At 40.0% G+C, this 72,089-nt stretch overlaps 1 protein-coding gene across 1 annotated transcript; it reads left to right on the top strand.

The window, feature by feature from the left end:
- The first annotated feature begins 23,986 nt into the window (after positions 1-23,986).
- On the top strand, positions 23,987-41,750 carry SPCS3 (signal peptidase complex subunit 3). Its single transcript, XM_049864268.1, has 5 exons — positions 23,987-24,238; positions 26,087-26,160; positions 28,883-28,959; positions 33,085-33,200; positions 34,176-41,750. Exons 1-5 carry the CDS (start codon positions 24,096-24,098, stop codon positions 34,306-34,308), a joined length of 543 nt encoding a protein of 180 aa, XP_049720225.1. The 5' UTR covers positions 23,987-24,095; the 3' UTR covers positions 34,309-41,750.
- Positions 41,751-72,089: the final 30,339 nt, after the last annotated feature.

Raw genomic sequence — 72,089 nt, forward strand, 5'->3', positions numbered from 1 at the left:
GTAAATGGTCAAGATATATCCCTAGAATTCTATCATCTGTGTGTTTTACTCTAGAAACACTCTCACCAAATCTTTAACTATTAAAATGTGTTACACACATAATAAATAATTCTTACTTTAAAATATTGATTCAAGGAGGCGGAGCCAAGATGGCAGAATAGACAGGTGGTTCTGGCAAGCCCTCTTTACAACAAAGACCTGAAAAGAACAAGTGAAACGAGTATATTTGTGACAAGCTGGGAGCCCTGAGCTTCAAAAGCAAGATTAGAAAATGAACTGAGGGGCAGGGGGAGGAAGAGACTGTTCAGAAGCAGAGGGGAGTTACAGGACCTGAATCACCGGGAGCCCTCAGGCACCATTCCTGGAGCGGTGGCGGTGGCGACAGTGGCGGACTGGTACTAGCATTCAGCTGCAGTTTCCTCAGGGAGAAGCAGCCAGCCACACAGCCTACTCACACCTCTGGAACCTGAGAAGAACGACGTTCTCAGCCAAAGCTAAGTACTTGTGTATATTTTACTGTGCTCCCCCCTCCCCCCAAGCCGGCTTCTGCGGCTGAACTACCTGGGGCTGAAGTAGGTACTGTTGAGCAACTAGAGCCACACTCCCGGCCTTGGGGAAGGAAAAAATTTGCATTTGGGGGAAAAGATAATTTGCCAGCTCCACTAACCAGGGGAGCTCAGGACAAAAGCGGCTCCTGTCCAGACATAAATGATACGTGGACTTTGAGCAGCTTTCCCTCTTGCATGGACCTGTGTGGGCCTATTTTGGGAGAATAGGCCCTTGTTGGCAGACTCCAACCATTTCAGCTGTGCAGTAGAGAGGTGGGTGTTTAATGTTTGACGTTGCTTTGCCTATTAAACAAGGTCCTCACCTACCCACATCAGGGACCTAAGGACTGGTAGCTCCACTCAGGTCACCCAGCCACCCACAACAGGGGTCCAAAGATAACTGGTACCTCCCAGTCCTTACAACCAAAAACTTTGGGTGCCTGTGGTCCGTCTGCAGAACCCACCCATCTGCATGCTCTAGGGAACAGGGACACGCTTTCCTCAGAGACACTCGGGGTTCGGTTCTTAGCCCCCTGCCTTGTTCAGAGCATGACCCCCTGGTGCAATCAGATACCGGTACCTACACCAATCACCCCTGCCCCTCTAAGACTGTAGGACAGAGCCTGTACCACACACTTGATGATCAGCTACCTGGAAACCTGAGCTGAATTCATACAAGAAAAGTGAATGGACTCCTAGACTGATTTACTGGATAACAGCTCTAGCCAGCTGGGAACAGAACGTCAGAGCTCCAAAGGTGAAAATAATCGAGCTAGCTCACTCAAGCAACCCATTGGGGTATACCCAAACAAAACAAAGCAAGAAGCTATGACACACTAAGCAAGCATAAACCAATACAATAACTTATAGATGGCTCGGAGGCAACAGTCAATATCAAGTCACATAAAGAAACAGACCATGATCACCTCAACAGGCTCTCAAAACAAAGAACCCAGGGATCTTCTAGATGAAAGTGCATCCCTGGAATCACCAGAGCCAGAATACAAAAGTTTAATATACAGAACCCTTCAAGACATCAGGAAGGAAATGAGGCAATATGCAGAAAAAGCCAAGGAACACACAGATAAAGCAATTGAAGAAATTAGAAAGATAAATCACTTGGCACTAATATATTTGAAGAAAAATCAGATAAAAGAATTAAAAAAAAATGAAGAAACCTTAAGAATCATGTGGGACTCTATCAAGACAAATAACCTATGAGTGACTGGAGTGCCAGAACAGGGAGGGATAACAGAAAATACAGAGAGAATTGCTGATGATTTGTTGGCAGAAAACTTCCCTGATATTGTGAAAGATGAGAAGATATCTATCCAAGATGCTCATCAAACTCCACGTAAGGTAGATGTTAAAAGAAAGTCACCAAGACATAATCAAACTTGCCAAAACCAAAGATAAAGAGAGAATTATAAGAGCAGCGAGGGATAAACAAAAACTAACCTACAAAGGAGAGCCAATAAGAATAAGCTCAGACTCCTCGGCAGAAACCATGCAGGCAAGAAGGCAATGGAATGACATATTTAAAAAAATTGAAGGAGAAAAATTACCTGCCAAGAATCATATATCCAGCAAAACTGTCTCTTAAATATAAGGGTGAAATTAAGACATTTCCAGATAAACACAAGTTTAGGGAATTAGTAAAAACCAAACCAAAACTACAAGAAATACCAAAGAGAGCTCTTTGGTTAGAAAATCAATAATATCAGCTGTCAACCCAAGACTAGAACACTGGGCAGAGCAACCAGAAGTCAACCCAGACAGGGAAATCAAAAAAACAAAGCAAGATTATTTAAAAAAAAAAGACAAAAAACCTCAAAACAGGGTAACAGTGATGTTATTATACAGAAGGCAATATTAAAATAGTAAAGAGGGACTAAGAAATGTAATCATACACCTTCCATATGGAGAAGAAGATACAGTGATGCAAAGAAATAAAAGTTAGGTTTAAATTTAGAAAAATAGGGGTAAATAATAAGGTAACCACAAAGGAGACAAACTATCCTACTCATCAAAATAAAATACAAGAAAAAAATAGAGACTCAGCAGAAACAAAATCAACAACAACAAATATAAGGAAAGGACAATATATAAACATAATCTACTCAACACATAAAATCAAGTGGGAAAAAGAAACTGTCAACACACAAAAAAGGATATCAAAATGATAGCACTAAATTCATACCTATCCATAATCACCCTGAATGTAAATGGACTAAATACACCAATAATTAGACAGAGAGTGGCAGAATGGATTAAAAAACAAGATCCGTCTGTATGCTGCCTACAAGAGACACGCCTTAGACTTAGAGACACAAACAAACTAAAACTCAAAGGATGGTAAAAAATATACCAAGCAAACAACAATCAAAAAGAGCAGGAGTGGCAATATTAATTTCTGACAAAATAGACTTTAAAGTTAAATCCATCATAAAGGATAAGCAAGGACACTATATAAAGATTAAAGGGACAATACACCAAGAAGACATAACCATATTAAATATTTATGCACCCAATGACAGGGCTGCAAGATACATAAAACAAACTCTATCAGCACTGAAAAGTGAGATATACAGCTCCACAATAATAGCAGGAGACCTCAACACACCACTTTTGGTGAGGGACAGGACATCCAGAAAGAAGCACAATAAAGACATGTAAGATCTAATTGCCACAATAAACCAACTTGACCTCATAGACATATACAGAACACTCCACCCAACAGCAACCAACTATACTTTCTTTTCTAGTGCACATGGAACATTCTCTAGCATAGACCACATATTAGGTCATAAAGCAAGCCTTAGCAGAATCCAAAACAGTGAAATATTACAAACCATCTTCTCTGAACATAAGGCCATAAAAGTGGAAATCAATAACAGAAAAAGGAGGGAAAAGAAATCAAACACTTGGAAACTGAACAATACCCTGCTCAAAAAAGACTGGATTATAGAAGACAATAAGGATGGAATAAAGAAATTCAGAGAATCCAATGAGAAAGAAAACACTTCCTATCAGAACCTTTGGGACACAGCAAAAGTGGTGCTCAGAGGACAATTTATATCAATAAATGCACATGTACAAAAAGAAGAAAAGGCCAAAATCAAAGAATTATCCCTACAACTTGAGCAAATAGAGCGCAACAAAAGAAACCCACAGGAAGCAGAAGAAAACAAATAAAAATTAGAGCAGAACTAAATGAAATAGAAAACAGAAAAACAATTAAAAGAATTAACAAGACCAAAAGCTGGTTTTTTGAAAAAATCAACAAAATTGATAAACCACTGGCCAAACTGACAAAAGAAAAACAGGAGAGGAGGCAAATAACCCAAATAAGAAATGAGAGGGGCAATATTACAACAGACCCAACTGAAATTAAAAGAATCATATCAGATTACTATGAAAAATTGTACTCTAACAAATTTGGAAACCTAGAAGAAATGGATGAATTCCTAGAAACACACTGCCTACCTAAACTAACACAAACAGCGGTAGAACAACTAAATAGACCCATAACAAAAGAAGAGATTAAAAAGGTAATCAAATAACTCCCAAAGAAAAAAAGCCCTGGTCCAGACGGCTTCACTGCAGAGTTCTACCAAACTTTCAGAGAAGAGTTAACACCACTACTACTAAAGGCATTTCAGAGCATAGAAAAGGATGAAATACTCCCAAACTCATTCTATGAAGCCACCATATCCCTGATACCAAAACCTGGTAAAGACGCCACAAGAAAAGAAAATTATAGACCTATATCCCTCATGAATGTAGATGCAAAAATCCTCGACAAAATTCTAGCCAATAGAATTCAACAACATATCAAAAACTAATTCACCATGACCAAGTGGGATTCATACCAGGTATGCAGGGATGGTTCAACATTAGAAAAACAATCAATGTAATCCACCACATAAATAAAACAAAAGAGAAGAATCACATGATTTTATCAATTGATGCAGAAAAGGCATTTGACAAAGTTCAACACCCATTCATGATAAAAACTCTCAGCAAAATAGGAATAGAAGGAAAATTCCTCAACACATAAAAGGGCATTTATACAAAGCCAACAGCCAACATCACCCTAAATGGAGAGAGATTGAAAGCATTCCCATTGAGATCAGGAACCAGACAAGGATGCCCTTTATCACCGCTCCTATTCAACATTGTGTTGGAAGTCCTAGACAGAGCAATTAGGCTAGACAAAGAAATAAAAGGTATCCGGATTGGCAAGGAAGAAGTAAAAGTATCTCTATTTGCAGATGACATGATTATATACACAGAAAACCCTAAGAAATCCTCGAAAAAACTACGGAAACTGATAGAAGAGTTGAGCAGAATATCAGGATACAAGATAAACATACAAAAATCAGTTGGATTCCTCTACAACAACAAAAAGAACATCAAAGAGGGAATCGACAAATCAATACCATTTACAGTAGCCCCCAAGAAGATAAAATACTTAGGAATAAATCTTACCAGAGATGTAAAAGACTTATACAAAGAAAACTACAGTACACTTCTGCAAGAAACCAAAAGAGACTTACATATGTGGAAAAATATACCTTGCTCATGGATAGGAAGACTTAACATTATAAAAATGTCTGTTCTACCAAAAGTGATCTATACATTTAATGCAATTCCAATCCAAATCCCAATGACATTCTTTAATGAGATGGAGAAACAAATCACCAACTTCATACGGAAGGGAAAGAGGTCCCGGAAAAATAACCCATTACTGAAAAAGAAGGACAAAGTGGGAGGCCTTACTTTACCTGATTTTAGAACCTATTATAGCTCCACAGTAGTCAAAACAGCCTAGTGCTGGTACAACAACAGATACATAGACCAATGGAACAGAATTGAGAGTCCAGACATAAATCCATCCACATATGAGCAGCTGATATTTGACAAAGGCCCCAAAACAGTTAAATGGGGGAAAAGACAGTCTTTTTAACAAATGGTGCTGGCATAGTTGGATATCCATCTGCAGAAAAATGAAATAAGACCCATACCTCACTCCATGCACAAAAACGAGCTCAAAATGGATCAGAGACCTAAATATAAAATCTAAAACGATAAAGATCATGGAAGAAAAAATAGGGACAATGTTAGGAGCCCTAATACATGGCATAAACAGTATACAAAATATTATTAAGAATGCAGAAGAAAAACTAGATAACTGGGAGCTCCTAAAAATCAAACATCTGTGTTCATCCAAAGACTTCACTGAAAGAGTAAAAAGACTACCTAAAGACTGGGAAAAAGTTTTTAGCTACGACATTTCTGATCAGTGCCTGATCTCTAAAATCTACATGACACTGCAAAAACTCAACTACAAAAAGACAAATAACCCAATTAAAAAATGGGCAAAAGATATGAATAGACAGTTCACTAAAGAAGACATTCAGGGAGCTAACAGATACATGAGGAAATGTTCACGATCATTAGCCATTAGAGAAACGCAGATCAAAACTACAATAAGATTTCATCTCACTCCAACAAGGCTGGCATTAATCCAAAAAACACAAAACAATAAATGTTGGAGAGGCTACAGAGAGATTGGGACACTTATACAGTGCTGGTGGGAATGTCAAATGGTACAACCACTTTGGAAATCAATTTGGCGCTTCCTTAAAAAGCTAGAAAAGAACTACTATATGATCCAGCAATCCCACTCCTCGGAACATATCCTAGAGAAATAAGAGCCTTCACACCCATGTTTATTGCAGCACTATTTACAATAGCAAAAAGATGGAAGCAACCAAGGTGCCCATCAATGGGTGAATGGATAAATTATAGTATATTCACACAATGGAATACTATGCATCCATAAAGAACAATGAGGAATCTGTGAAACATTTCATAACATGGAGAAACCTGGAAGGCATTATGCTGAGTGAAATTAGCCAGTGAAATTATACAAATATTGTATAAGACCACTATTATAAGAACTTGAGAAATAGTTTAAACTGAGAAGAAAACATTCTCCTGTGGTTACGAGAAGGGGGAGGGAGGGAGGGTGGGAGAGGGGTATTCACTAATTAGGTTGTAGATAGGGACTACTTTAGGTGAAGGGAAAGACAATGCACAATACAGGTGAGGTCAGCACAACTGGACTAAACCAAAAGCAAAGAAGTTTCCTGAATAAACTGAATGCTTTGAAGGCCGTTGTAGCAGGGGCAGGGGTTTGGGGACCATGGTTTCAGGGGACATCTAAGTCAATTGGTATAATAAAATCTATTAAGAAAACATTCTGCATCCCACTTTGAAGAGTGGAGTCTGGGGTCTTAAACGCTAGCAAGTAGCCATCTAAGATGCATCAATGAGTCTCAACCCACCTGGACCAAAGGAGAATGAAGAGCACCAAGGACACAAGGTAATTGCAAGCCCAAGAGACAGAAAGGGCCACATGAACCAGAGACTACATCATTCTGAGACCAGAAGAACTAGATGGTGCCCGGCTACAACCAATGACTGCCCTGACAGGGAACACAACAGAGAACCCCTGAGGGGGCAGGAGAGCAGTGGCATGCACACCCCAAATTCTCATATAAAGACCAGGCTTAATGGTCTGACTGAGACTAGAAGAACCCCAGCGGTCATGGCCCCCAGACCTTCAGTTGGCCCAGAACAGGGACCATTCCCGAAGCCAACTCTTCAGACGTGGATTGGACTGGACTATGGGTTGGAGAGGGATGCTGGTGAGGAGTGAGCTTCTTGTATCAGGTGGACACTTGAGACTATGTTGGCATCTCCTCCCTGGAGGGGAGATGAGAGGGTAGTGGGTGCTAGAAGCTGGCAAAATGGACACAAAAAGAGAGTGGAGGGAGGGAGCGGGCTGTCTCATTAGGGGGAGAGTAATTGGGAGCATGTAGCAATGTGTATATGAGTTTTTGTGTGAGAGCCTGACTTGATTTGTAAACTTTCACTCAAAGCACAATAATTATTTTTTAAAAAAATATTGATTTAAAGATTGATAGAATTGTAAGTTCACTCTAGCCTGCTGATCCCAGGGAAGCTAAGTGACAAGTGTGTTCCTTTCTGTCCACCACACATCTTTATCCAAAGGCTCAACGAAGAGAGAAAAGAAATTCAGTCTGTGGTTTGACTAAATGTTTGCCTCTTCTTTAGCCTTGTTTAAGACAATAAGGGAGAAATGATCTATTGACTGCTTTCTTCTAGGGATCTTTGTGTCAAAAATCACTTGGAATCTCTCTCAGCAAAGTTGTTGCAAAATTTATTATCTACTAAATATGATAGGGAAAGCTGGTGGCATAGTGGTTAAGTGCTACGGCTGCTAACCAAAGGTCGGGAGTTCAAATCCGCCAGGCGCTCCTTGGAAACCGTATGGGGCAGTTCTACTCTGTCCTATAGGGTCGCTATGAGTCGGAATCGACTTGATGGCAGTGGGTAAATCTGATAACCTATAGTGAAATGTACCACAGAAATGAACACCACAAATGTAGACAGATACCCAGAAGGGATCATGTATAGCTGAGACCCCATATGCTGACTTGGGCAGAGTCACAATGGCCCTTGCAACACTTCCAGACCCTGGGTCTTGCTCCTTTATGTGGTAAAATCAGTGCACATGGAAGGTCTGTTTCTCAGCACCTATTATCAGATCTTCTGCAAGGCCACAAGTCCTTTTCTTCACCATGTGCTCCTAGAATACCACATGCCTTGTGACTGATTCCCACAAGAGCCATATGACTAAACCACCGAAGCAGAGTTTGTGCTCCAACCATTTCAGTTTTAGAGCACATTCACAACTCCTGAGTGGTAGTTTGTACTTCCTTGAGTGGCTGGTGGATTTGAACTGCCAACGTTTGGTTAGCAGTCGAGCTCCTAACCACTGAGCCACCACGGCTCCCTAGGAAGTGTAGTAGTGCAGAAAAACACTGAACACGTTCCAGCATCCAGGAGCTAAGCCCTAATAAGATCTTTTGAAAAAAAATTTTTTTTTCTGAATAGGCATTTCACAGTAAGAATATGAAGAATTCTGATATTTTCTTTTTTTTTAACTTCTCCGTATTTATTTATTTATTTTTTTAATTAATTTTTATTAAGCTTCAAGTGAACATTTACCATTCCAATCAGTCTGTCACATGTAAGTTTACATACATCTTACTCCCTTCTCCCATTTGCTCTCCCCCTATTGAGTCAGCCCTTTCAGTCTCTTTGTTTCGTGCCAATTTTGCCGTCTTCCCTCTTTCTCTATCTTCCCATCCCCCCTCCAGTCAAGAGTTGCCAACACACTCTCCAGTGTCCACCTGATTTAATTGGCTCACTCTTCATCAGCATGTCTCTCCCCCCCGCTGACCAGTCCTTTTCATGCCTGATGAGTTGTCTTCAGGGATGGTTCCTGTCCTATGCCATCAGAAGGTCTGGGGAGCATTGTCTCCGGGATTCCTCTAGTTGCAGTCATACCATTAAGTATGGTCTTTTTATGAGAATTTGGGGTCTGTATCCCATTCGTCTCCTGCTCCCTCAGGAGTTGTCTGTTGTGCTCCCTGACAGGGCAGACATCGATTGTGGCCGGGCACCAACTAGTTCTTCTGGTCTCAGGATAATGTAGGTCTCTGGTTAATGTGGCCCTTTCTGTCTCTTGGGTTCTTAGTTGTCGTGTGACCTTGGTGTTTTTCCTTTGCCTTTGCTCCAGGTGGGTTGAGACCAATTGATGTATCTTAGATGGCCGCTTGTTGGCATTTAGGACCCCAGACGCCACATTTCAAAGTGGGATGCAGAATGTTTTCATAATAGAATTGTTTTGCCCATTGACTTAGAAGTCCCCTCAAACCATGTTCCCCAGACCCCAGCCCCTGCTCCGCTGACCTTTGAAGCTTTCATTTTATCCCGGAAACCTCTTTGCTTTTAGTCCAGTCCAATTAGACTGACCTTCCTTGTATTGAGTGTCGTCTTTCCCTTCACCCAAAGCAGTTCTTATCTACTGATTGATCAATAAAAAAACCCTCTCCCTCCCTCCCTTCCCCCTTTGTAACCACAAAAGTATGTGTTCTTCTCTGTTTTTTCTATTTCTCAAGATCTTATAATAGAGGTCTTATACAATATTTGTCCTTTTGCCTCTGACTCATTTCGCTCAGCATAATGCCTTCCAGATTCCTCCATGTTATGAAATGTTTCAGAGATTCGTCACTGTTCTTTATCGATGCGTAGTATTCCATTGTATGAATATATACCACAATTTATTTACCCATTCATCCGTTGACGGACACCTTGGTTGCTTCCAGCTTTTTGCTATTGTAAACAGAGCTGTAATAAACATGGGTGTGCATATATCTGTTTGTGTGAAGGCTCTTGTATCTCTAGGGTATATTCCGAGGAGTGGGATTTCTGGGTTGTATGGTAGTTCTATTTCTAACTGTTTAAGATAACGCCAGATGGATTTCCAAAGTGGTTGTACCATTTTACAATCCCACCAGCAGTGTATGAGAGTTCCAATCTCTCCGCAGCCTCTCCAACATTTATTATTTTGTGTTTTTTGGATTAATGCCAGTCTAGTTGGTGTGAGATGGAATCTCACCGTAGTTTTAATTTGCATTTCTCTAATGGCTAATGATCGGGAGCATTTTCTCATGTGTCTGTTGGCTGCCTGCATATCTTCTTTAGTGAAATGTGTGTTCATATCCTTTGCCCACTTCTTGATTGGGTTGTTTGTCTTTTTGTGGTTGAGTTTTGACTGAATCATGTAGATTTTAGAGATCAGGTGCTGGTCTGAGATGTCATAGCTGAATATTCTTTCCCAGTCTGTAGGTGGTCTTTTTACTCTTTTGGTGAAGTCTTTAGATGAGCATAGGTGTTTGATTTTTAGGAGCTCCCAGTTATCTGGTTTCTCTTCATCATTTTTGGTAATGTTTTGTATTCTGTTTATGCCCTGTATTAGGGCTCCTAGGGTTGTCCCTATTTTTTCTTCCATGATCTTTATCGTTTTAGTCTTTATGTTTAGGTCTTTGATCCACTTGGAGTTAGTTTTTGTGCATGGTGTGAGGTATGGGTCCTGTTTCATTCTTTTGCAAAGGGATATCCAGTTATGCCAGCACCATTTGTTAAAAAGGCTATCATTTCCCCAATTAACTGACACTGGTCCTTTGTCAAATATCAGCTGCTCATACATGGATGGATTTATATCTGGGTTCTCAATTCTGTTCCATTGGTCTATGTGCCTGTTGTTGTACCAGTACCAGGCTGTTTTGACTACTGTAGCTGTATAATAGGTTCTGAAATCAGGTAGAGTGAGGCCTCCCACTTTCTTCTTCTTTTTCAGTAATGCTTTACTTATCCGGGGGTTCTTTCCCTTCCATATGAAATTAGTGATTTGTTTCTCTATCCCCTTAAAATATGACATTGGTATTTGGATTGGAAGTGCGTTATATGTATAGATGGCTTTTGGTAGAATAGACATTTTTACTATGTTAAGTCTTCCTATCCACGAGCAGGGTATGTTTTTCCACTTAAGTATGTCCTTTTGAATTTCTTGTAGCAGAGTTTTATAGTTTTCTTTGTATAGGTCTTTTACATCCTTGGTAAGATTTATTCCTAAGTATTTTATCTTCTTGGGGGCTACTGTGAATGGTATTGATTTGGTTATTTCCTCTTCGGTGTTCTTTTTGTTGATGTAGAGGAATCGAAGTGATTTTTGTATGTTTATTTTATAACCAGAGACTCTTCCAAACTCTTCTATTAGTTTCAGTAGTTTTCTGGAGGATTCCTTAGGGTTTTCCATGTATACGATCATGTCATCTGCAAATAGTGATAGCTTTACTTCCTCCTTGCCAATCTGGATACACTTTATTTCTTTGTCTAGCCTAATTGCCCTAGCTAGGACTTCAAGTACGATGTTGAATAAGAGCGGTGATAAAGGGCATCCTTGTCTGGTTCCCGTTCTCAAGGGAAATGCTTTCAGGTTCTCTCCATTTAGAGTGATATTGGCTGTTGGCTTTGCATAGATGCCCTTTATTATGTTGAGGAATTTTCCTTCAATTCCTATTTTGGTAAGAGTTTTTATCATAAATGGGTGTTGAACTTTGTCAAATGCCTTTTCTGCATCTATTGATAAGATCATGTGGTTTTTATCTTTTGTTTTATTTATGTGATGGATTACATTAATGGTTTTTCTGATATTAAACCAGCCTTGCATACCTGGTATAAATCCCACTTGATCAGGGTGAATTATTTTTTTGATGTGTTGTTGGATTCTATTGGCTAGAATTTTGTTGAGGATTTTTGCGTCTATGTTCATGAGGGATATAGGTCTATAATTTTCTTTTTTTGTAATGTCTTTACCTGGTTTTGGTATCAGGGAGATGGTAGCTTCATAGAATGAGTTGGGTAGTATTCCGTCTTTTTCTATGCTTTGAAATACCTTCAGTAGTAGTGGTGTTAAGTCTTCTCTGAAGGTTTGGTAGAACTCTGCAGTGAAGCCCTTCGGGCCAGGACTTTTTTTGTTGGAAGTTTTTTGATTACCGTTTCAATCTCTTTTTTTGTTATGGGTCTATTTAGTTGTTCTACTTCTGAATGTGTTAGTTTAGGTAGGTAGTGTTTTTCCAAGAATTTATCCATTTCTTCTAGGTTTTCAAATTTGTTAGAGTACAATTTTTTGTAGTAATCTGAAATGATTCTTTTAATTTCATTTGGCTCTGTTGTGATGTGGTCCTTCTTGTTTCTTATTCGGGTTATTTGTTTCCTTTCCTGTTTTTCTTTAGTCAGTCTAGTCAATGGTTTATCAATTTTGTTAATTTTTTCAAAGAACCAGCTTTTGGCTTTGTTAATTCTTTCAATTGTTTTTCTGTTCTCTAATTCATTTAGTTCAGCTCTAATTTTTATTATTTGTTTTCTTCTGGTGCCTGATGGGTTCTTTTGTTGCTCACTTTCTATTTGTTCAAGTTGTCGGGACAGTTCTCTGAATTTGTCTCTTTCTTCTTTTTGTATGTGTGCATTTATCGATATAAATTGGCCTCTGAGCACTGCTTTTGCTGTGTCAGAGAGGTTTTGATAGGAAGTATTTTCATTCTCGTTGCTTTCTAAGAATTTCCTTATTCCCTCCTTGATGTCTTCTATAACCCAGTCTTTTTTCAGGAGGGTATTGTTCATTTTCCAAGTATTTGATTTCTTTTTCCTAGTTTTTCTGTTATTGATTTCTAGCTTCATTGCCTTGTGGTCTGAGAAGATGCTTTGTAATATTTCGATGTTTTGGATTCTGCAAAGATTTGTTTTATGACCTAATATGTGGTCTATTCTAGAGAATGTTCCATGTGCACTAGAAAAAAAGTATACTTTCAGCAGTTGGGTGGAGAGTTCTGTATAAGTCAATGAGGTCAGGTTGGTTGATTGTTGTAAGTAGGTCTTCCATGTCTCTATTGAGCTTCTTACTGGATGTCCTGTCCTCCGAAAGTGGTGTGTTGAAGTCTCCTACTATAAATGTGGAGGTGTCTATCTCACTTTTCAATTCTGTTAAAATTTGATTTATGTATCTTGCAGTCCTGTCATTGGGTGCATAAATATTTAATATGGTTATGTCTTCCTGATCAATTGTCCCTTTTATCATTATATAGTGTCCTTCTTTATCCTTTGTGGCGGATTTAAGTCTAAAGTCTATTTTGTCAGAAATTAATATTGCTACTCCTTTTTTGCTTATTATTTGCTTGATATATTTTTTTCCATCCTTTGAGTTTTAGTTTGTTTGTGTCTCTAAGTCTAAGGTGTGTCTCTTGTAGGCAGCATATAGATGGATCGTGTTTCTTTATCCAGTCTGTGACTCTCTGTCTCTTTATTGGTGCATTTAGTCCATTTACATTCAGTGTAATTATAGATAAATAAGTTTTTAGTGCTGTCCTTTTAATGCCTTTTCATGTGAGTCGTTGGCCATTTCATTTTTCCACATACTTTTTTGTGCTGAGACATTTTTCTTAGTAGATTGTGAGATCCTCATTTTCATAATGTTTAACTTTATGTTAGTTGAGTCGTTACGTTTTTCTTGGCTTTTTTCTTGAGTTATGGAATTGATATTCCTTTTTGTGGTTACCTTATTATTTACCCCTATTTTTCTAAGTAAAAACCTAACTTGTATCATTCTATATCGCCTTGTATCACTCTCCATCTGGCAGTTCAATGCCTCCTATATTTAGTCCCTCTTTTTGATTATTGTGATCGTTTATCTATTGATTTCCATGATTCCCTGTTATGTGTATTATTTTGTTTATTTATTTATTTTTTAGAATTAATCTTAATTTGTTTGTTTTTGTGCTTTCCCTATTTGAGTTGCATTGATATCAGGACGTTTTGTTTTGTGACCTTGTATTGTGCTGGTACCTGATATTATTGGTCCTCAGGCCGAACAATCTCCTTTAGCATTTCTTACAGTCTTGGTTTAGTTTTTGCAAATTCTCTAAACTTGTGTTTATCTGTAAATATCTTAATTTCTCCTTCATATTTCAGAGAGAGTTTTGCTGGATATATGATCCTTGGCTGGCAGTTTTTCTCCTTCAGTGCTCTGTATACGTCGTCCCATTCCCTTCTTGCCTGCATGGTTTCTGCTGAGTAGTCTGAACTTATTCTTATTGATTCTCCCTTGAAGGAAACCTTTCTTTTCTCCCTGGCTGCTTTTAAAATTTTCTGTTTATCTTTGGTTTTGGTGAGTTTGATGATAATATGTCTTGGTGTTTTTCTTTTTGGATCAATCTTAAACGGGGTTCGATGAGCATCTTGGATAGATATCCTTTTGTCTTTCATGATGTCAGGGAAGTTTTGTGTCAGGATTTCTTCAACTATTTTCTCTGTGTTTTCTGTCCCCCCTCCCTGTTCTGGGACTCCAATCACTCGCAAATTATCCTTCTTCATAGAGTCCCACATGATTCTTAGGATTTCTTCATTTTTTTAAATTCTTTTATCTGATTTTTTTTTCAGCTATGTTGGTGTTGATTCCCTGGTCCTCCAGAAGTCCCAGTATACATTCTAATTCCTCGAGTCTGCTCCTCTGACTTCCTATTGTGTTGTCTAATTCTGTAATTTTATTGTTAATCTTTTGGATTTCTACATGCTGTCTCTCTATGGATTCTTGCAACTTATTAATTTTTCCACTATGTTCTTGAATAATCTTTTTGAGTTCTTCAACAGTTTTATCAGTGTGTTCCTTGGCTTTTTCTGCAGTTAGCCTAATTTCATTTGTGATGTCTTTAAGCATTCTGTAAATTAGTTTTTTATATTCTGTATCTGATAATTCCAGGATTGTATCTTCATTTGGGAAAGATTTTGATTCTTCTGTTTGGGGGGTTGGAGAAGCTGTCATGGTCTGTTTCTTTATGTGGTTTGATATGGACTGCTGTCTCCGAGCCATCACTGGGAAACTAGTTTTCCCAGGTAATCAGCTAAAAAAAAAATGCAGTCAGATCCCTATCTGAATTCTCCCTCTGGCTCAGGGTATTCGGATGTTAATGGAGCCGCCTGGGGAGGGTGGGGGAGGGATCAGAGAGCTAGGAGTGTAGCACCTCAGAATATAGAGCTGATCCCCACGTTCACGCTCCGCCCGCGTCCGCCAAAATCCTGGCGGGACGGCTCCCCAACTGGGATGCTGCTCTCCCCGCTCCAAGACCAGTCACTTCCTCCCGGGGACTTCTCCCTCCAGTGCACCGCACCACTTGTGTGAACTGGGTGGGCGTCTCCCTCACGAACAGCTGGGCCCGCCCCCAGGGTCTATTCAGGGGAACGCGCTCACGCCCCGCCCGCGCTCGCCAAAATCCCAGCGGGACGGCTCCCCGGCTGGGACACTGCTCTCCCCGCTCTGAGACCAGTCACTTCCTTCTGGGGACTTCTCCCTCCGGTGCGCCGCACCGCTCGCGCGAACTGGGTGGGCGTCGCCTGCACGAACGGCTGGGCCCACTCCCGGGGTCACTTTAGGGAAATATAGCTGATCCCCACGTTCGCACCACGTCTGCTTTCTGCCAAACTCCCGGTGGGACGGCTCCCCGGCTGGGACGCTGCTCTCCCCGCTCCAAGATCAGTCACTGCCTCCTGGGTGCTTCTCCCACCAGCTGCGCCGCTACGCCGCCCGCGCCAACCGGCTAGGCTCTCTCCCAGGATGAGTTCGGGGGGTAGGGCTGGGCCCCTTGTCTGTGCCGTCTGCCCCCCTGGGCTCTGCCCCAGATTGGGCTCCGGAAGGTCACCTGCCTGGTACGCTGGCTCCTGGTTCTGAAAACGATCGCTGTCTGCCCGTATTTGTTCGTTCTCCGTCTCTAAGTCTGTGTTTGTTGTTCAGAGTTCGTAGATTGTTATGTATGTTATCGATTCACTTGTTTTTCCGAGTCTTTGTTGCAAGAGGGATCCGCGGTAGCATCCACCTAGTCCGCCATCTTGGCCCCGCCTCCTGATATTTTCTTATTCATTTTTTCAGTCAACATGGAATAATAGAGATGGATATAGATTTTTAACTTTTAGTATTCTAAGCAACAAAAAAGTGTAGGCAGGGTTTTCAAATCTTTTCATTGTATGTTAATTTTAAATTCTTTTCAGCTTTACATACATAAGAGCTTGAAAGTGTTAATAGGTCCACACAAAGAAAACACTTGACTGTAATAATGGATTTTGCCTGAATCATTCCCCTGACAGGGAGGTCAGATGAGCTGATGAAGCCACTGAATGGCTCAATGGTTAAGAATTATCATTGAAAGTATTTCCCATCCAATGCTGTGGATGTGTGTGGAAGCAAGAAGACCGTGCAAATCAAGATTGAACAGGTGATTTGAGGTCAGGAACCTAGAGAAATGTGTCTGGATGGGTTAACAGGACACTAGGGCCTTATGCAGACATTGGGAGCCAGAAGGGAGAAGGCAAGGAATCCGAGGGTCACACAGAATGAAAGCAAGGTATTCCTATCAGTTGCTGTCCACTCGGCTTCTATTCATGATGACCCCATGAACAACAGAAGGAAACGTTTCCCAGTCCTGCACCATCTTCACAATTGCTGCTATGCTTGGGTTCTTTGTTCAAACTACTGTGTATTTTGAGTGCCTTCGCACAACCTAGGGGGCTCATCTTCCAGACTATATTGGACAATATTCTGTTGTGATCCATAGAGTTTTCATTGGCTAATTTTAGAAGTAGATTTCCAGCCCTTTCTTCCTATAGTCTGTCTTAATCTGGAAGCTTTGCTGAAATGTGTTCACCGTGGGTGACCCTGCTAGTATTTGAAAAATCAGTGGGATAGCTTCCAGCATCACACCAACATGCAAGCCACCACAGTATAGTAGAAAAACAAGGTAAAATAGGTCAAATTTATGAGCAGAACAGTGTCCTGGACAAAAGATTTAGTTTATTCATAGGATTTAGGATTAAGGAAAAACAAAACAAAAACCTTCTTCCTTACAGAATAAAATGGGGCTAAGTTTCTGAATATGAAAATTTCGGAAATGGGAAATAGTCTTTGTCAGGGTTCTCAACACCAGCCCCATCCAGGCTCAGTGATTTGCTAGGACTCAGCATATAGTCATACTCAAGGCTAAGGTTTATTACAGTAAAGAATACAAAACAAAATCAGCAAATACGTGATCCTGATCCTACGTGATACAGGGTATCATTTATAAACCCTTTCTGAAAAATATTTTCAAATCGGAGTCCTCAATGTGCCACTCCCATGCCAAGCTCCATCACAGCAACTTCCTTGTGTAGCTTGATGCTTCACGGACACTTTAGATATCCCAACAATATATTTCATCAGGATGCTTATCTCTTTAGGTTTATCTCCTTTCTGCAAAGCTCAATTGTCTATGTGCATACAGCTTTATTTGAAGTATCTTCTCATAAAATGATTTACTTCTTTTTCCTCTTCTTAGTCATGTTACAGAAGCATGTTATTTGCAAATAAGATCTAAACTTTACCCTCTCCTAGTGTAAGAACAACTGTGCGGGTGTTTTCTCACTTCCTCTAACTTCACAAGGGGAAAACCCATTGCCATCGAGTTCATTCCAACTCATAGCAACCCTATAGGACAGAGTAGAACTGCCCCATAAAGTTTCCAAGGAGCGCCTGATAGATTCAAACTACCCACCTTTCGGTTAGCAGCTATAGCTCTTAACCACTATGCCACCAGGGTTTCCATCACAAGGGAAAAGAGAATCAAAATCAACAGCCCAAGGCCGATTCCTATGAGGCAGAGGTCAGGCATGCTTCCTCTCTCTGCCATGGTTACTAATTCCGACACCAACTGTCCCTCCCACGGCATTCTCTACTTCTCTGTTGGGTTTGATAATTCAATTGCAACGGCCACACAGAACTCACAGACAATACTCATGATTATGGGGTTTATTAGGGAAGTAACAGGTAACAAGTCAGGTTCAGGAATATTCAGGATACAGTTCTTCCATTAGGACAGCTTCTTCACAGCCATGCCCACAGGCACACCTCTCAGGCCCTGGCCTCTGCCCTGCTCGGGCACCCCACTCTGCCAGTAGGCCTTGGCCCAAAGGTGCTCAGCTCCAGCTCCATGGGTAGGCAAATCTAGCTCCAACAAGTGCCCAGAGGCACCCTACTCCTCCAGCAAGGCTCCTGTCCGAAGGCACAGAGCTTTCTCACTCCATGGGCTATGAACCCCGTCAGGCTCTCTTCTGCTGTTCTCTCCTGCTGCTGTTTCTCTGCCACCACTTCTCACTGTCTTCACTGTTACAGCTCTCTCTCTCTTTCTCTGTCTCCTGGTTCCAGGAACTTCTCCGCACAGGGATCGTGGGTCCAAAGGACATGCTCTGCTCCTGGCTGTTCCTCCTTGGTGGTGGTGAGATTCTCTTCTTCCTGCCTCTGGACTCGCTCATTTTAAACCTAGAGGGATGGCAAAACTGACCGATCCCCTTGGTAGGCCACAATTACCTTATTTGCACAATCCTACCCAATCACTTGAGTGGGACTTACAAGACCACGGAAAGTAAGACCACACAAAAGCAATCCATCACACCACACCTAGGGTCCCTCCTACTCCTCAGAAATATATTTAGGTATGTTTTCCCAAACTGACTACTCCTTATCTATTAAAGTGCTAGCAAGGCATTCCATTTGCTCCCCTCATTACTGTACATAGGTTCGGCGTAGAAATTATCAGAGTACAAAATTAACACAAAAAACCAAACCCATTGCCATTGAGCCAATTTCAACTCAAAGTGACCCTATAGGACACAGCAGATTTGCCCCATAGGGTGTCCAAGAAGTGGCTGGTGGATTTGAACTGCCAACATTTTGGTTAGCAGCCAAGCACTTAACCACTACACCCCCAGGGCATACAAAATACTGAGCCAAATGCCATAAATTTTACAAAAAGCTGTAAATGTATGGATTATATTTCAACATAAAGAAAACAAAAATCCTCACAACTGGACCAATAAGCAACATCATGATAAATGGAAAAACTATTGAAGTTGTCAAGGATTTCACTTTACTTGGGTCAAACAATCAACGCCCGTGGAAAGAGCAGTCAAGAAATCAAACAACACATTGCACTGGGCAAATTTGCTGCAAAAAAAGCAAAAGACCTCTTTAAAATCTTAAAAAACAAAGAGGTCATTTTGAGGACTAAGGTGGGCTTGACTCAAGCCATGGTATTGTCAAGAGCCTAATATGCATGTGAAAGCTGGACAATGAATAAGGAAGGCTGAAGAAGAATTGACACATTCGAATCATGGTGTTGGTGAAGAACATTGAATGTACCATGGACTGGCAAAAGAATGAACAAATCTGCTAGGAGAAATTACACCCAGGTGCTCCTTACAAACATACTTTTCACATTATCAGGAAGGACCAGCCCTAGAGAAGGACATCGTGCTTGGTAAAGTGGCATAAAAGAGGAAGACCCTCAATGAGATGGACTGACACAGTGGCTACAGTAATGGGCTTAAACATGCCTATTATTGTGAGGGTGGTGCATGACTGGACAACATTTTGTTCTGTTATATGTAAGGTTGCTATGAGTTGGAGCCAACTTGCCAGCACCTAGGAACAACAACTACAGTATTATTTTAGAGATAGCAGACTCAATTTCATTCTGTGTAATCTTGATATTTGATAAGGTAGAATTGAGATAAAAATAGCATTAAAAGAGTCAGTTAATACTGAAGGCTACTATTCATAATAAAGATACGACATTCTTTAATACTTATGTTCCCAGTAACATAACTTTTACAAAGGGTATGCAAAGTGAAACAGACAAAAACACAGTAATCTTGGAGACTTTAACAATTCAAGAAAATCGAGAAAACAAAAAACTTGTAAGGATACAAAAGACATAAACAACATAATCAAAAAGGTAGATCTAATAGATATGTATCAAACTCTGTTTACCAATAATAGAAAATGCACTGTCTTTTCAAGTGCACGTTGAATATTCACAAAAAGCGTTATCTTAGGCACAAAGAAAACCTCAATAATCCAAAGAATAAAAATAATATGAACAGTATTCTGTCTACTTTTAATAAACCAGACATTAATTTAAAACAATCAAAAGGAAAAATGTCCTTCCCCATGGAAATTTAAACACACACACAATTAAACTACAGGAGAAATATTTAAACAAAATACATCGTAAATTTCAGGATATAGTTAAAGTAGTTATCATAACAATAAAAATGAAAATATATCAATTAAACATCCACTCCCAAAAGTTAGAAAACAAACACAAAACAAAAAGCAAAACCTGGTGGTATGAAAAAGAATTTATAATGTTAAAAGCAAAAATTAATGAATTTAAAAAAAGTAGAATTAATTAGTAAATACAAAAGCTAATTCCTTGAAAAAAATTAAAAGAAAAAAAAAACACCAATTAAAATAATAAAGTAACAAGGGTAGAAAGCATAAATATATTTAATTAGAATTAACAATAGCCATCAAAACAGAAGAACAGTATTCCAGGGGAATTTCTACCAAAATTTTAGAGAAGATCAGATAATCCCAATGTTACTTAAAATATTCCAGTGCATAGAAAAAGAATGAAAACATACAACTGCACTTTCTACTTTGAGTATAAAATTATAATCAAAAAAGAAAACCACTACTCAATATCTGTGAATACTGATGACAAAAAACTTAAGTAGAGGCCAAGACTATATTAAAAAATAATTTATCGTGACCAATGGGAGTTGATTCCAGAAATGCACAATGGTTCACTATTAGGAAATCCATTCATGTAATCTATCATATTAATAGAGCTTGGGGGAAAATTATATGATCACCTCTAAAGATGGAGAAAATACATCTGAAAACAATTCAACACTTGTTCAGAGTAAGACAAAACAAAATCTCTCAATAAAATAGGAATTAATGATGTGCAACAATTAAGGGCTCAGCGGCTAACCAAAAGGTCTGCAGTTCGAACCTACCAGCCGCTCCCTGGAAACCCTATGGGGCAGCTCTTCTCTGTCCTATAGGGTAGCTATGAGTCGGAATCGACTTGTCGGCAATAGGTTTGGTTCCTTAACATTAATATGTAATATATGTTATATAATGGCATATGTACAGGCACACACACACACACACACACATACGCACACGAGACACATCTCCATCCCAAAGCCAGCATTTTACTTGCTGGAGAAATGAAAGGAACAAGACAAGTACCAGTTGTCTCCATTGCTATCGAGCATGGCGTAGGAAGTGTTAGCCGCTGCAGTTAGACAAGAGGAAATAATTAGTATTTAAGAATTGGAAAGGAAAAGATAAAATCATCTGCAGTGTAGGTGATATGATGGATGGAAAATCCAAAGGAACAAATGTAAAAAATACAACAGAACAAGAGAATTCACTATCCTACCCTATCCTGCTCCTTTTGTAGACTTATATGTGTTTCTGGAATGCCCAGCTTCTCAAGTTCAAACAATGGTGTCATAACAATAACATCAATTTCATTTGTGCTTTCACGATCTGCTTTCAGTCTGTTTTGCAGACACTACCCCTATCTAAAGTTCCTGGGTGGTGTTAGCTGTTTGTCATCAGCTGCTAACCTTAAAGGTTAGCATTCAAACCCCATCCAGCAGCTCCGCGAACTGCTTCCATGAAGATTACAACCCAGAAAACCCCCTGGAGCAGTTCTACCTGGTAACACTTGGGCTACGGAGAGTCAGAATCCACTGGACACACGGCAATGGGCTTGGTGTTTTTCTTCTTTACTCCTATCTAGTTTTTTTTTTAAGGGTTGCTAGAGGAGCCCTGGTGGCGCAGTGGTTGTTGAGCATTTGGATGCTAACTGGAAGGTTGGTGGTTTAAATCCACCAGCTGCTCCACAGGAGCAGGATGTGACAGTCTGCTTCCATAAAGATTAAACCTTATGGGGCAGTTCTACTCTGTCCTATAGGGTCACTATGGGTCGTGATCAACTTGATGGCAATGGGCTTGGTTTTCCGGTTTTTTAAACAGTTGCTAAATCATATGATTTTGTCTCTGAAATGTCCCTCCCATCAGACTTCCTTTTTCCAGTCCTACTGTCACCATCCACAGCCACTTACCCTCCGCATATAACTCATGGTTGATAGTTTAATAACTCTATTTTTGTAATTTCCTATGGAATAAAGTCCCAATTCCTTGGCCTAGTTTTCTACAGCAGTCCCCTAACTCACCTTTGCAGCCTTATTTCTGCATAATCCTTTATGTACACACTGTTTAGCTGGACCAGACTACTGGGTATCTCTTAGACACACCTGTACTTACACTTCAGCATCACTTGGAATAGCCTTTCTGGTCATCCTTCCTCTGAGCCAAACTCTAACAGAATATAGCCGGCATGAGTTGTACAGGCACTGTTCAGTATTTCACATACACTGCTGTGTCCTGTATCCCACAGATGTGATTTCTTCCTCCTTTGAAGTCCATAGCACTCTGTACCTTTCCTTGGTATTTGTATCTATTGTGCATTTCAGAGTTTTGTGTTTTTATCTTATTAACTCTCCCAGATTACAAATTTCCAAAGGGTAGAAAGGAGTTAACACACATCTCTCCATTACTTGCAGCCCAGTAGGTGTTCAATAAATATTTACTTTACTGAATAAACTCTGGCTGTCTGGAAAATAAAAACTAAGGTTTCAAACTCAAGTAAGGATCTGCCTTAGTTCATAGTTTATCCATTTTTCATTACTTGGGTCTATTCCATTTGAGCAGAATTTTGCCTTATTAAGGCTGTATTCTCAAGACCTAGAACTGTATCTGGCACATGGTAGGTACTTTGTAATAATCCCGCCTGTATGGCTTTTTGAAAATTAATTGAATGATAACGGATAATGCAAAAAAGCAAGGGCTCAGCAAGAAAATAAAAACCAGCATCAGGGTCAGATCTTTATCATTTTGTGGTTTGCACCTATCATATTCTGGTGTTAATTTCTTTACATTTATGAACTGAGAATTAAAAATATATATATTTCATCGGATTACTGGACCAGCTCAATTCCATTTTTATAATTACAAAAACCGGAGTGTGAAAGAAACACCGGTGTTGGCAGACTATATTCAGGGTCAATTGGCTCAGTCTGAACCCCTAAAGCCCCTCAGGGTACTGCAAATTTGCTGAATTAATTCCGCTATTTATTGATGGCTTGTCAATTTTAAATTCTTATCCGTTATGCTGTCTGGCGATTTCACAGCCATTATCTTCTTTAAGCCTAAGGTGAGGGCATCCTTTTAGTGATCAGATAACCCCCTGATAAAAGGCAAATATTTAGAATCGGTACCATCAACTCTTATCTTCTAAAGCAGCCTTAGCTATCTGCAAGGGGCAAAGGCATTAACAGGTATAGGACTAAGGCTGCAGGCGGAACGTACGGTAAAGGCGGAAAGCCGGTGCACTTGACTGCTTTTAGGGACCTGGTTGACCGCATTTCCTCCCTCTCCCCTCACCCTCCTAAAAGCTGAAGTCAACTTTGACCAGGTTGGACAAAGCCCAGCCGTTTTGTAAAGAATTCCTTCCAAACCACCTTGCTTTTGTGCCAGTTTTAATCGCAAATTCACGGAACATAAGCAATCGAGATGCCACAGTCCTACGTCCCTGGACTTAAGAAGCAAGTAAGAACGGCGGGCGACCAGCAACCTGCTCTCCGAGCCAAGGCGTCGGCTGAGGGGAAGCGGGGACCGGAGGAGGCGGGGTTTCCTGACGAAGCCCCGCCCCCGCACTGGTCATCGCTGACTGGCCGCGGCGCGGGGCCACGAAAAAAGGGGCGGGCCTTTCCCCTTCCGCGCCATCCACCCGCCCGGTGGGCGTGTCCCGGGGGCGGGGGCGCGCGCGCTCGCGTCGGGGGAGAGGCTAGGGGGCGGGGCGGGGCGGTGCCGGGCCAGGAGAAAAGGGGCGGGCCTTTCCCCTTCCGCGCCGTCCACCCGCCCGGTGGGCGTGTCCCGGGAGGCGGGGCGCGCTCGCGTCGGGGGAGCGCCTAGGGGGTGGGGCGGGGCGGGGCGGCGCGCGCTCCCGGGAGGCGCGCAGCGCAGGCGGCGCGGTTCGCAGGGAGCCGGTCGGGGCCGGAACGGGAGCCCGCTGTGCGTGCGGAGGCTCGCGGGAGACCGTCGCGATGAACACGGTGCTGTCGCGGGCGAACTCGCTGTTCGCCTTCTCGCTGAGCGTGATGGCGGCGCTCACCTTCGGCTGCTTCATCACCACCGCCTTCAAAGACCGGAGCGTCCCGGTGCGGCTGCACGTCTCGCGGATCATGCTGTGAGTGCGGCCGAGGCCCGGCGGCGGAGGGGCGCCCGGGCGGGAGTCCGGGGAGCCCTCCGAGCGGCGCCCGGCCCGCGCAGACGTCGGCGGTGGGCCCCGCGGCCGCCCCGGCTCCCCGGGAGCCCCGGAGCTCGCCCGCCGCCGCGCCTTCCCGGGCTTGCTCTCGAACTAACTGGGAGCGGGAGTCGGCCGCCGGCCCCGCTTCCGTCCTGTCCCTCCGCCGCGCCCGGCCAATCAGGGAGCAACACAACAGCACGGCCGCGGCGCCGGCTCGCCCTCCGCTCCGCTCGGCTCGCTCCGCTCGGCGGCCGGGGGCTGCCGCTGCCGGCGGGGGTCCGCCGCGGGCCGGCAGCGCTGGAGGCTGGAGGGAGAGGCTGGGGAGGCTGGAGGCTGGGAAGGCTGGAGGGAGAGGCTGGGGAGGCTGGAGGCTGGGGAGGCTGGAGGCTGGGGAGGCTGGAGGGAGAGGCTGGGGAGACTGGGGAGGCTGGAGGGAGAGGCTGGGGAGACTGGAGAGGCTGGGGACACTGGAGAGGCTGGAGGGAGAGGCTGGGGAGACTGGAGAGGCTGGAGAGGCTGGGGAGGCTGGAGGCTGGGGAGGCGGGCCGCCTCTGTGTCACCGGAGTTGTCCCTGCCTGACGTTTCCCTTACCGTTTTCTGTTTCCACCTTCAAAAGCCAGTAGATACGCGGAGCTGCCTTGAAGTTGGCAGATCTCAGGATGCAAGGGGAATAATCAACATCTTAGCTTCTGATGCGGGGTGTGTGGGTGCCTTTTGAAGAGCCAGTCGTTTGGATACATCTGAAAATGCCAAAAATACAATTTCGGAGTGACAGTGTCATTTCGCTGCTGCCTTTTTTTGTTTTTTAATCTTACAATTTTTGGTTCTCCAGCTTTGTCTTCCATACGTACCTTTTTGTTGTTGTTGTTGTCCTGTTATTAGAGTCCATCCTCCAAGAATTCACTTTTGTTCTTCGTCTTAGTTTCCTTTATGTCTTTGTCAGAGTCCCCAGCATGCTAGTCATGAGTGCCCCCCACCCCACCCCGACTTTTTTTTTTGGTGCTGTATTGATGCTTGTTACATGCTGTTCGAGGTTCACATCGACCTGCAGTGGAACTCAGCAGTGGAGCTCTTTTCTAAGAGCTTGGCAGAGTAAATATTCAACAAATGTTAGCTATTGTTATCTTGAGCAAGTTGCTTGTCATTCTGGACCTTAATTTCCTTTTGTTTGAAATGAACGTAATACCAACTTACATGCTTGATGTGAAGGCTTTTTAAAATAACTGAAGAACAGTGGGCCTGGCACAAAGTAAACCCAAAACCAAACCTGTTGCCTTAGACTCTATTCCAATTCATAGCGACCCTGTAAAACAGCTGGTGGGTTTGACTGTCTTGGGTTAGCAGCCAAGTGCTTAACCACTGCACCACTAGGGCTCCTCAGAACAAAGTAAGCATTCAATAAATAGCAGCTGTTACCATTTCATACTGGCTTTTCACACCACCCTGTATTCATATGTAAGTTTTCTTCTACTCATTTAATCAGATTGCTTTACATCAAACATTTGCAGTTTCTTTGAACAATTTTCAGTATCCCAGGGTGTTTTTTTTTTTTTTTAGGGAATTTTTAAAGGCATATGTAATTATCTAAAGACCTCCTTTTATTTCGGATTAGAATGTTTACCCTGTTTGCACACTTACAAGTTTCTTTGGTTTTTGCTTTTCTCTCTGTGGAACTGCTGTTTTACCTGCGCATACGACTAGATCCTTTTACTTTAAGGAATTATGGACATGTGAATATTGTATGTTGTTGTGTTTCAAGGATGGTAAAGCTGTTATCTTTACTTCTAGAAAAAATGTAGAAGACTTCACTGGACCTAGAGAAAGAAGTGATCTGGGATTCATTACATTTGATATAACTGCTGATATCCTTTAAGAAAACAATTTGTTGCTTTTTCTGTAGTTTTATAATGAGATAAATGTTGCTTAATGATTTTGGGGACAGGAAATGTGGCTATCGAACTGAATCAGCCTTGACGATTTTTGTGCTTAGGTTTTCATTGGTAAAGTAGTGTTAACACCTGCAGAAAACGTTTCTATAGATTTATGAGTTAACAATATTGTGTAAAGATAGTTTCAGTTCTTCAAAGAAACAAATTAGACCTGAGCTACAAAATAGAGTTCGAATTTGTGATTTGGAAAGAAAAAGTAAAGGTAGACTATTGGGATTAAAGAAGGAAAAATGTTCACCAGTGATCAGCCTGCCTAGAAAGACTATTTCATGTGCAATCCCAAGTAATGTAGCCATGTTTAATGAGAGCAGAAAGCAACATGTGTTCAAGTCTGTTGTATCTGTCATGCTTAGGTAACCCATTGTGAAAATGATTATTGGTAAACCGTATTAGCAGTTTTCTTTTGTAATCCTCTTTCTAAAGACTTTTATAATAAGGGTCAGAGAAATCCAAGCGATTAAAAGAGTTACTTTGAAATGGAGATGATTTAAGTATTTCTTTTTATTTTTAGTTTCTACCTTTTGACAACTCTGATCGTTTTGACCAGTTTAATCTTCTTTTAGGATCTTTGGTTAACATTTTGGCAGTGTTGTTCTCTGTCACTTTTAGCCTGATTTTACCTACCTTTTTAAGACCCCAGGATTAAAATTGATCGTGGAGGTTGGATCAAGTTTGAACAATTGAAGCAAATCATGCGCCTGGGAGCTTACCCAATATGCCTTTCAGCTACCACAGAATTTTAACTTGCTTCTTTAGAAGTAAAAAGTAGGCTAAGAATTAGTTCCATAGGCAGTTTTTCAGGAAGTAGAGCAAACCATCAGGAAACCTTTGTTTGCTTTTAAGTCTTCATGACATTTTTCTTTCTTTAACCTTACTCTTTTGTTAGAGTGGGAGCGTTGGAGCGTTAGAGTGGGATTTTCTGATATCTCCACCTCTGTATTTGCGTATCATCATTTGTAGTTTATTCAGGTCTTCATGCTACTGTTAAAACTTGAAATTATGCTTATGCTTGTAGAGAGCTGTCCTAGGCTTCTAAATTCTGAACTGGTGGTTTAGATACATATATCTAGGATGTGGAAACGCTGGTGGTATAGTGGTTAAGTTTTATGGCTGCTAAACAAAAGGCCGGCAGTTCAGATCCACCAGGCGCTCCTTGGAAACCCTGTGGGGCAGCTCTACTCTGTCCTGTAGGGTCGCTATGAGTTGGAATTGACTCGACGGCAATGGGTTTGGTTTTTTTGGTTTTTACCTAGGGTGTAGTGCATATAATAAAAATGAGTTAACAATTTACTATACTGTATTTTTGGGCAAATAACGTGCCTGTATAAATAACATGCCCACACATATAACCCACAGAAAAGATGAAATTAAGTAAAACATTTCTGGCATAGCGCACCCACGTGTATAGTGTGCATGTCTCTTGAACTTCGGCCTCATTCACCCATTCTCCCCTATCACAGGAGTCAGATGATGACGATAATGAATGAACAAACTAAAGTGGCCTATTTTAAGATGAAAACACAGTTTCTTCTAGAGACTTATTTGTTAAATTAAAAGACTGATTATCCGAAGTTATGTTTCAGTTTAAGGTTTATAAAAACAATAGAATATAAACAACATGTAGTTTTTTAGTTTTAGGCCTAGGGTCATTTCTTACTTACTGATTCGTAGTTCTTTGTGCATTTGTACTCTTTGGTTCCAGCGTGACTTTTGACTTCTCCATTCCTGAGAATGATGAGGGTATTTTATCAGGAAATTACAAAAATTAAATTTTGTGTATTCACTTTTGATCTGCTGGTAAATACTTTTGGTTTAAATTTCAAGTAATATAATATCAGTACCTACCTTAAGTGAAGTTTCCATGTGATCAGAAGTAGAAAGTGAAGTCAACCACATGTTAAAAAAAAAAAAAAGTTGGTGTAGTGCGCTCATGAAAATAGCACATGGAGGGGTTGTGTGGTGGGCAGAAAAACATATGACATGCATGTCATTTGCGTAAAAATACAGTAATGCTTAATAAAAGTCAAACATCTCAGCAGTGGAATCAGTCTTCTAGTTAAATCTGCCCTCTTTTTTTTTTCCCCACCCTGGGAAGCAGAATATTCTTAGCAAAAGTAGTTCATATATTGAAACATTTGATCTTTACTGGCATGTGACCAAAAACAATGTGTACAACTCTTTATTCATGGTTTAATTGTTTGGGCCTAGTTCAGGTTTGTGTGTTGTTAAACTTAAATTGTGGTGGTTGGAATCCTGTGTACTGCAAGTATTAAGTCCTCTTTTAGACTTAGTTGATGTTGCAGAAAACTGTATTTTGGATAAGTAATTTTCTTATATCAAGTATCTCAGCTAGTAATGCCTGGAGAAGCAGGGGAGATGCTGATAATCTCACCTAGTAATTTTTGGTCTTAGAATTATCTGGATTTTATAATATATTTATCTTCTATAGATTTTTTTTTATTAAGCTAGCATATCCCTGTTAACATAGAACAGGTGGCTCAGTGTACTTCTGGGCCCCTTCTCCTTTTTTCCATTTCAGTGTCAGTTTTGCTGTGGATAACTAATCTAAGGATAGCTCAGGTCTGTTTAAAGTTGTTTACTGCTTTATGACTCATATATTCCTTAATTTGTGCACATCTAGAGAATATATTTGATTGGAATGTTAAGCAGTTGTTTCTTTACTTATCAGCAGAATATTCAACAAAAAATAATGTAAGTATGTATGTGTAAAATTATTTTAATAGCTGTCTAAAACATCATTCTTTATGCAACATACAAACTTCGTATGTCAAAATATCTGACCCAAGCAGCCTAGTAAAAATCAGTAGAGGTGGTTCCGGTAAGAAGACTCTATCTCCTTCGATAGCCTCTCTCTTTTCTTTGATCTGCTCTGTAGCTCTCTAGCGTTGTGGTCTCCAGAATGGGGTGCGTACAAAGTAATCCACAGATAAATAAAGAATAGACATTAAGAGCTTCTATTTATGTGTTAACACTTCTCAGTTTGAAAGGGAGAGGCACTTAAGCTTACTAATACTTGTTACATGGACTAACATTAGCGCTCCTGTTCAGTCCTTAAATGAGATGGTCACTGACTCCTACAACATGTAAATATTCTGGAGGAGGAAGTGGAATATTGTAGGCCAAGAGGTTGACCGTGCTACTTACGTTCATTCATTCATTTAGCATTCTGCAAAGTATTGCATTATATGCCCAATTAAGTGGATTATATTACCTAATTTTAAGTAAACTAATCCTCCCAAAAAGAACAAATGGCTTTAAAAGATTTCTGCGAAGAAACAGATTGAACGTAATGCTAATGGTCCAAACACATGCAAACAATAGGAAAACGGCAGAGTGGATACTTCTGCCTTTTTCTTCTGAACTGTTACTATTCAACCAACCATATTAAAGGATTAAAAACAAAATGAAAAGACAACCTAAATAGACCTAATAGTAAGTTGGCTGAGATAATTCAACATTAGTCAAGGAGACTATTTGAAATACAAATTTACATTGACTCTCAGTAATCATGGAGCCCTGGTGGCTTAGTGGTTAAGAGCTTGGCTTCTAACCAGACGGTCGAATCCACCAGCTGCTCCTTGGAAACCCTATGGGGCAGTTCTGCTCTGTCCTGTAGGGTCACTATGAGTTGAGTAGACTCTACGTCAGCAAATTTTCTTGGATCATTAATGAGGAGTATTTGGGTGGTGGGAATTATTAATGCTCTTGACTGCTAACTGGAAGGTTGGAGGTTCGAGTCCATCCAGAGATGCCTTGGAAGACAGGCCTTCCAAAAATCAGCCATTGAAAACCATGGAGCATAGTTTTCTTCTGACACACATGAGATTGCCATGAGTCAGAATGGACTTGACAGCAACTGACTTTTTTTTAGATCATTAATGATGGTATTAATTAATGATAATAGTACTTAGTTTATAAATAAAAATGCTTAGTTTGGGTTTGTGCTCAGTCATCTGTGATCAAAAAGCCTTGGAGACTCTGTCCAATGGTAAGATCAGAAAGGTTGCCTGGGAAATGGGGAGATCAAATTCCTGCTCAGCTGTAGTACTTTTTTAGCTAAAATACTCTTCTTCACAGCTAAGATCAGAGAGAGAGGGCAAGATATTTCAATCAGCATAATTTGTAACTTGTGCTTAAAACTGTCATTACCCAAATATATAATCAGAATCTATAAAGGTTACAGTTTTTTCAGTCATCTCTGAGATTATTTTAAAATCTTTCTTCATACTAAATGCTGTAAATGTGATTTTCTTTTTTATACATAGTGTCAGCTGTTTTGAGTAGTCTTTAAGCCATATAGCTGCAGTTAATTACTATGTCTGTTTGTTGAGAAATGTTTTCCTTTGTAATAAGGTTGTATGAGATTCACCAATTTGAGTACTTAGTGTTTTTAATCATAAGTTATAGTTTAATGAAAACTGTAAGATTTATAATTAAAAACTACTAAACCATTAAATTAAAACCTATTAAAACACTATTAAGACTAAGTTAATAGTTAATGATTGAAAGCTTTTAGTTCAGTCTAATTGAGAGCTTTTGTTGCTGATGGGTAGGGGTTGAGATATTTATACAGACTATTGCTAAAACAGAGAGCCCTGATGGTGCAGTGGTTAAGCACTCGACTGCTAACCAAAAGGTTGGTGGTTCAGACCCACCAGCTGCTCCACGGGCATGTGGCAGTCTGCTTTTGAGAAGATTTACAGCCTTGGAAACCCGATGGGGCTGTTCTGCTGTGTCCTGTGGGGTTGCTATGAGTAGCAATTGACTCTACGACAATGAGTTTGTTACTAAAATGAAAATCATCTTATGTCCTGTTTTAATGTGTATTTTTCAGTTGTCTTGTTTATTGTCTGCCTCAGTGCTGTCCACCACTGAGTTGTTAGTTGCTTTTTTAGAACTGGAATATGAAATATAAAAAATCGTAATCTCATCTGCGATAACGTTATAGAATGTAGATACTGTAGAAATACACAGTTAATACAGATGAAGTGACTTAATTTGCCAGTTTAGAAAGGCTTGGCGGCAAGTATCGATGTACTTTGTTAGAAATGTTTTAAAAGCTTAAGTGTATTTTGCTCTACATGGTACCATTGTCTAATTTCTGAAATTCTGAATGTGTAATTGGTACTGAAAGTATAAAGTGAGTGGTTCTAATCAGTGAATTAAGATATGAAAGTGGAATCTGTGGAATTAAAATCTGCTTATGTTGTTTTTTACCTGAGTTACCTTTATGTTTATCACTAGTGCAGCGTGCAGGTAACTTACAGTTAAAGGTGGGTCCACTTTCTGTGTTTTTTTGAATTGTATTCAAGTTTAAAGGAATAAGAAATTAATCACTTATCTATTGAATGGTTTCATTGGTTTTATGCCAAGTATTTATTAGGCATTAGGAATATTGGGATGAGTAAGTTTTCATCCTTATCCTTGAGAGTCAGCAAAATAAAACCAACAGAAAAAGCTATTCCTGAAGATGAGAGTAACAATTGTAAACACATGTACTGTCCTTCAGATCTCAAAAATTATCCAGATTTATATGCCATCTTCTTTGTAACAGCTATACCTAAATCATATTCTTAATCTTGGTTTACCCCAGCATGACTAATAAAAAAAAAACTAATAGGTTAATACAATTTGGATTTTATGTTGGTGACTGAACAGATGTACATAAAATGTCATTTCACTTCAGCATGTCATTGATTTTGTGTTCTTCAGTCTTGATGTTTCTTTTCAGCGTTAGAAACTTGTAGGTTAGGCTCGAACCCTCCTTTAATAATACTGTTCCCACCCCACCCCCGTTTTTTTTTAATGTAGTTACCATACGCTGAGCAGTTGGCCTTACAAGCTACTGGATGATAGCTTCATAAAAACAAATTTCTTGAGATTTAATGTTACTGTTGTGGTCAGTTGCCGTCAAGCCATAAATGTTTTCTCTCCATTTTATGCCCTTTTTCCCCATTAAATAGGTAGGAGTTCTCCATCTATGACTAGAAATGGAGCCTGTATATAATACGTTGAAACAGGGGCTTTAGAAGAATTGACATCTAGAATTTTGCCCTTAATAAAACAATGATTTACCTAAATTTTTTTTAATTTAAAGGAGGAAAAAGGGTTCTGAAGGGCTCCAGGAGCCCTGGCGGTGCAGTGGTTAAGAGCTCGGCTGCTAACCAAAAAGGTCATCAGCAGTTATCAGCCACTCCTTGGAAACCCTACGGGCATTTCTGCTCTGTCCTTCCTACAGGGTCGTTGTGAGTCAACGGCAACGGGTTTGGTTTTTTTGCTTTGAAAGGGCTTCATGTCTTTAGTGATTCCTTGATAATTTAAAATCCTTGGAGATCTATAAATTTCCCTGACATAACCTGGCAGCCGTGGCATGTATTAACAGTGTGAAATTCTGCTTCCCGGTACTCCGAGGTCCACGCTGAGCTTGAGGGTCTCTGAAATCTTACAGGGAAAAGTGACTTAAAAAAATAATCCCTTTACTGGGGATTTTAATCCCCGTGTTCCTGCAAGGGCCTCACTTCTTGGAGAATATATAGGTTTAAAACCTTGTGTTAAACTATGAGAGTCTTACGAAATAGTTTACGCTAGCAAAAGTAACTTCCTTAAGGAAGTAATCGTTCTTCTGCCCAAGAAAAGTTTGCTCTCTTTTTAAATCTACTTGTTTTTTTTGTATACTTTAAAGATTTTAGCAATTCCCTCAAGGTTAGATTCATGAATAATAAAAAAAAAAGTCAACTAAATGTCTACCAATACTTTTAATTTGAAGTGACAAGGTGCTATTTCTAATGAGTTGTCTTAATTTTCATTTTAATACAGGCTCTGAACCAAGTTGTCCTTTGGGACAAGATTGTTCTGAGAGGTGATAATCCAAAGCTGCTGTTGAAAGATATGAAAACAAAGTATTTTTTCTTTGACGATGGAAACGGTCTCAAGTGAGCAGTTCTTTTCATTTTTTTCACTTAGTGAGATGTAAAGGGGAAAGAAAAATGTAATGTATTTTTATTTTAAAGAAAAATATTAGAGGGTAAAAAGAGGAAAATTGTGAAAAAAGAAAAGTATGCAACTTCGAACTGGAAGGTTGGGTAGAAAGACTGCCACATAAAGTTGGATTTAAGATAGACACTCAGGTCTCTTGCAAGATGCTAAACGTGACAGTCAGACTAATACAGCTTAGTCTTATAGCTTCTGCTCTGAAGGATACAGGGCACTGAGCTTGCCCGTAGAGGAGTAGGGCTGTGATTGTCAAATAAAAGGCTCCTTACTGAAGGAGTTTAGAGGAACTTGGCAGGGAAACCTTAACAAAGAGACAGCGTGTTGGCCTAGGAGGTGATACTGAGGTGTCTAGTATTTGTTCTCTTAACTTGGCTTCTGTGAACCTGTTACTGCTTATACAAAATGAGGCACTTAGAATGATCGATCTCTCAGGTCATTTTTAGCTTTTACACTCTATGAGTAAACATTGAAAAGCCTTTTAGGGAAGAGCCATCTTGACCAGACCTCCATTTTTGCAGGTGAAAAATTTCAGACTGTGAGAGATTATGACTTTCTCGGTGCTGCCCATCTAGACGGTGGTAGAATTAGGTGTCAGATCATCGTCTTCTGATTCCTAGCTTGAGCCTCTTTTCACGTTTTCTGTGTTTTGCTCATTTAAGCTTTTTGGTTGATAGTTCCAGTAACTGTAAATGAGTCTAGGTGGGTAATTATGGGATACCTGCACATTTCATGGAGGTCTTTTCCAGCGTCGTCCTTGGATTTCAGGTGCCATGAGAAAACAGTTGTGTTGAAGATGACTCTTCCTGTTAGGAATAGTTAGTTATAAAGAATGTGACATCTAGTGCTTGAACTAAAATGTGTTTATTGAATTACGAATGCCTCTGTTCATTTCTGTTTGTTGTATCTTTTTACAGGGGGAACAGGAATGTCACTTTAACTCTGTCTTGGAACGTTGTACCCAATGCTGGAATTCTACCTCTTGTGACAGGCTCGGGACATGTGTCTGTCCCATTTCCAGATACATATGAAATAACGAAGAGTTATTAAATTATTCTGAATTTGAAACAGCATATTTTTATACTTCATGAATCATATCTCGTTTATTCCCTTGCATCTTCATTTGCTTCTGATTACTGTTGTGTTTTTTTTTTTTTCTGTATGAGAACTAATATCAAAAGGCATATTTGAAGGGAAAGGGCAACTGGAACTTAATTTTATAAACAGAACAAACATGCAAAGAAGGCCACCAGAGTAGAGTGCTATAAGAATAAGACAACTTCATAATAAGAATTTGTAAAAAAAAAAAAAAAAAAATGTGTGTTTGAAGTATTCCTTGTATTTCCATTGTTCTTTATGGAACATAACATGAGCGTGAAGGGTAGTTAAACTTTCAGGTGCCTGTAGAGTCGTAAGAACTCTGTGTTTTATGCCTTGGATTCACGTGGATTCATATCAGGTGTGATTTAGGGGTAGACATTCTCGTTCATCTTTTGAGGGGAATGCCTGATTACTGGAAAAATGAACATGGTTATTTGTTAGAAGCCTGGCTTACAGAATAGCCAAAAGTGATGGGATTTTATTCCATTTATTTTAGGAATGCCCCAAATCCTTGTTTTTCTTGCCAGTGACTATCAACTGTCCCCACCTAAAGACTAAATACCTCTTTATATGCTGTAATTCATTCTGACTCGTTTTAAAGTCTCTTAAGTCAAACGTGTGTCATTCAGTGCTTTCTCTTAAAATGTTCCTTTGTATTTCTATGATTTTTTAGCATTGTCATTGAATGTGAAAAATGTTCGCATGGTTTACCCTGAGTCAGTTTTGTTCTAGTGGGTATGCCTAGTGCCGCTGTGTGGTAATTATGTAACATTTTCTATAGATTCATGTTTTATTAATTAATGGGGTAATAATAATAACCAGTATTTGTAGTGTGCTTTTCCATTGTCGAAGCACTCTCATATTTTAATGAATGCTGTCCTCAGTAGTCTAATGAGGTAAGTAGTGCGAGTGTTATCTCTATTGAAGATGAAGAAACAAACCCAGAAGTTTAGTGAATTGCTCAAGGAATGGAGTTAAAACTTGAATTAAGATCTCCCGACTCTCTAAACTTACCCTTTCTCCTATACCTCAGATTACAAGCTAATCAGAACTCACTTATAATTTTCATTGTATTTTTTGTTACCCTGGGCACCCTTTTCTACCACTCCTAGAAGAGGTTTCCTCATCCTCTGGGAAGTGACTAATTTTCAAGCTGCCAAGAAATTAAATATAGAGGTAATATCTCATTTTATTGTTTGCATTACTTCATTTTCCTGATATTAAAAGTTATAAGAAAATCAGAAGTATCTAAAAATAATTTAGAGATTAAATAGATAATATATGATTGAATATGTGATCATATTTAATATGAGTTTTTCTGCCATGGGCAAATAAACATCCTCAGAGGTAGCAACTGTGAATCAGTTACCTTTAAGAGCAAGACCAAACACTGTACTTACACAGTCAGCGGTAACCAAAAAGGGCTACAATTTTCTAAGACTAGTTTAAAGTAGTAAATAACATTTTGTTGTATTTACCTCATATTAAAAAAATAATAAAATAAAAATCACCACTTAATTACTACATTAGTTTTAACAGCTGTCGTATGTAGTCGTTCAGTTCACGTAGAAGCCTGTGTGTATGACTTCGTCAAACCGGCAGAAAGGTCAGAGAGATGGTATCGTGAACACTAGACTGGATTTACCTCCCAGCTTTTCATTAAACCTTTCAAGGTCTCAGTTTCTTTGTCTGTAAACTGACTGTTGGACTAGATGACTTAAATGGTGGTCCTTTTACACCACACAGTTCTTTAAAATTTGTTGTATCTGTTCAGCAAAGAGATTGAACAAAAAAGCACCTTATTAATGTGAACATGGGAAGATGATTGAAAGACTAACAATTCACGTTCCTCTAACTTTGTTAGATTTTACGCTGAGAAAATCTAACTTCATTTAGTTTTTACAAATACTGCACACGGGACTTAATACCTGCAGGCATCAAAGCTTAAAATTGATGTTCCCAGTAAGGAGGGCATGCACGGTACGCCCGTAGTCTCAGCCAGACCCGGGTACCAGTTTCATAGCTCTTTATACATCTATAGCGAGTGGATCTGTTAGTTTGGTAGAGATGAATGTTAAAATTTACTTGAGTAACAGTTTATTTTCTTTATTTGGCAAACCCACTTTTTTAGTCTGGTGAGGAAGACAAGTAGAAAAGCCCAGCAGGCACAGTGGAGAGTTAGTTGTTCATTTTTACTTACTTAAAGGAAGCTGCTCAGGACAGGAATGCACCAATATGGGAATAAGGAACCTCCGTCTCAGGAACTCTGTGTACAGCTGTATTAGTTTACTATAATTAATACATTTTAAAAATTGACTTGTGTTCAGTTTAATAACCGTATCATCTACCTTAGTGGCTTAAAAGAAGTCTTAGAACGTCTCCAAAAGTACATAACCCTTCAGACTTACTTCTAAGAGTGGCTAGAAGTGTCTAAGCCCAGAGATGATTCTGGGAAAAGAGAATAATAGTTACAAGACACTTACCTAAAGTAATTATGGTTAGAAATGCATGAATTTTAAAATGGAGTACTCAAATACCCCTTTTCTCTAGTAGCTTAGCCTAGACAAACAGCTATATCAGTGTTTTCTATTCCCCTGTTGATTTATGCATAAAGAAAAATAACAGAAAATTGCAGAAACTCCTTAGGATGTGATAGGAAAGGGGGTAATTTTGAATTTCCTCCCCTGTAATTTTATAGATCTTATGGTACGTCTAGCTAGCCGGTTAATAGTGCTAAAACCAACCAACCAAACCCAGTGCAGTCGAGTCGGTTCCGACTCATAGCGACCCTATAGGACAGAGTAGAACTGCCCCACAGAGTTTCCAGGGAGCGCCTGGCGGATTTGAACTGCTGACCCTTTGGTTAGCAGCCATGGCACTTAACCACTATGCCACCAGGGTTTCCAGTAGTGCTAAGAGATGGGCTTTAAGGTTATAATGATCATTTTTCAATACTGTATCTAAAGCTTTGGATCTTTGGGGTATAGGTTAATGCAGGTGTTATTTTATAATACTTTGAGTTAACATGAAATGGGTTTATGGGGAAAAAACCATAAACTAAACTTTGGTAGTAAATAAACATCCATCCATTTCAAAAGCTTTCCTTGCTTTTAGCAGAGAGCCTGTGCACATTATGTGTGACTGCCACCGGTTTACAGAAACCTGTTTCAAAAAGTTGTTGCATGTTTTTAATGCAATTTGGGAAATTGTTTAATTCACAAATAGAGATTCATAAGAAGAATTCATGAAAATACTGAAGATGTGTTTGAGGATTTTCTTAATTGCAATAAATACTCAGCATTTTTTTCTAATGAAAATGAATTTTGTTTACTAGTAAAAGTATGCATTTTAAAAGATTTTCAGATTTATGCTTTTTATGTGAAGCTGCAGAACTAAAGTGGAAGAAACCAAGTCTAGTAAACTTCTCAGAAGTTTTTTTTTTTTATTTAAATTTTTTTTTGGGGGGGGAGGTTAATTTACACCTAAAATAGCTTCTCTGGAGACTGTATGCTTCTGTACTAGACTGTAAGCTCTTTGAGGGCAGTCTGTCAGATGTACGTATTTGTATCTTTCTCAGCGCCTAGCATAGTGACTTGCACATAATAGGCGCCCAATAAATACTGATGATGAATGAAGTCATTGTGTTCTGATGTGACCAGACCTTGGTGGCTGTTTGTAATTAACACTCTTGTCCCTTGTAAGTTCTCCCTTTTTTGTTCTTGCGCCCCTGGTGACATTAAAGGACTCTTCTTCCTCTCCCTTCTGGCTGATTTGGACTGTCCAGCCAAGGCAAATGCAGCTCTTGCCACAGTTGCCTATGGCTGATGTTCTTTCAAGCTTTTGATAACAAGAGATCGGAGTGATGGTGGCCGATTGACAAAATCGATATGTAAATTGCTTCACTTTATAAAGCTCTAGAAAATCATAGCATAGACTGGACTTTAAAAGTCTCAGGCAGATATGAGTGAAAATATAGCAAACTCCACCTACTGGCACATAATTGGCCTACCTCCACCACACATCTGGCTTATAGGACTGCTGAACCTGTTGAGTTGGGAATTGTACATTTCCTCCTTCGGTATCTCACGAGAGAGAGATTGCTCAGAAGAAATGTTTACCAGTGAATTTGGACAACCAAAACAAACTTCGAAAGAACTTTTTAAACCTAATTTTTTTCTTTCTGGGGGCTGGCAAAATTGGGCTTTTGTTTGTTTTCTCCCAAACTGGGGGATCCTATGTGAGAACTTTTTTTAGTCCTTAAATGTTTTTCCCCACACTCCTTTGTCCATTTCCCTTTCTCCAGGTAAAGTGTTAAAGCAAGCATTCTGAGTTCAGTAGACCATTGCCTGATAAATGGATCATCCAGCAGAAAGAAAATGGTATAATCCAAGTCAGCTACCACCTTGAAGTAACTTCTCAGCTGGGCCTTTCCTTCCTGTTTGAACATAGCTGAGGAGCATTTTTCTTACATATGTGTAATTTATACATACTCCCCTTGTGTATCTATAGTATAGATGAAAATAGGCATTTGGGAGTTGAAAAGTAAGAGGGCTGATTACACTATACCCTTTGATGTAGGGTTGATTCCTACTCACGGTGACTCTGTAGGACAGAGTAGAACTGCCCCGTAGGGTTACCAAGGAGCGCCAGGTGGATGCAAGCTGCAGACCTTTTGGTTAGCAGCTGTAGCTCTTAACCACTATGCCACCAAGGTTTCCAAGTTGAAAACTAAAAGGGCTGATTAGTAGTATGTATTTGAGGGAGGGGTCCTCTGCTCCTGCAAGGTTACTGCTTCTGTGCCATCTGTCCCACCCCCTTGCTTGTAAGGGGTTTGGATGGCTATAATCTACCTGGCCCATGAATGAGTACTAAGGGGGAAGGAATCTAACGGCTGTGAGTGGGGAGGAAGAGAGTTTTGAGGTGCTGTGAGGAGTCAGTCATCTGGAACTCAGAGGGGATTTGGCACTGTTAGAAGTCTTCCCGAGGTTGTGTTGGGCATCTCCCAGGTTGATCTGGTAAGTCTGGTGTTTGTCCCTCTGATGCTGCTGTAACGATCCCCTCGTGGCTATAATCTGTGCATGTAGAAACAACCAGAACTGTTAATCTTATCTGGTGAATCTTGCTGATTTTTTGTTAAAAGTTCACAAATGCCATTATATTAGGAGAGCCTGATTGCTACCCGTTACTCCTCAGCTCAAAATTTGAGAACCCAGTGAAGTATTAAAATAACACAAACTGCTGCAATAGATAACATCAAAATTTCAGGAACTTAAAAATGTATATCTTACTCACACAAGGAACCCATGTGGGTGTGCAAGCAACTTTGCGCACGGCGTGACTGAAGGACCCGGGTGCCTTCCATCTTGTGATTCTGCCACCCCCAGGCTCACTGTCCATTACTTCATGCTGGCTGACCAGGGTTGGAAAACGTAAGAAGACTCATCCGCGTAATTAGCTTGACACGGAAGTGTCACATAGCACTAACTCATTCCAGGGGTGAGATGGAATTACACGGTCCCATATAGGTGCAAGGGTGTAGTTTTTATTTGGGCAGTCACTTCAGAAACGTGTGCTGTGGGTGGGAGCGTGACTTTTCTTGCATATCTTGCCATCTCTTCCTGCTTGTGCTCACCGGCTGTACTTGTCCAACTCCCTGTACTACCCTAACAAGCATAACCAGTTGTGAACACACACACACTATACTTTTTTCTCTCTGTTTTGGATTTTCTGAAGGAGAGGAGCATGTTAAATTTGAAGAGTTACCAGGCCTGAGAGTTACCTGAAAAGTCTAATACTTCTAGGCAAGTACTCTGTCCAGAACATAGAGTCATTTTTAGTTTTATGAAGTTTGTATCTTGAGGTTTTTTTCCTGGTTACTGCTATTTATATCATTTCATTTAAATGAAATATGCAAAAGATCTCTCTTGGTGAATGCTGCTCAGAGGGGCTGCCCAACTTTGATGCAAAGTTGCGCTTGCTATTTGGACTTGGAAGAGATGCATAGGAATGGGGTCTGTCCCCCAACCCTCACCAACTGATTTCCTTACCGATCCTCAAACTTGCCAAGCAGGTTCTCACTGCAGTCTCTGCACTTCCTGTTTCCTCCTCCTGAAACGTGACTTTGAAACTCAGCCCCTCATTCTCTTACGTGTAATCTCATTAAAGGGCCTCCCCGACCACCCTTTCTGACACCCTCTGGTGACTTATCCTTTTACTCTGCAGCATTATTCTTTATAGCTCATCTATGTGTGTGTGTACATACGTAGATGTAAACTTACTGACTTAACTTCACCGAAACAAGGACTTTGCTTGTCGTATCTGTAGCTCTACATACGGAGCACTTAAACACTTGACGCATTGATTAATGGAATCAGTGTGATTAATCAGTTGACTTCATTTACAGAGGTGTTTTTCCTGATGCAAGACAGCATTTAAGAACATGAATTTTCCAAGGATAAACTGGTTATTTATTACAAAAAGCTACGATAATACCTCTTGGTGATAAAATGCTTAATATTCAAATGATGGAAAGGATGCTAGGGTTATAGAGTAGCTTATATATGAAACACTTGACAAAGGACGATCCTGAGTCCTTGTAAACTTATGTCTTTTCTGTAGATTTTCAATGGGAAAATGAAATACAGAAAAATGCTTGGGATATTTGTGGACAGTTTAGTGAATAATTATAAAGCATGCACATTTGTAACCACAATTCAGATCAACAGAACAATGTCCCTACTCCAAGCCTCCCTCCCCATAGCCGTTCTGGGTCACAATTTCTTGCCTCTCCACCATCCTCACTTCTGTGCTTATTTTTTTGCTTTACTTGAAAGTATTATCACCTACGTTGCATCCTATTTGCCTTGCCGCCATTATGAGCAATATCAAGATTTCAATGGTTTAAAAAACAAACTTATTTCTTGCATCGTTGAGGGCTTATGGTTGGCTTAGGGTATGTTCCATGCATTATCTCCATTCCTGTATCCACATTGAAAGAACAGTTCCTTTTGGGACATCACGGAGCAACAGAACTGACGGAAACTCTTGATGTCTCTCATAGCATCTGATTGAACATGACCAGTATTGTGTCTAATTGGCCCAAGCACGTCACATGGCAAGGCCGAAAGTGAAAGGGCTGGGATATAAACTCCATAGGCAAATAGTGCAAGTCATATGGCACTGGGGAATCCCTACAGGGAAAAGGGTGTGAATTCTTGGGAGTGATGATGTCATTTATTACACATCCTTAAGCAGTATAGCTTAGTTTGCTTGGTTATGAACTTCCATAAATGGTACCTTACCATAAGAATTTTTTGTGTCTTGCTGCTTTGGCTTGGCATAAGATTTAAGGGATTTGTTTGTTTTTTGTTCATTTTCATTGTTAGATAGCAATACATTGTATGACTAGTGCACATTTTTTTTTTTTTACCTATTTTAGCAATGAACATTTTGCTGTATATGTTCTTGTATACATAGCCTGGTGTATATGTTTGTTTCTCTAGGGAAATGGTCTGAAATGTTTTTGCTTGCGTGTTGTTGCTGTTAGGTGCTGTCGAGTCAGTTCCAACTCATAGTGACCCTATGTACAACAGAACAAAACATTGCCTAGTCCTTCTGCATTCTCACAATCATTGCTATGCTTGAGCCCATCGTTGCAGCCACTGTGACAATCGATCTTGTTGAGGGTCTTCCTCTCTTTTGCTGACCCTCTGCATTACCAAGCATGATGCCCTTCTCCAGGGATTGGTCCCTCCTGACAACACGTCCAAAGTACATAAGATGAAGTCTGGCCATGCTCACTTCTGAAGAGCATTCTGGCTGTACTTCTTCCAAGACAGATTTGTTCATTCTTCTGGCAGTCCAGGGTATGTTCGATATTCTTCGCCAGCACCAGCAGCACAGTTCAAAGGTGTCGGTTCTTCTCTGGTCTTCCTTATTCATTGTCCAGCTTTCACATGCATATGAGGTGGTTGAAAACACCATGGCTTGGGTCAGGTGCACTTATTCTTAAAGTGACATCTTTCTGTTTTAACATTTTAAAGAGGTTTTTTGTAGCAGATTCGCCCAATGCAATGTGTCCTTTGATTTCTCGACTGCTGTTTCCATGGATGTTGATTGTGGATCCAAGAAAAATGAAATCCTTAACAATTTCAGTATTTTCTTTGTTTATCATGAAGTTGCTTATAGGTCCAATTGTGAGATTTTTCCCATGTTGTGGTGGAAACCCTGGTGGCATAGTGGTTAAGTGCTACGGCTGGTAACCAAAGGGTCGGCAGTTCGAATGCGCCAGGCGCTCCTTGGAAACCATGGGGCAGTTCTACTCTGTCCTATAGGGTTGCTATGAGTCGGAATCAACTCGACGACACTGGGTTTGGTTTTGGTCTTGTTAATTTTTTTGTGTCGAGGTGTAATCCATAATGAAGGCTGTAGTCTTTAATCTTCATAAGTAAGTGTTTCAAGTCTTCTTCGCTTTCAGGAAGTGAGGTTGTATCATCTGCATGTCACAGGTTGTTAATGTGTCTTTCTCCAACCATGATGCCATATTCTTCTTCATATAGCCTAGCTTCTTGGATTATTTGCCCAGCATACAGACTGAATAGGTATGGTGAAAGGATACAACCCTGACACACACCCTTCCTGACTTTAAACCACACACTATCCCCTTGTTCTGTTCGAACCACTGCCTCTTGGTCTATGTACAGATTCCTCATAAGCACAATTTAGTGTTCTGGAATTCCCATTCTTCACAATGTTATCCATAATTTGTTATGATCCACACAGTTGAGTGCCTTAGCATCATCAATAAAACACAGGTAAACATCCTTCCGGTATTCTCTGCATTCAGCCAGGATCCACCTGACATCAGCAATGACATCCCGGGTTCCATATTGCCTTCTGAATCTGGCGTGAGTTTCTGGCAGTTCCCTGTCGCTGCAGCCACTTTTGAATGATCTTCAGCATAGTGTGCTTGTAGCACACATAAAAAGATTTTTGAAAAAAAAAATCACTTTCACATTATTAAATTAACATCTAAAATATTTCATCTTGCTTAAATGATGTGATTTTTGACATATTGTAAATATTAACTTTTTAAACCCTTACATTTTTAAAATGAATCTTCATGTATCCAATGGAATATAAAGCCTCTGCAAAGATGCATTTTCATAATTTGATATAACCATCTATCTTCATAAGACTGTACATGAAGTAATTCTTTAATGGTTAGAAATTTTATCATTTCTGTTTCTCCTTAATATCATATGTATATTGCTCTTCCCCAACTTCTTTATCCCAGTTGTAATAGTTCAGATAGTACTATTCAAATGTCTTTTATTGATAACTTTACAATACTTCTTTGTGACAAAAATATATACATAAATTGGAATTAATCTTTTTAAAATCTCTGTGACCTCAACTTTGTGTTTTTTCTGGGGTAAGTTACTACCATAATTCTCTGTATCACGTAGTCAAAACAATACATACTGGAAATTTTGATAAGTACTCAATAATTGTAACTTTTAATGAGATGGAATTGGGGGTGTGGTGGATAATTTTGTGCTTTGATTGAAGGAATTGGCATTATCTCTTTGCCCCAGAGGCTTATACTTGGGGGCAATGCACCACAGTAAAATTCTGGATAAAGTGTACCTCTCCTCTGTGAGGAAACCCTTGTGGTGTAGTGGTTAAGTGCTATGGCTGCTAACCAAAGGGTTGGCCTTTTGATTCCGCCACGCACTCCTTGGAAACTCTGTGGGGCAGTTCTACTCTGTCCTATAGGGTCACTATGAGTCGGAATTGACTCCAGGGCACTGGGTTTTTTTTTTTTTTTTTTTTTTTTTTTTTTTTTTCTGTTCTGTGAAGGGTAGTTAGTGGTAAAGCCAACATTCGAGCGACAGCATCTGGCACCAAAGCCTGACACTCTCTCATGGCTTGAATTGTGCTCCCCCAAAATATGTGTTGTAAATTCTAACCCCTTTACTTGAGGTTATAATCCCATTTGGGAATGGGTTTCTTTGTTATGTTAAAGGAGCATTATTAGGTGTGTCTTAAATCAGTCTCTTTTGAGATTTAAATGAGCAGGTCAGCAAGCAAATAGAGATGGGGAAGACTGATGCCACAAGAAGATCACCAAGGAGCCAAGAAATAGAAGCTCAAAAGAGATAAGGACCTTCCCCTAGAGAGGGCACAGAGAGAGCCTTCCTCTAGAAGACCAAACCCTGAATTCGGACTTCCAGCCTCCTGAGCTATGAGAGGAGCCCTGGTGACTGGTTATGTGATACGGCTGCTAAAGAAAAGGTCAGCAGTAAAAATCCACCAGCTGCTCCTTGGAAGCCCTATGGGGCCAGTTCTCTGCTTTCTAGCGTTGCTATGGTTCGGAATTGACTTGATGGCAACGAGTTTTTTAAGCTATGAGAAAATAAATTTGTATTTGTTAAAGCCACCCATTTGTGGTATGTCTTTTATAGCAAGACTATATAACTAAGAATTTGGTACCAAAAAGTGTGGATGCTGCTCTAACAAATACCCATAATGTGGAAGCGGTTTTGGAATAGGGTAATGGGTAGAGGCTGGGAAAGTTTTAAGGTGCCAATAGCAGCGACCCTAGAGGACAGAGTAGCACTGCCCGATAGGGTTTCCAAGGAGGGGCTGTTTTATTCAAACTGCCAACCTTTTGATTAGCAGCCAAACGCTCAACCACTGTGCCACCAGGGCCCCAATAGTAAAAGCCTAGGTTGCCTTGAAGAGACCGTTGGTAGAGTTATGGGTGCCACAGGCAATTCGATTGAGGGCTCAGAAGGAAGTGAGTAGAGCTATAAAGTCTCTGTCATCTTAGAGAATACTCAGGAGCCAGCAACTGAATGTTGCTAGACATGTGGATGTTAAATGTACTGCTGGTGAGGCTTAAAAAAAAATGATGAATGTGTGTTTGGACAATGGAGGAAGGCCAATGCTTTTTATTTAGGGGCAAAGAGCTTGTCTGAATTTTGTTCAAATGTTTGGTGGAAGGTAGAACTTCTAAGTGATGAACTTGGATATCTGGCTGGGAGATTTCTAAGTAAGTTCTTACAGGGGTTGTGTGGTTTCCCCTTGCTGCTTACAATAAATTGCAAGAAGAAAGATATGAACTTAACAATGAGCTGTGGAAAATTAAAACAGAATTTAAAGATTTGGAAAATTCTGTTGTACAGACTAAAGACTTGCACCCTGAAATGCTCACCAAGGACTTGGTGACTCGATTTTTTGTTAAAGAGATTATGCTTGTGACTGATGGATCTAACCAACTCCCACAGCAGAAAACCCATCAGCTTAGACTGAAGAGGAGAGAGAATGAAAGGAAGGGAAGCTGCCTGCCTCTTGGAATTCTATAGGTGGGAAACAGGCCAAAGGACTTACATCTGTTGTCCTCCAAGAAAAGAAAAGGACCATCCCTGGAGCAGGTCAAAGATCAGCAAAATTATTGGAACACTGGAAACATGACTGAATCAGTTTCAAAGGGTGGGGCCACAACCTTCTGGGTCTCAAAAGGTGGAGCCATAGTCTCCTTGGCTTGAAAGGGTGGAAGAATGCAGAAACCTCAAGAATAACACCAAGGCCATGGGTCAGTGTTTAGGAAGTTCAGTGGTCAATTTGATATATGAGAAACTTAATCAGGAGACTAAGCACATGAAAGAGATAAAGAACCTTAGGCAATTCCATTTCAAATGATATATAACTTTTGATGTAAAGATTGAGCACTGATCACTAGCTCTTTCCACTTGATTATACCATTAGAAAAAAAAACAACAACCAAACCCATGGCTGTCAAGTTGATTCCAACTCATAGTGATCCTATAGAACAGAGTAGAATTGCCCCATAGGGTTTCCAAGGCTGTGATCTTTTAAAATAAATAGCACCCCAGAATTCCTAATCCCCCATCCCTATTTTTCCCTGTAGTATTTATAACATTCTGACATAAAGTATTTTTTATTTCCTCATATGTTTGTTAGAGATTCTCACCACTGGATTGTAAGCTCCTTGAGAGCAGAACCTTTTTTCTGCTTTGGTCACAGCTCTGTCGACTAGAACAGTGCCCGTTGCACAATAGCACAAGTAAATATTTGTGGAATGAGTGAATTCCATGAATATTATGACTGATCACGTTTGTAAACCAACTAGCATGCAGTAGCAAACCTGTTGCCATTGAGTCAGTTCCTACTTGAGCGACCCTATAGGAGAGAGTAGAACTGCCCACGGGATTTCCAAGGCTGTAAATCTTTACAGAAGCAGACTGCCACGTCTTTCTCCCAAGGAGCAGCTGGTGAATTCAAACCACTGAGCTTTTGGTTAACAGACAAGTGCTTAACCACTGTACCACCAGGGCTCCTGGAAGGTGTCATACGGAGTTAGGAAAACAGGCTTAGAAATTTTAGTTCAAGATAAGACTGAGGGGATGTAAACACAGATCTAGCTGACTCCAAAGTCGGTGTTTTGTCCATTACAAATGAGAGCCTTTGACAGTTGTTCTCACCTACTGTGTGTCATCCATTCTCTTTCTCAACCTGTAAGTATTTGGTGGCTTTCCAGCACATTTCCTGTGAACTAAAGGAGCCTAGTAGCTTGGACTAGAAATCACATAATAAAGCAACTTGTCAACAGATGGTCTTTCAGGATGAACAGGAGTAAGAGGCAAATGCAGCCCGTCGCAATGGTCCTTTGCTGCTTCCATTGAGTATGTAGTGAGATAGCATAAGAGAATCATTATGTATGTAAATGAAATATTCTAAATTCAAAGTAATCTGCAAATTCACTAGAGAGTGAAGTAATTTCCAGCAATACAATTTTCCTAGTTTCTTGATTTAAAAGCTTTTGGTTTTTTGGAAAAAAAAAAGTATTGCCAAATCATTTCACAAAGGGCCTTCGGCAGGGCACTGTGGAGGCATGACACCGTGATACCCTTGCCTTGAATTTGACCTTCCTAAAGTGGAAATTCTCCACCCTGGACAACAGGTTCTTGTGAAATGCTATGGAAAACAAGTACAATCATTGTGTCTTTTTCTCAAATGCTTATCCTTCTCTGATACCTGGTGCTTTGGCGCCCTCTGGTGGTGGAGGTGCTGAAAACAAATAATATTGCTGTTTATTGTGTACAATTTAAAACACTGAGAAGGGTAAAGAAAAATCACCCATGATTGTGAATTTATCAGTTCACTTAATTTGGCCTCACATAAAAATTGCTAAATTATTTGAGAGTCTCAAGAGCATTATCTAACCTCACAAACTGAGGCTAGGCTCACAAACCAGCTTCATGGGGAAAAAATACACATCTTTAGATTGGGACTGACAGAAATAAGTTGGGCTTGTTTCTCTGCTTGCCCACTGCTAATAAATCTCACTGAAATAACAGGTTAATTTAAAAGAGTCATTGAAAATTAGATTAAAAGGAAAAGGAAACACTAGCAGTAAGACAAATGGTATTTTCTGGCAATTTGAACCACAAACTGGTTGATGGTAGTAGATGGTATACCCCTAAGGTATATAGTTTTCTGTCATTTTACTTTTAACCTTTTCATAATGTTACGTTTTAGGTATGTCTCTTAAATAACAAACAGATGGGTTTTTTAAGTCCAGTTTGGTTATTCGTCGTTATTAGGAGCACTGGTGGGCCAGTGGTTAAGCACCTGGCTGTGGCTGCTAACTGAAAGGTCAGTGGTTCTAGCCCACCAGCTGCGCCTCCGGAGAAAGGTGTGGCAGTCTGCTTCTGTGAGGATTACAACCTTGGAAACCCTATGGGGCAGTTCTGCTCTGTCCTGTAGGGCAGCTATGACTCAGGATTGACTCAACAGCGAGGGGTTTTTCACAAGTCTTTTACTTGGTGACCGAGTCGAAATCGACTCAACAACAATGGATTTGGTTTGGGGCTTTAATTGGTGGTTACAGTGCTAATCAAAATATTTAGACTTATTACTGTCATCTTTGAACTTTATGTATAGCCTATTTCTGTGCTTTTTTTTCCTTGTTTTTGTTTGAATTGTGTGATCCTTTTTGTTTGCTTGTTTTTATTTAATGTTTTTTAATTCATTAATTTTTTTTTTTAATTTTGGTGTTAACTTGGAAATATTACCATGCATATGTAGCAAATTAAGTTAGTGATTCGTCAGTGAAAACTTTAAGGTATTAAGAATGTATTAAGAGCTGGGGTTTTTGTCTGTCTACTGCCGTATTTCCAAAACTTAGAAAAGTTCCATAACCAATATACTCTTGTTCATTTTAGCTTTCTTTTTAAAAAAATTTATTTCATAGCACAGATTTGAAATCATCATTACAGACAATCTTTGTGAGAATTGCTTATGTATTTACCAGAAGCCCTGGTGCCATAGTGGTTAAGTGCTACGGCTGCTAATCAAAGGGTCTGCAGCTGGAATCAAAGGGTCTGCAGCTGGAATCCACCGGGCGCTCCTTGGGGACTCCATGGGGCAGTTCCGCTCTGTCCTGTACGGTTGCTATGAGTCGGAATAGACTCAGCTGCAGTGGGTTTAGTTTTTTTGATTTATGTATTTACCATTTTCTTGACTCACCATTCTTGCTTTACACATCTTTCTGAAGTCTGTCTGTTAGACGTTTCTTTGATAGGCTGAGTGGCAACGCTCTTCGTTTTTGTCTGTTAAAAAATACGCTATCTTGCCCATGCTGTTGAAAAGATTTGCTGGGTACCTGATTCTAGGCTAACAGTTATTTTCATTCAACACTTTGAAAATACGATTTCTCTGCCTTCAGCTTGTGTTTTACTTTCTGAGAGTCTACCTGTCAGCTTCATCATTGTATCTGTTTTGATCTGTGTTTTCTCTGTGGCTGCTTGTAAGTTCTTTTCTTTCCTGTTTGATTCAAGTTATATTTTCTGTGTCTATAGATTCATTTTTTTTTTTTGTGGGTTCTGGAAAATTATCACTAATTTTCTCTTCAAATATTGCCTGTCTTCTTTATATTCTCTCCTTTCATGATTCTGATTAGATGTGTGCTTGACCTCACACTTAAGTTTCATGACTTTTAACCCTTTGCATTTTGTTCTCTTTGCCCTGTCTTGGTTTGTTCTGGATTTTTTCTTCAGATGTGTATTATAGGACACTAATTCTCTTTTTAACACAGGATTAACAACTGGTGGCACAGTGGTGAAAGCACTCAGCTGCTAGCCTAAGGTCAGCAGTTTGAACCCTCCAGCTGCTCTGCAGGAGAAAGATATGGCAGCCTGCTTCCATAAAGATTACAGCCTTGGAAACACTATGGGGCAGTTCCACTCTGTTCTATAGGGTCGCTGTGAGTCCGAATTGACTCGATGGCAAGAGGTATGGTATGAGTATGTGTCTTAGGCTGGATTCTCTAGAGAAGCAAAACCAGTAAAGTGTATAAATATATAGAGAGAAAGATTTAAATCAAGGAAATGGCTGATGTGGTTTTAGAAGCTGTAACGTCCCAAGTCCGTGGGTCAGGAAGAAGTCTTCTCCTGATTCACATAGTCACAGGGGCTAGCAACCCCAATATCAGCAGGCCACAGGGCAGGGCTCTTGCTCACAGGCTGTGAAGATCAATGAAGCCCAAGACTGGCAGGCAAGACCACAGGTAAGCTGCTAGCTCAAGTCCCAAGAACCAGAGGTCAGATGAACAGGAGCCAGCTGCAGGATCCAAAACAAGCCAAACCCCCAAGCCCTGCCTAAACGTCCACCCGCAGTCAATGCGGGCCATACACCCAAGGAAACTCCCCTTCAACTGATTGGATACTCACAGCAGATCCCATCGTGGGGGGTGATCACGTGTTAAATCTCAGCAGGGGAGTGACCACAATATCACAGGACTGCCAAAACACAGAATCACGGCCCAGCCGAGTTGACACATAATCTTAACCATCACACCATGGGACTATTCTCTTGTTTCTTGCTCTAGGAAAGAGACAAGACCCACCCTTCTGTATCTGGCAACATGTTGGACTACATAATCTAAAAGTACATCTTCCATTTTTAAACATTTTATACATTGTCATTTTTTATTTTGTGTGTGAAGCTTCCAGTATCTGAAGACCATTTTTTTTTTTTTTTTTTTTGCTGCTAACTCTCACTCATGGTAGTTTACTCTTTGTTTACTGGTAATTTTTTTAAAATTGTGAGCTTATACCTAGTTGGACTTACCCTGTGGAAATGCTGAGGGCCTAAACTGGTGATATTTTCCTACAAAGAAGATTTACATTTGTTTCTTTCTGGACCCAGTTAATTTTTCTGGCCTGGGACCTTGTTAGGCCTTTTCATAGACAAGGGTTTACATGGGAGTTCCAAGTGCTCTGTCCCCACATTTTTGAGGAACCAGGTCTCAGTCTCCAGATTCCAATACTTTGTGGACCTCTGTCTTCTGGAAAATCCCAGGATTTTGGATACTGCTCACATTTGGGTTTTAACTCACTGGTCTTTTTTCCCCCTTCCCTTGGAGATCTCCCAAATTTCCTTAAGAGCTAGGAATGTTTTAAAATTACATTTGTTTTACTTTAGGTTCTAGTTGTTCTTTAGCAGGAGGGCTTCTTAGCCTATGTAGTCCAACATGATGCTAGATGAAGATATTTGGTGTTGTCTCTTTGCCAGAGGAAAAACAGAAACACAGCCCTTAGCAACTTGTATAGAGCAATCAGTCTGCTAAGGTAGCAGCCTTATTTCAAAAGCAAAAGCCAGTCTGAGAGAATGCCCAATGGCCAGAGCTGGAAAAATTTGGACAAGAAAATAAATAATGATACTATTGGATTATAATCTTCTGAAGTTTTGAACATCTGTACCAAGAGCCAAAGAGAACAAGATGAATCCCAAAGTCCAATTCCCCTTGGTTTGGGGTACGCAGGCCGGCAGATCCTGCTTTCACAGTAGGAGGTAGCTGTGAAAACCAAGCAGTCGTCTCTATTACTGATTATGTGCACCAAACAACGACAACTAGCCAAGGCTAAGTGTCCTTCCTTTTAAGTAAAGCCAATATGCAAAAATTGTGATTCACACCACAGAAACTAAAGCGTGTTGGTAATCCACCCCCCATATGCAAACTTTTTTAAAAAGTTAAAAAAAAAAAAGTAACCACAGTTCATGAGTTCCCTGCTGTGGGTACAAATAGAAGGAATGATAACCCCCACGTACCCTGGTTGTCGTTGTCAGTCGCCACGGAGGTGATTCCGACTCATGGTGGCCCCAAGTGTGCAGAATACAACTACTCCATAGGGTTTTCAAGGCTGCGACCTTTTGGAAGCAGATTGCCAGCCCTTACTTCTGGGTGGGTTTGAACTAACAACCTTTTGGTGAGTAGCCCAGCACTAAACTGTTTGCACCACCCAGGGATTCCAAAAAAGAAGGAAGGTTTTGTCATTTGGATACAGATCTACACACTCACACATATTTGTAAAGTATGTAATGATACAGTTTACATTTATACAAAACAAATATAAAATTTTGGGTAAATATGTATTATTAATATATTTTTTAAAAATGTGAGTTTTCTTACATTTACTATTTTCCAACCTGTGTTTCATTTACTATATCATGAAACATTTACATGAATATATTATTAAATATTCTTCTGTAGCATCAATTTCAATGGCATTCCATTATACCATTATATGGATTGCCAATACGAACAAAATTAACTCCTTTTTTGATATTTAGAATTTTTGCAATGTTCTAATATTAAAAACAATGCTAGTCTATGACTATTTGCATACATTTACATATATGTATAATTATCTTCCTAGCACAAATTTCTCAACACGGAATTTTTGGATTAGGACATTAAGCATACCTTGGAGACTTTTTGATTTACATATTACCAAATTACCTTCCAGAGAAATTATAGCAATTTATAAGTCACCTGGCAATTTATGAAGAGTCTCATTTCTTCGTACCTTTCTCTGCCAATGCTAGATTTTATTGTTTTTCAAAAATGGCCAATTTGATAGGTGAAAAATTCACCTAATTTTAAAATGTACATTTGGTTACTTGGGAGACTGAACAAAATTTAATGTTTATTTTCTATTTATGTTTCTTCTTTCGTGATTGATTCTTCATGTCCTTTGCTAATATTGTCTATGAATCTAAAACAACTTTTCCTTCCTCTCCCGTGTTGTACTGTGGAAAGCATCGTGGGCTTTTGCATTTACTATTTGTACATTAATTATCCTTAGTCTCAGTTTCCTCATTTTTACAATACGTATGTTAATACGCACCACACAATGTTACTGTTAATATTGCTTAACATAATATATTTAAAATTTCTCTTATGGTATGTTGGATCCCTGGTGATGAAGTGATTAAGAATTCAGCTGCTAACCAAAAGGTTGAGAGTTCAAATCCACCAGCTGCTTCTTGGAAACTCTATGGGGGCAGTTCTATTCTGCCCTATAGGGTTGCTATACATCAGAATCCACTTGATGGCAATGGGTATTTTTTTTTTTTTGGTATCATGGTATATATTATATAAGGGCCCTGGTGGCACAGTGGTTAAAGTGATTGACTGCTACCCAAAAGGTCAGTGGTTTGAAACCACCAGTGGCTCCATGGGAGAAAAATGTGTCAGTCTCCTTCCATAGAGATTTCCAGCACTGGGAACCCTATGGAGATGCTTCCATTCAGAATTGACATGATGGCAGTGGCTTTGGTTTTTTGGTTTATGTCTTATATGATAACCACTCAATTAATGGAGCCCTGGGGGCACAGTAGTTAAGAGTTCGGCTGCTAACCAAAAGGTCAGCAGTTAGAATTCACCAGCTGATTCTTGGAAACCCTCTGGGGCAGTTTTACTCTGTCCTGTAGAGTTGCTATGAGTCAGAATTAGCTTGGCTGCAATAGGTTTTTTTTTTTTTTTCCAGCTTATCCAACTAATGTTTGTTTCCTGCCCTTTCTATACCACTTACACCCCATGACCCTCACATTTGGGGCCCTGGGGAGCTGGGAGCCATGGAGACTGAGAAAGAAAAAAGACGAGGGATAACAAGAAAGTCAGTGAGAACGCTGAAATTAAATGGCTTAAAATCATCAAATCAGGATTTAATTCCATCACCCATTTCTTTCAATTTCCTCATCTTTAGCATTAGTGGTTGGTTTGTAAATCTGAATAACAGTCATATTAACTTCTTTGTAGGCTTTTGGATATTACCCTATCACTGACAGTGTTGAACTTCAGGACAGAACTTGAAATGTTCTTTTTGAAGATGAACGTGATGCCATTCCTCTTCAATTTGTCATCCCTGACATAGTAGACCATATGATTACCCTATTCAAAAGGGCAAATACCAGTCCATTTCAGCTCACTAATGCCTAGGATATCGATGTTTATGTGGTCCATTTCATTTTTGACAACTTGTGATTTTCCTAGATTCATACTTTGTACATTTCACGTTCCAATTATTCATGGATGTTTGTGGCTGTTTCTCCTCATTTTGAGTACTGCCACATCAGCAAATGAAGGTTCCGAAAGCTTTACTGCATCCACGTCTTTAAAGTCAACTCCACTTTGAGGAGGCAACTTTTCCCTAGTAGTATTTTGAGTGCCTTCCAACTTGGGGGGCTCATCTTCCAGCACTATATCAGACAGTGCTCCACTGCTATTCATAAGGTTTTCACTGGCCAGTTTTTTGTCAGAAGTAGATTGCCAGGCACTTCTTCCAAGAAACTGTAGATTTTTACCAACTTCTGCAGTCTGAAATTGATCAAATATGCAATCAAGATGGATTGATGATTACTGGTGATTGGAATCCAAAAGTTGTAAACAAAGAAGAAGAATTGGTAGTTGGAAAATATGACCTTGGTGATAGAAATGACGCAGTAGGTCACATGATAGGATTTTGCAAAACCAACAAATTCTTAATCGCAAGTGCCTTTTTTCCAGCAACACGAACACTGTGTCTATACACATGGACCTGGTTGAATGTAATATACAGGAATCAAATCAACTACATCTCTGGAAAGAGGGATGAGGAAGAAGCTCAATATCATCAGTAAGAACAAGGCCAGTGGCCTACTGTGGAACAGACCATCAATTGTTCATATGCAAGTTCAAGTTGAAGATGAAGAAAGTTAAAACAAATCCATGAGAGCCAAAGTACAACCTTGCATATATCCTACCTGAATTTAGAGGCCATCTCAAGAATAAATTTGACACTTTGTATACTAATGACCAGGTGAGTTGTGGGACGACATCAAAGACATCATACATAAAGAAAGCAAAAGGTTATTTAAAAGACAAGAAAGAAAAGACCAAAATGGATGTCATAAGAGACTCTGAAACTTGCTCTTAAATGTAGATTAGCTAAAGCAAATGGAAGAAATGGTAAAGGAAAAGAGCTGAACAGAAGATTTCAAAGTGTGGCTCGAGCAGACAAAGTAAAGTGTTATAAGGACATGTGCTAAAAAACCAAAAGGGAAGAACATGTTCAGTGTTTCTCGAGCTGAAAGAACTGAAGAAAAAAATCAAGCCTTGAGTTGCAATAGTGAAGGATTCTGTGGGCAAAATATTGAATGATGCAGGAAGCATCAAAAGAAGAGGGAAGGACTACAAGGAGTCACTGTACCAAAAAGACTGGCATTCAACAATTTCAGAAGGTGGCATATGATCTATGGTATTGAAGGAAGAAGTCTAAGCTGCACTGAAGGCACTGGCAAAAAGCAAGGATCTAGGGATTGATGGAATAACAATTGAGAAGTTTCAACAAACAGATGCAATGCTGGAAGCACTCACTTGTCTATGCCAAGAAATCTGGAAGACAGCTACCTGACAAATCGACTGAAAGAGATTCATATTTGTGTCCATTCCAAAGAAGAATGATCAAACAGAATGCGGAAATTATCAAACAATATCATTAATATCACATGCAAGTAAAATTTTGCTGACGATAATTCAAAAACAGTTGCAGCAGTACATCGATAGGGAACTGCTAGAAATTCAGGTCGGTTTCAGAAGAGGACATGGAACCAGGGATATCACTGCTGATGTCAAATGGATCCTGGCTGAAAGCAGAGAATGCCAGAAGGATGTTTACCTGTGTTTTATTGACTGTGCAAAGGCATTCAACTGTGTGGATCATAACGAAGTATGAATAACATTGTGAAGAAGAATGGGAGTTCCAAAACAATTAATAGGAACCTGTGCATAGACCAGAGGCAACTGTTAGAACAGAACAAGGGGATTCTGCGTGGCTTAAAGTCAGGGAAGGTGTGCACCAGGGTTGTATCCTTTTACCACACTTACTCAACCTGTATGCTGTGCAAAAACCCCATAAGCTGTACTACATGAAGAAGAACACAGCATCAAGATCGGAGGAATACTCATTAACAACCTGTGATATACAAATGACACAACCTTGCTTGCTGAAAGTGAAGAGGACTTGAAGCACTTACTGGTGAAGATCAAGGACTGCATCCTTCAGTATGGATTGTACCTCAACATAAAGAAAACAAAAGTCCTCACAAATGGACCAATAAGCAACATTATGATAAATGGAGGAAAGATTGAAGTTGTCAAGCATTTCATTTTACTTGGATCCACAATCAAAACCCATAGAAGCAGCAGTCAAGAAATCGAAAGATGCATTGCACTGGGCAAATCTGCCGCAAAAGACCTCTTTATAGTGTTAAAAAGCAAAGATGTCACTTTGAGGACTAAAATGTGCCTAACCCAAACCATGGCATTTTCAATTACCTCATAGGCATGAGAAAGCTGGACAATGAATAAGCTGGACCAGAGAAGAGCTGATGCCCTAGAATTATGGTTTTGGTGAACAATATTGAATATACTATGGAATTCCAGAAGAAGGAACAAATCTGTCTTGGAAAAACTACAGCCAGAATGCTCCTTAGAAGCAAGAATGGAGAAACTTTGTCTTGTGTACTTTGGGCAAGTTATTAGGAGGCACCATTCCCTGGAGAAGGACATTATTTTTGGTAAAGTTGAGGGTCAGTGAAAGAGGAAGACCCTCAATTGGAAGGGTTAACAAAGTAGCTGCAACAATGAGCTCAAACATAACAACGATTGTGAAGATGGCACAGGGCTGGCCAGTGTTTTGTTCTCTTATACACAGGGATGCTATGAGTCAGAACTGACTCAACGGCACCTAACAACAACAGCAATAACCCATTTGTTTAGCCGTTGCTCCCCTAGATGGTATCCTCTCCATGGAAACTCACTTTATGTTCCTTCTACAAACTGAAACAACTCCAGGAATGGAGCACGTTAACACTGGGGTATTTACCTACCACTTTGTCTACAGAATCATGGATTTTATGATTGGAAGAGACCTAGATAGCCATTAAGCCTACTTTTAGGAGGTAAGGGTATTATTTGCATCATGTTGCAGATGAAACAACAGAGATCAGAGGTTAAATATTCACTAACTCTGGGATCCTCATTCAGTCAATGTATCATCAAATAACATGTCGCTCAAAGCATATACGACATCCTGAGGAAAGAGTGGGAGTTTCCCAGTGTGGAGGGCTTGGGTGATACTCTCACTTACTTATACTATATAAATTTATATTTGCTATCGTTAACAAAGATCCTCTGTCTAAATATGTACAGTATTTCTCCTCAACTTTATTGCTAATGATACTAGGCAGCTATCGCAATTGGCAAAAATTTTAAGAGGCAGATGTTCACCATATGAGCCCAAACCTTTATACTTTGAGAAAAAAGTTTTTTATAACAATAACTAAAATGAAATAATTATTTTTAAAATAATAAAAAAATTTTTTTATAATGCTTGTTTCATATTTGTCTTTTTCTTAAAATATTAATTTACATAGTTTTTATAATATGCTAATATATTAGGCAGTATACATCAACAACTTATAAATAAATAGCTATAAATTTATTGAAGGTATTGTGTTCAAATTTTTTTTTTCTGACAGCGGTGTAGGCTCCAAGTGTTTATAAATCGCTGCCTTCTCAGGAACCCGGTGTCTCTATTTAATATTTCTACTATCCACTGTTAATTCAATGTAATTTTACTATCACTAAGGGATTTGATAAACTTATGTATATTACTAGGTTCTATGTAAATTTCTGTACTTTTGGTTGCAAGTAAAAGGAACCATATGTAAATTAGCTCAATAAAAAAATGTATTACTGGTTCTCTTAAGTAAACGGCAAGAGCAGAGCAGCTTCCAGGCTGTGCAACAAAGGTTTCAGCATTCTTTATCTGCTCTTCTCTCAGAGCTTCCTCCTTCTTGGTATCAGCATTATCTTAAGCTGGCTTCCTTCCTGGTTGTTAGATGGCTGCCCAAAGCAGCTGAGGTAGCGTAGTCCCTCCTACGTCAGTGGGAGTCTGGGCCTCCTCTCCTTCAACCACGAAGCCCTTCACTTTAGTCACGTGCCCACTCAAGAGCAATACTAGTAGATGAATAGCACCACGGGGAGATTGAGTTAAGCCTGGCTGACTGACCCATACCTGCAAAGGTGAAAGGCACTAATACCGTGGTTGCTAAGTTGACCAATCAGGACTGCTCTCGGAGTCAGGGTCTGTCAATTTCCTAAACCACATTGCTGCTATCCAGTGGCCAGGGCTGGCATGGATATGGAGCAGTTACTAGGCCCAGATACTATATGTGTATTTGCATTTTAATGAGGATAAGAAACTTCAACTCAAAGGAAAAATTTGTAAGGTTTAAGACATGGGTACATGTGAGAAATGTGTTTTGGGGGACAGGGATCTTTCTTGCTATTCCAAAACTCACATCAAGAGACTAGCTTTCAGTCAAGCTGGCCCCGCTTGGTTTTATTTTTTTTTTCTTCTCATTTTCCCGTTATTTGCTGCATTGCTCATCCTTGTATCTCCCTTACCTCAAGGGTAAGCAAAAACATTGTTCTACTTTTCAAGTTTCCACCTTGTAAGAATTCTGTGTTGAGGCCCACAGTCTTAGAGTGGCCGAAAGGGAAGGAGGGAGACGGTTCAACACCTCTCTCCCAGACCATGTCTCAGTAGGAGCAGTATCTGCGACCTACACATAGAGAACAGCACTGTTATCAGCTAGCTATTTTTCAGTTCTGAAACCCCCATGGGCCTATATTCTTTTTTATTTTGATTGTGATTGCTGTCATGGATAAATTACCACTGTGTTTGTTCCTTCCGGTGTCACTTTATCAAGAAGCCAGTTTTTTTTTTTTTTACCTTCACTAAATTGCCCTGATCACTACCTAGAATTAGCTTAGACGAGAACTTCAGAACTACCCTGCACAAAAAAGGATATTTTTTAAAAGCAGTAGCAAGAATGAAACCATACAGACATGAGTACAGCATGGACCAGGTAGCCGGGATAACTCAGGAAGCAACAGTAACAGAAATAGCAAGAAAAAGAAAGCGCAGCCCCGGCGTATCACTTGGTGACAGTAAGCAGAAGCGTAAACAGAGAACAAGGGTTCATGCAAGCATAGTGTGGGTAAGTGTGCAGTAGCAAAACCAAAAAAACAAAAACAAAACCCAAACCCACTGCTGTCAGGTCAATTCTGACTCATAGCGACCCTATAGGACAGAGTAGAACTGCCCCGTAGAGTTTCCAAGGAGCGCCTGGTGGATTCGAACTGCTGACCTCTTGGTTAAGACCCGTAGCACTTAACCACCATGCCACCAGTTTCCGGGCGTGCAGTAGCAGAAGTAGAAAATAAGATAAAAGAAACTACAGATTAAGAATAAGAATGATTGCTAACAACTGAGTGCCTCGTATATAAATGTTTGACAGGTATTGCTAATGAGTGACATAAATGATTTCATGTATATTTGTATATATAGATCTAAACCCAAGGGATTTGAGTCGATTCCAACTCATAGCAACCCTACAGGACAGAGTAGAACTGCCCCATACGGTTTCCAAGGTGGGCCTGGTGGATTTGAACTGCTGACCTTTTGATCAGTAGCTGTAGCACTTAACCACTGCACCACCAGGCTACATATATGTAGTGGTTCAGTAGTAGAAGTCTTGCCTTCCGTGTGGGAGACCAAGGTTTGGTTCCTGGTCAGTACACCTCGAGTGCAGCCACCACTGGTCTTTGATTGGAGACAGGCACCTTACTGTGATGCTGAATACGTTGCAGTGGAGTTTTGAGGCAGGTTATGAAAGGTATCAACATGAGTCAGGGGCCAACTCCCTGGCGACTAACAACAACAGGCACAGTAGATGTATGCATATCCTGGTGACTAGTGGTTAAGTGCTACGGCTTCTAATCAAAAGGCCGGCAGTTCAAATCCACCAGGTGCTCCTTGGAAACTCTATGGGGCAGTTCTCCTCTGTCCTATAGGGTCGCTGTGAGTCGGAATGGACTCCTTGGCAGTGGGTTTGGTTTTTGGTTGGTTTATGTGTGTGTACATATACACAAAAAACCCTTAATAAGGAACTCTTTTATTTTTCAGGCTCGTAAATAATAATGGTGTTGGTATGCTAATCCATGTCAGTTTGATTCTGTGTTGTTGTTAGGTGCCATCAAATCAGTACCGACTCATAGTGACCCCATGTGACAGAGTAGACCTGCCTCATAGGGTTTTCTTGTCTATAGTCTTTACAGAAGCAGATTGCCAGGTCTTTCTTCCTCAGAGTGACCGGGTGGGTTCAAACCACCAATCTGTTGGTTAGCAGGTGAGCGCTTAACCAATTGTGCTACCAGGGTTCCTTTTGATTTGATAGACCATAGAATAGGTTTTTCTATTTTTTTAGTGATAGGTATTGTGTCATCTAACCCATCTCTTAACTAAAGAGCATTTATCAACACCTTACATGATGGGAGATTGGTGGTCAAGAATAAACTCATGGTTAATTTATACTTACTTTTATCATATTTGGTATATTTCACAGTGTGTTTCAGCTATTCTCAAAAAATAATATTTGTGTTACAAAGAAAGACCTGTTTCAGGGAGGTGCCCAGCAGCCGTTTGACCATTGGACGAGTTGTTGCCACACACTGGGAAGAACAGCAATTAAACTTGAAAAAGAAAACTAGCACAACTGTTCACTACATTTGTTCGGCCTACAGCATTTCTGGCTGGTTTCCACTAGATGGCACTATTGAATTTAAGAGTCCAACTGCTCTTTATTTTAATGAAGGAATTTGACTAATTATAGAAGACATTTATATTGCACTTTATTCTTTCCCCTTCTAGATTAATACTTTAAATATTATTCAGACTGCTTTTATTCATCTTGTTAAAAAAATCATAAAAATTTGTAACCTCTAATAATTTGAAAACATTGTTAATTTCCTAAGGAGCTGGTATATTATCTGATCTTTATTGTAAGCACACGAAGGATCCTTTTATTGAAGACACAGGTTTTTGTCGTTTTTGCATGCGTTGTAGCTTTGCTCGTGGATATTTTCCTTTCCAGGCAAAATACAGTTTTCATTTTTCAGACTATTGAAAGAGTAGGAGAAAATGATACGAAGCTGAATTTTTCCAAATTTTCATCAGGCAAGATATCTTTCGTGATTGTGTGTAAAACTGAACTACCTCTGAGTATAACTGCCACTTGAATTGTCACGAGGCATTACAAACAAATACAAAAATGCTGAAAAATAAATAACACTTCTTTCAACTAGTGAATGAGAATATATGACTAATTACACTAATTCTGTGAGTGGGCTGTTGTAGAATAATAATGAACCGAACGGTTTAATCTGTTTTTCTTGGCTGTTTTCTCTCACTTGATGCACAGCTGGAAGAGACCGTGTTGTTGTTGTGTGTTGTCTGTTGTGTGTGTGTGGTGTTATGTGTTTTATGTGTCGATTCCGACTTACAGCGACCCTATAGAACAGAGTAGAACCGCCCCTAGGGTTTCCTAGGCTGTAATCTGGACAGGAGCACATGGTTCGATCTTGTCTCCCGAGGAACTTCTGGGTGGGTTCAAACCACCAACCTTTCGGTTAGCAGCTGGGCGCCTAACCATTGTGTCCCCAGGGCTCCGTGAAATCAGCAGTAAGATGTAGAAAATCACAGGCAACAGGAACGCAGTTTTTACAGAAAGCTTGTATAACGCTGTAGGGCCGAAGCTCCCTTCTTTGGGGTTACCGTAACGCACCCACACCCATTACACCTCACTTCCCTCTTCCCCCTGCCCCCAGTTTCTCCTGAGGATTCATGTTGTCGTTTTGTTACAGGGATGGATCCCAGAAAGGTTAACTGTCAGCATGTGGGTTTTTGGGTGTATACTTGCACATTTTTTTCTCTTCAGTTCCCTGACAACCCAGCAGATGTCAGTCACTCTCTTTAGATAGTCTGTTGGGGCTCACCCACCTGAAGAGAAAGAATCTTTATTTGTGCCAGAGTGTGACATGTTTGTTGAACGGTAATAAAAATTTTTTTTAATTTTTATTTTTTAACAACGATAACCCTCCGCATTAAGCTCTCAGGGACTGGAGACATTTTGTACTCAAGCAATGATGAATTTTTATTTTCTCATTTAATTTGTTTTTACTCTCCATTTCAGTTCCCAAAATATATAACTGGGAAAGAAATGAGAAAACAGGGAGTACAAGCAAGGAATTTAAATTTGCATTTCTGGTGAAGTAATTTGTGCTTGTATGAGAAGACTAATCACTTCTGACGACAATGTAAGGCTATCGCTTCACTCTGTGGTCTGTCCAGTTTGTGTGTATAGTTGTGCAGTGTGTGACAACGCGCTTTTAACCTGCTGCAATGACAAACCATTGGTAGATCCATCCATTGGTCCGGGCATAAATCTTGTTAGCTACGAGCAGATTTTACAAAATCAGGTGAAACAAACTTTATTTATAGGATGTAAGTTTCCTTCAGTTTCTAAAAGGAGTGCCTCTTTAAAAGAAAATGTGGTAAATTCAAGAAGTCGATGTATCATTAGATGCTTTCTCCTCTTGATAGGGATTAGCAGTTTATCCTCAAAGAGCACGCTCACTAAAAGAGAGCAATATTGCTAGTCTTTCTCAGCAAATCCTTAATTTATTATGGGGAAACCAATCATCTCTCTGAAGTCTTGTGTTTCAAATTAGTTTATTAACACAGCCTGGCTGAGTACTGTGTTTCAATATTGACGTTTGTGCCATAGCCAGGGGGTCTTCCTGATAGTGGGTGATTGGCCTTGTATATAGATCCTTGTCGTCTATAGGATGTTTGCAAATAGGAATACAAATCACCCAATTTCTCTTCATTTTGTCCCTTGGGAATTTCTTAGCTCAAATATTGGTGAATTTTGATACAATTTATTCAGCTTTTAAGTACAAAGAACTAATATTAAGCTATGTCTATTTAATTATTCTCAGGAAGCACACGGAAAGACAGATGCCAAACTAATGAAATTAGAGAAAGAAGAAGCATGGTCCCAGACCGAAGAACTAGTTAATAACTTTATGAAAGTGGTCCGGATTAATTGAATAGGAAAAAATACTGTTACCAAGTTTTGAGAGTTTTGCAAACATAACAGCAGCATCTAGAATAGATTAAAAAAAATTAGAGACTTTATTTTTTCAGAGTAGTTTTAGGTTTACGGAAATATTGAGCAGACAGTACAGAGAGTTCCCAAATATTCCTGCCCACAGTTTCCCTATTATCAACATTTCGCATTGGTGGGATACATTTGTTACAATCGATAAATCAATATTGATATCATGAGCTGGAATCAACTTGACGACAACTGGTTTGTTCATTGTTAAGTCGATACTAGTAGAATAGATTTTTAAAAGTCATTTTTATATTAGATCTTTTCCTCAAGAGCTCTTATAATGCCCTGAATGTTACATTATTATTATTTTTTTTAGATAAAAGAAGAGTGCAATAATCTCGTCCCTCATTTATTCACACTTTGCACATGTTAGAAGTGACTCAGTTATCTAAATGACCAAGTGCTCTGTTGTCTAATTGTCTAATTTTTAGGCACGGGAGAAAGTGGACAGGTGATAACAGAAAGGAAGAGGCAAAAGAAGAAATGCTCACATGGTAACGATGGTCCAGGGACGTGATGAAAATTGCAGGATGAAGCAGTGGGGGAAGAGACCCATGTCCCCGGGCGGAGGCTGTGCTGATGAGCTGCTAGCTTTCGAGAAACACTGATTGATGAGCTTCTCTGGCAATTGCTATGCAGCGGTATTCCCATTAGGAGTCACAACTTTTATCCAGTATCAACGCATAGTAAAATAAACACGCTGCTTTTGGCAGGAACTTGAATTATAATGGAAGTAAGTAAAGCCTCTCCTTCCTCTTCTCCCACATGTCTACTTCCAAAGAGTTGTCAGGTGTCCGATTGTCATAGTTGCATGAGACTTCAGGTGCCCATACTTACTTTTCAGCAACATTTTAGAAATACAATAACTGAGAGAGATCTTGACTTTTGGATTTACATTATAAATGCTAGTAATGTGGAAGTTTTCTTCAAATATTGATTCTTCAGGATGTTGTATATAAATCTGAAGTTGAAATACTGCAATGATTCTTGTTTAAAGAATTTAAAACTTAAAAAAAATATATCAATAAGCTTTTCCTTCCAATTGCTTTGCAAGTATAGTTTATTTTGCTCGTGACTGAGAATGTAGGAGGCTTCCTTAAAACAAGAGTGGAAATCAGGACTGGAATCTCTTCTAGGTGCTGTATTTTGTGATTCCCTCTGCCCCCATCTATCCCAGGCCTAGGTCCCCCCCTTGCGTGATTATTGGAATTGCTTTAGTCATGCGCTCTACCTACCTGAAGACTTTTTTTTTTTCCTGATGCAACCTATCAAACCCTTGATTGCCAGATGGCTTTTTTCTAAAGTACTAGTTTTACCTTACCATTTCTCTACTTCAGAGTTTAATAAGTATTATTGTTATATCAAATCCAAACCATTTAGGTTAGCATTCGAGGCCCTTGTTTAACTTGGCTCGATTTATTTATCCATTTCCATGTTTTGTACTTCTCAGAATGCCTCTTCTTTCTCCTAGACCTACGATGATCTTCTATCTTTTGTATCCTGCACTACCTTCTCAGCTCCAGTTCTTTCTCTTGTGATTGGAACATCTTTGCCTGTCCGTTTCACCCATCAAAATAATCTATTTATTTTCAAATCCAGCTGAAGACATCTTCTCCATGAAGTAACTGCCTTGGCCCCACCCCGATTCTTTTTTGTTGTTGTTGTTCCTTGAATTCTTTAGTGACTATTTACATCATTTTTCTCTACTGTACTTCTTAAAATATAAGCACTTGTTTAACTACCAGCTTTAAATTATGCTCTAGTTTTTGTTTTTAAATAAATGTTACCTCCTATCCCCATTTGGAGCCCTGGTGGCATAGTGGTTAAGACCTCGGCTGCTAACCAAAAGGTCAGCAGTTCAAATCCACCAGCTGCTCCTTGGAAACCCTATGAGTCAGTTCTACTCTGTTCTGTAGAGTAAGTATGAGTCAGAATCAGCTTGATGGCAATGGGTTTGGTATCTTTGGTTTATCTCTATCTAAATTTCACCCCTCTTATCTCCTGGAGGGTAAACATAATGCTCAATGTTTTCATTTATCTCATCTAATTTCATTATCACAAGTCTGCAAGTTGTTTTTTAATCATAGTTTTATACATGAGGAAATTAGAATCTCAGAAAATTCACATAATTCTGCCATGGGTAAAAAAATGGTAAATTTGCAGTAATGAGCTCATTCTTGCTCCAAAGTCAAAACTTTTATTCCTACAAGATGCTGCTTCTATACTGGAAACAGTCGTGACAGAATAAATGAATAAGATGCAATGCTAATTTATGTGTATAAATTGTCTGCCTTAAGAGAAAGGGTACCTACTAAAGTATATCTATTATTTTTAAAAATGATACTTAATGGAAAATGTCATTAACATTAAAGGCAGCAGGGCACAGAGGCAGGGCCTTGCGTTTGAAATCCAAAGTCTTGAGGTTTCATCCAAGCCGTGCCCTCTTGGTAGGACCACAGTTAAGTTCCAGCAACTCTTGAGCCTCGGTTTCCTCATTTGTCAGAAGAGAAGATAGGGTTAATGATTTCTGAAGTCCATTCCAGGCATAAAGGTCCATACCATTCTTTACTACTGTGCCCTGAGTGTGGTTTTGTAAATGATTTGCACAAATCCTCCCACCCTAATACAACCTCTACACTCCTCCATTCCATCATGGGGTCATCCTTCTGCTACAGAGACTTTGACTTGATAACTGTGATGCCACATTGTTTTCTCTTTTCCACCATGTGACTTTTTTATTGTGGTGAAAATATACACAACAAAATATATGCCAATTCAACAATTTCTCCACGTACAATTCAGTGACATCGATAACGTTCTTCAAGTCGTGTACCTAGTCTCACTATCCATTTCCAAATTATTCCACCACCACTGACATAAACTCAATGTCCCCTAAGCAAAAACCTTTCCCTACCTCTGTCCCACCCCTGGAAACCCTGGTGGTGTAGCGGTTAAGAGCTACAGCTGCTAACCAAAAGGTGGGCAGTTTGGGTCCACCAGGCGCTCCTTGGAAACCCTATGGAGCAGTTCTACTCTGTCCTATAGGGTAACTATGAGTCGAAATCTACTCTACAGCAATGGGTTTGAGTTTGGTTTGGTCCCACCCCTAGTAACCACTAATAATTTTTGGATTCTGTGTATACAGTAAAACCTACAAAAGCCTGAATTTATGTAAGGAGGAAACCTGTCAGAGAAGGAAAACTCAAATATTCCAATAACAGAGAGTGATGGAAGAGTAGTAAGACTGCACCCTGTCAGAGGCAGAAAGCTTAGGAGACCCAGAAAAACAAGGCAGTCCCACTGAGCTCTGGCTCTCACAGCTTTCACTGTACTAGTTTATTTCATATAAGAGAGATCAAACTACATTTATCCTTTTTGTGACTGACTTATTTTGTTCAGTATAATGTTTTCAAACTCATCCGTGTTGTAGCATGTACCAGGACTTCATTTCTCTTTCTGGCTGAGTAGTACTCCATTGTGCATGTGTACTACATTGTGTTTATCCATTCATCTGTTGATGGGACTTTGGTTGTTTCCATATTTTGGCTATTTTGAGAAGTGCTGCAATGAACATTGATACTCAGTCCATCACGTGACCTTAAATTTGACATCTTAGTCTCTGAATTTCTCCGGATAAAATGTACCATTAAAGTATTAGCGTCTGTATTTAAGCCACCATGTGTCTGTGAGTTTGTTGTGGTGGCTTGCGTGTTACTGTGATACTGGAAGCTATGCCACTGGTATTTCGCATACCAGCAGGGTCACCCTTGGAGGACAGGTTTCAGTGAACCTTCCAGACTAAGACAGCCTAGGAAGAAGGACCTGCCAGTCTACAACTGAAAAAATTGGCCAGTGAAAACCTTATGAATAGCAGCCAAACGTTGTCTGGTATAATGCTGGAAGATGAGCCCCTCAGATTGGAAGGCACTCAAAACATGACTGGGGAAGAGCTGCCTCTCAAGGTAGAGGTGACCTTAATGACGTGGATGGAGTCAAGCTTTTGAGATCTTCGTGTGCTGATGTGGCATGATTCAAAATGAGAAGAAACAGCTGAAAAAAGTGGAGGGTCAGCAACAAAAAAAATGAAGACCCTCGATGAGATGGATTGACACAGTGGCTGCAACAGTGGGCTCAAGCATAATAACAATTGTGAGGATGGTGCATGACTGGGCAATGTTTTGTTGTTGTATATTGGTCCACTATGAGTCGGAACTGACTTGATGGCACCTAACAACAATGTCAACATCTATATTTAAAAATTTAACCTGAGCATTGTTTTTGTTTGTTAATTGATTATACTTAAATTTGTGGAGTCAAATAAACAAGCTATAATGGGTTTTCCATCTCTTCAAGTTCTGGACATATTGTTTAATGTATTGATACTATCATTGCCATTGTTATTTAAAATGTCTTTGATCATCTTCATGGGAGATACTGTACATAAAGCTTCAAGGACATACATTCATTGGAAGTAGAAATGATAGCCCTAAAAGAGGAGAAAAAGAAAGACGTTAATTATTTTATCATGTGAATAGTGTAATTCTATACTTGAACACGAGTTGTGCATGAATTTCAAAGTATGCACTAGTGGAATGTTGAAGTAAAATTAGTGAATTTATCTTAGCATATTTCTTACTATATGTTCAGCATATGTTTGAAAACATTGATTTTTCCCATTACTGTTTTTTTCCTTGAGAAAAGGGAAACAGTGCAGGATGAGATGGTGAGAAAAGTTAGTGGAAACAATGGCCATGAGTCACAAGGCAAGTTCGCCTTTCACAGATTCCCATGTTTAGCAAAAGTGCTTGCAGAGGGAGATGAGAGAAAAAAAAAAAATGCAAACTGTTTTTTAAAATATTATAGTGGCCAAGAAGAAAGTTCAAATTTTAAAAAAGCAATATCATTGCCCACGTCATTACATACTGCCCCATTTCCTTGAATTATGGCCGTGTGAAGTTGATTTCTGTGTAGATTGGATTCACTGGCAATTTCCTTTCCTACAAGGTCCCACAGTTCCTTTTCCTTCCCTTAAAGAGCAAAAGTACCCTCACAATTATTATAAATCTCAATGCCCATCCTTAGAACAGGAACCACGCTGATATGACATCTGCTTTGCTGAACAGAGGTAGGCTTTTGAGACCTCCCACTTTCTTTTTTAACTTGCACATTTCTGATAAGAAAGGCTGCCTCTGCTTTAGAACAATGTGACCCAAGTTTACACTGGCACATGGCTTTTCCTTATTGGTGTGGAAACACAGCTGCACCCCCTGTTTACCAGGGTTCTCCACCATCGAAGCTCTGAAATTGTAACCTGACTAGCAAACAGCTCTGCTGATGATAAAGTGAAAATTTCCTTGTGCTACAAAATGAAAACAGGCTTTTCTTCTTGGGAGCCTGGACCTTGACAAATGGATTTCTTTTTTTTTCTCTGTTGCTAATCTTCTCTCCTTTCTGCATATGGATCTTGTTAAGGAAAAGCCTAGCATTGGAAACATTTATTTTCTAGTAAATATGGTAGCTGTCATGCTAAAAAGTGAAGCTTTAAAACATTGATCTTTCTCACGTTAGTCATTTCTTAGAGTTACAAAGGCTTACCCACAAAGGCTTACAAGCAAGGATATCTATCTGTGTTGGTTACATTTACCATCAAAAAGGGTACACAGATCCACCCAGATGCTTTCCTGTTAATATGTCACTGCTTTATCTCAGTCTTACCCAGAAAGGTATGACTCTACTTAGCTATAAGTATATTATTGCTTACAGACCCTACCATTAGCAGGGCCTGGGGCAAAGGTACAAATATAGGTCCATATAATACTTGACTAAATACTTTAAAGTTATAAATCAACCTAAAAACATGTTAAATAAAATATGCTGTATTCTCCTATCAAACGTTCCTTCATTATGAGTTGAAAGTGCAGGTTTGCATTTGAACTTCCTGGACCACTCCACGTTCTGGGCTGGAATGCGATGTCAGGGGAGCGCAGGCCTCCGGCTTGTGATTAACCCTCTTCCTTTTCCACCCCCACCTCTGCCTCTCAGGGTGAGGTGCCTCACATGTGCAGGTATGGACACCCCAGCCCAGGTGTGTTTCGAACTTCTAGTCATACCTCCCCAATCCAACCAAAAGCTACTCTTTGAACATCTGTGGGATCTAGGGGTACAGATACAAGCAACATGCTTAAACTTGTGGTTTGGAAGTTGGCTTGAAGTCATTAGGGCAGGGGTATCGGGACCAGCACATTTGGAGCACAACCTTAAGAGTTAGTATGGGCTCCATAGTGAGAGGGGAAGTCACGTCCCCTTGGCCTCAAATACTATTCACTCCTTGTGAGGGCATAGCCAGAGAAACACAGGGTCCATGATAGGGTGCTCGTTACTTGAATCTTTGTTACACAGATTTTATGAAATTCTGTGCTGACAGAATTAGGGACTATACCATGACAAACAAAGCAGCAAAGTAAGGGTATTGCCTAAATTTGAATTTAGGAATCTAAATGGATTAGGTACAATAAGTAGCTATACACTTGATGCTATTTAGGAGCAAAATAAAACAAAACAAAACACCAAACCCACTGCCACTGAGTCAGTTCTGACTGATGGTGACCGAGGTGCTATGGAGTAGAACTGCTCCATACGGTTTTCTTGACTATTGTCTTTACAGAAGCAGATTGCCAGTCCTTTTTTTCCACGGTGCCATTGGATGGATTCCAACAGCTGACTTTTAGGAGAGTGGTTAAGTACAAGCTGTTTGTACCACCCAGGGACATTACGAATGTGAGATCCTGTCCCAAATTTCAATCCCCTCTGCCTGACTTATTCAGTTTCCTGATTGAGCACTATTTTTGAGACTCTGGTACACAAAGAAGAGAATCTTTCTTTGGTCCTTAATGACCATTTAGTCATTTGCCCAAACCACAATTTTTGACCATCTGTGTTGTGTCAGACATTGTTCTGGGGCCAGGCAAACTAAGTATGACTACCACAGAGAGATGAAACATAGATCCCATTCTTAAAGTGCTCAATATGTAAGTAGTAATTATGATGGCACGTGGAATGTGCTAAGAAAGATACCGTGTTTAACGTACTTCAGTATCAGAAGGTATGTTTTCAGTTTCTGGGGGCAGACTAATGCAGTAGTAGGAGAATGGGTTTTGGGTTCCATTCCCATCTTGTAAAGACTCCCCGTGACAGAGTAGAGCAGCCTCCTAGGGTTTTCTTGGATGTAGTCTTTGCAGAAGCAGATGGCCAGGGCTTTCTCCCTTGGAACTGCTCCAGGGTTTTGAACTACCAACCTTTCACTTAGCATCCAAGCTCTTAACCTTTTGACCATCTGTCACATGGGTTGCTACAACAGCACCTACCAACAGCAATACCACCTCATAAGGCTGTTGTGATACATACTAAGGGCTTGACACACAATCCATTTCATAGGTAAAGAAATTAAGGCTTATGATTAAATAAGAAACTGAAGCACAAAGAGGTTACTTAAGACACCCGAGGTTACACAGTTAGTGAATAATGGAGTCAAGATAACAACCCAAGTAGTCTGACTCCAAACCAAAAACCAAATCTATTGCCATCGAGTTGATTTCAACTCATAATGACCCTATAGAACAGAGTAGAACTGCCCTATAGGGTTTCCACGGAGTGGCTGGTGGATTTGAACTGCTGATCTTTTGGTCAGCAGCTGAGCTCTTAACCACTTTGCCACCTGGGCTACAGTTTGACTTCAGAGCCTCTAATTTAAACCACTACCTTACACTTCCTTTTAAGAGAAAGTGCATTGTCCAGCACCACTGCCACATGTCTGTCAGTTTATCAAAATGTGGGGGCTTGTCCTATAGGGTCACGATGAGTCGGAATCAACTTGATGGCGCTGGGTCTGGGTTTTGTGTGTTGCTGTGATGCTGGCAGCTATGTTACTAGTATTTCAAATACAAGCAGCATCACCTCTGGTGGACAGGTTTCAGCAGAGCTTCCAGAAGAGGACAGACTAGGAGGAAGGACCTGGTGGTCTACTTTTGAAAAAATTGGCCAGTGAAAGCCTTATGGATGGCAGCAGAACATTGTCTGATACAGCACCAGAAGATGAGCCCCTTAGATTGGAAGGCACTCAAAATACTACTGGGGAAAAATTGTCTCCTCAAAGCAGAGTCACCCTTAAAGATGTGGAGGGAGTAAAGCTTTTGGGGACCTTCATTTGCTGATGTGACATGACTCAAAACGAGAAGAAACAACTGAAAACATTCATTAATAATTGGAAAGTGGTATGTACGAAGTATGAATGTAGGGAAATTGGAAGTCATCAAAAATGAAGTGGAATGCATGAAGATGGATATCCTAGGCATTAGTTAGCCGAAATAAACTGGTGTTGGCCATTTTGAATCAGGCAATCATATGGTCTACTGTGCCAGGAATTATATGCTGAGCAGATAATCCAAGAAACTGGACTATATGAAGAAGAACACGACATCAGGATTGGTGGAATACTCATCAACAACGGGCAGGATGCAGATGACACAATCTTGCTTGCTGAAAGCGAAGAGGCTTGAAGCACTTACTGAAGAAGATCAAAGATACAGCCTTTAGTATGAATCATAACTCAACATAAAGAAAACAAAAATCCTCACAACTGGACCAATAAGCAACATCATGATAAATGAGAAAAGACTGAAGTTGTCAAGGATTTCATTTTACTTGGATCCACAATAAATGCCCATGGAAGCAGCAGTCAAAAAATCAAATGACATATTGCATTGGGCAAATTTGCTGAAAAGACCTGTTTTAAGTGTTAAAAACAAAAGATGTCATTTTGATGACTAAGGTGTGCCTGATCCAAGCCATGGTATTTTCAATCAAAAAGCTGGACAATGAATAAAGAAGACCAAAGAAGAATCGATCCCTTTGAATTACAGTGTTGGCAAAGAATATCGAATGTACCGTAGATTGTCAAAAGAACAAACAAGTGTGTCTTGAAAAAAGTACAGCCAGGGTGCTCCTTGGATGTGAGATGGTGAGACTTTGTCTAACGTACTTTGGACATGTTATGAGACAGGACCAGTCCCTGGAGAAGGTCATCATGCTTGGTAACGTAGAAGTTCTTTGAAAAAGAGGAAGACCCTCGATGAGATGGATTGGCACAGTGGCCACAACGATGGGCTCAAGTGTGATGGTTGTGAGGCAGGTGCAGGACTGGGCAGTGTTGCATTTGGTTGTACATGTTGTCACTATGGGTTGGAGCTGACTGGATGGCACCTAACAAAAACAACGACGTTGCCCAACATATA

The sequence above is a fragment of the Elephas maximus genome, chromosome 21 (assembly GCF_024166365.1).
Source record: "Elephas maximus indicus isolate mEleMax1 chromosome 21, mEleMax1 primary haplotype, whole genome shotgun sequence".
NCBI classification, from domain to species: Eukaryota; Metazoa; Chordata; class Mammalia; order Proboscidea; family Elephantidae; genus Elephas; species Elephas maximus.

Excerpts from the sequence above, each read along its gene's own strand:
- SPCS3 (XM_049864268.1), top strand. The coding sequence starts at position 24,096 with ATGAACACGGTGCTGTCGCGGGCGAACTCGCTGTTCGCCTTCTCGCTG. Across the intron at positions 24,239-26,086 it reads CACGTCTCGCGGATCATGCT|AAAAAATGTAGAAGACTTCA; the intron begins GTGAGTGCGGCC and ends CTTTACTTCTAG. Across the intron at positions 26,161-28,882 it reads TACATTTGATATAACTGCTG|ATCTAGAGAATATATTTGAT; the intron begins ATATCCTTTAAG and ends TAATTTGTGCAC.